The 50,853-nt window shown below is 32.4% G+C and overlaps 2 protein-coding genes, 1 long non-coding RNA gene and 1 pseudogene across 3 annotated transcripts; 2 read left to right on the top strand and 2 right to left on the bottom strand.

Moving 5' to 3' along the window:
- Positions 1 to 12,838: 12,838 nt before the first annotated feature.
- Positions 12,839 to 13,588, bottom strand: LOC118031921 (uncharacterized). Its single transcript, XR_004684588.1, has 2 exons — positions 13,326 to 13,588; positions 12,839 to 13,200 (listed from the first exon to the last, which is right to left on the bottom strand). It is a non-coding gene; the product is annotated as an uncharacterized lncRNA (long non-coding RNA).
- Positions 13,589 to 23,535: 9,947 nt separating this feature from the next.
- Positions 23,536 to 24,000, bottom strand: LOC118031897 (uncharacterized). The gene has a single exon (XM_035036414.1). It carries the CDS (start codon positions 23,998 to 24,000, stop codon positions 23,536 to 23,538), a length of 465 nt encoding a protein of 154 aa, XP_034892305.1.
- A 6,322-nt stretch (positions 24,001 to 30,322) lies between these two features.
- On the top strand, positions 30,323 to 30,990 carry LOC118031898 (cysteine-rich receptor-like protein kinase 26). The gene is made up of 2 exons (XM_035036415.1): positions 30,323 to 30,466; positions 30,601 to 30,990. Exons 1-2 carry the CDS (start codon positions 30,323 to 30,325, stop codon positions 30,988 to 30,990), a joined length of 534 nt encoding a protein of 177 aa, XP_034892306.1.
- A 12,038-nt stretch (positions 30,991 to 43,028) lies between these two features.
- On the top strand, positions 43,029 to 47,966 carry LOC118031919 (cysteine-rich receptor-like protein kinase 29; annotated as a pseudogene).
- Positions 47,967 to 50,853: the final 2,887 nt, after the last annotated feature.

Below are 50,853 nucleotides of genomic sequence, written 5' to 3'. Positions count from 1 at the left end.
CTAGCAAACGGAGGTAAAGCTTCTTTTTTTTACTGTCACCGTCGCTTCTTACCACTTAATCACAAGTACAGAAAGAATAGAAAAGATCTCTTTGGTGGCAGAGTTGAAAAAGATGTTGCATCACCGTGTCTTTCTGGTGAAGAATTACATAATGTTGTATCATAGTATGTGACATTGTGTTTGGCCTTCAATCAGGTAAGCAAAAGTTTCCTAGTTTTGGTTTGACCCATAATTAGGTAAAGCGAAGTATCTTTTGGGAGTTTCCTTATTGGAAGACCAATCTGCTCCACTATAACCTTGACGTCATGCACATTGAAATTAACGTGTTTAAGAACATTTTCAACATCGTCATGGATGTGAAGGAGAAGACAAAGGACTACATCAAGGCTAGATTGGATATAACTTTATATTGTAACCGTAAAAATATAGAGTTGGTTTATGATGAGTCACAAGTTATAAAACCAAGGGCAAGCTTCGTGTTAGAGAAAAACGCACAACTGCTAGTCTACAAATGACTTAAGAGTCTGTGTTTTCCGGATGGACATGCATCGAACATATCAAGGGTGGTTAATATAGAGGACTGCAGATTGTATAGAATGAAGAGTCATGACTGCCACGTGTTTATGCAAGCACTCATCCCATTAGGTTTTCGTGATTTGTTGTCAAAGGGAATATGGGATGCCCTCACGAAGATCATTCATTTTTTCAGAGATATATATGCTCCAGCAAGTTGAATATTGAGCACATTGAGAGGCTTCAAACAAATATCATCGAGACACTATGCAAACTTGAGATGATATTCCCTCCATCATTTTTTGACTCAATGGAGCATCTCCCTATACAGTTGGAGGACTGGAGGACTGGTCCAGTATAGATAGATGTTTCGAACGGTTAGATATTACAGTTGCAATGTAATTCATATATAAAAGTATTTTCTATGTTTTTCTTAATTGAAAATACTTGATTAATTCAATACAGGTACTTGTTTAATCTCAAGAAAAAGGTTAAGAACAATGCACATGTTAAGGCTTCGATATGTGAGGCCTATATTGTTGAAGAGATCTCAACATTTATCTTGCACTATTTCAAACCTCATTTGAGAACGAGAATCAATCGCGTTCCACGGCATGTTGATGGCGGTGAAGTGCCTTCCAGTGAGAACTTGTCAATATTCTCTAATACTAGACGACCTGCACCTAAAAATGTCGTAAGAGGAAGATATTTGTTGGAAATAGAGTTCAAACAATCACACAACTATGTTCTATTTAACTGTGATGAGCTGAGACCTTTTATTCAGTAAGTTTATATATGTGTAATACTAATTAAACTTTTTTAGTAATATATTGTTATCTATATATTGTAATATCATACACTCATTATAACTTACAGTTAACATCGATAATATTTTCTCTTGAATAACTCAAAGCTAACCAAATCCCAGATCTTTCAATTACAAGATGAGCAATTTCCAACGTGGTTCAGAACACATGTAAGCACTATCACAAACTCATTCTAACTTGCAAAATTACTATACATATGCATGTTATTACGAGATTCTCGTTCATTTACTGTTTATTGATGTACATTACATACAAGGTTTATCAAATGGGAAGGAGTGTGCCTAAGTCATTGTCTTCACTAAGCCTGGGGCCTGAAAAAAAAGTTAAGTGCTACAACAAGTATTTTGTCAATGGATATGTTTTCCATACTGAAGAATACGGGCAAGGAAGAAAAACATACAACAACGGTGTTTGTGTCAAAGGATCCACTAGTAGTGAGTTAGAAGTTGACTATTGTGGTAGATTAGAAGAGTTTGTCGAACTGCAATATCATAACAAGCAGAATAAAGTGTTTTTATTCAAATGCTATTGGTATGACATGACTGACAGAGAAATCAGAGTTGATCCGCACTATGGTCTGATCAATATCAACTCAGAAGCTAGACTCCGCAACATAAACGATGTCTTTGTTTTCGCAAAGCAATGTCAACAATTTTATTACACATACACCCCTTCATTTAGAAAGGATCGGTCAAGAGTGGATTGGTTGTCCGTTTTAAAAACAAAACCCTGGGGTCGTGTCGAGGTTGCTCAGGATGAGAACGAAGACACAAGTGTGCGAGATGAAGTCTTTCAAGTTAGTGAGTTGGTTGAACCATATCGAGTTGCTCCTTCGATTGAATTGGAAGAAAATTCAATTTTTTATGTTTTCGATGATAGTTTTATTGATGTTGACACAGAGGAGTTGAATGTTTATTTTGAGCTCTAGCGGACAAGAAAATGTCGATGAAGAAGATGATATCCATATTGAAGATTGTGATAAAGGTGATGACTATTCAATTGATGACGAAGAAGAAGAAAATTCTGATTAACTATCAAAATGAAGCCATGTGTAAAACCCTTTTTTTCATGTAATTTAGATTATAGATGATATATTTTGTAACACAAAATATTTATTGATTAAGCACTGTTGTTATTGTTTTATGCGATGAACAATTTATCATTTAAGTTTTTGCAGAAAGGTAAATAGGCAATACAAATATAACCTTTCTTGTACAGTGCAACAATCACTGATGTTAATATCGATGGATTCTAGTCCGTCGGCATTTCACAGAGAGTTTGGAAATAATTACTTGAAATGCCACAATCATCGACGCCCATACCGACGGATTCTAGTCCGTCGGCATTTCACAGAGAGTTCGAAAATAATTACTTGAAATGCCACAATCACCAACGTCCATACCGACGGATTCATGTCCATCGACATTTCACAGAGTTTGAAAAAATTACTTGAAATGCCACAATCATTGAAGTCTATACTGACGGATTCAGCCCGCCGGTGTTTCACAGAGAGTTCAAAAATAATTACTTGAAATGCCACAATCACCGGTGTTTTTACCGATGGATTCACGTCCATCGGTAAGTTGTCGGCAGACCAATATTACCGACAAATTCACCGACGGACAGTGCGAATTCTAAAGGGCGGTGCATTAAATGCATCTCTGACCTTGTCAGTTTGCCAACGGAATTACCGACGGACCGAGAAAAATATGGAGGGTAATTAAAAATTTTGGTGCGAAATTCAAAAATTACCGATGGATTTTTGAAGCTTCACCGATGGAATAAATTAAAAGTAATAATTATTTTTTATTCTGTCGGTGAATTCGTCGGTAAAATTGCACAATAAATCCCAGCAACCTTCAGTTCATTTTTTTCCTCTCCTCTCGGTTCTTAATTTTTCCTTCCCTCTCTTCGATTTTTTTCCTATCATTTCCTTAATATATCTGGCAAAGGTTACAAGTTTTTTTTTTAATTTTCATCAATCTAAAAGGTATGTGTTTCCTCTATTTCATTTTACTTTAAGGATTTTTTTTTAATTTTAGCTATTTTATTGTTGTTATGCCTTTTGTTTTGGTGTATTTTTGTAATGTAGATAAAATCTTGAAATAAACATATTATTAAGGTAAGCATATTTCATTCCTAAAGTGTATAGTTTTTTTTTTTTTGAATTTATTGAATATATTTTATTATTGCATTAGCATAATATTTTATTATTGAATAATTTGTTGAATTGTGATTGATAATTTGAATTTACCTTTGTATTAGTAATTGAATATGTTGGAATAATTAGTAATTTTACTCTATTAGTAGCATGATTTGTGTTTAATTTTTTCTATTTATTTTAATTGTTCTAGAGTTTCTTTTTAATTTATTGAATATATTTTATTGTTGTATTAGCATAATTATTGAATAATTTGTTGAATTGTAATTTTAATGTTGACTTTACCTTAGAATTAGTAATTGAATATGTTGGAATAATTAGTATAGATCGGTCAATTGGTTGATTGGGACAATTAGTTGTGGCTATTGTTAATATTTACAGGTTTGTGGATTTGGGTAGTATCTAGTATAGGGGAGGTGCTGTCGAATTTTTTAAAAAACATTTGAATTTAATTATATAATTATTTGAATAAAATTAGGTAGATGCGTAAAATAAAAATCAGAGCTGGTCGTTCATGTACGGTCTCAGCTAGTTCATCTAGCAGCGAGGATGATATTTCCTTAGGTGCCTCTTCTACACCACTTGCGTCGTCAACCAATGTTGCCTCTTCCAGCACTAGTTCATAGCGCAGAGGCGGCGTGCCTTCACAGCGGAATCAATTTACTTGCAAGTACGAGGCACAGTGGAAGGACGACCTTTCAATGTAAGTTTGTTAAGGTTTTAGTTTTTTAAAAAAAAAAAACAAAATTATAACATAATTTATTAAAGTAATCACTATTTCCATTAATTTCATTTATTTTCAGGTTCACAAACATTGAGGCCGCTTAAGTAATATCATCAGTGTTTAAATCATCGACGGAGATTCCATTTTTCAATGGAGTCAGATATCTAGGCATTCTGAATGGATGCCTCAAATCAATGCATGGTTTGACAAATTTGAGGTTGGTGTTACTTTATAATTTTCAGCTTATTTCTAATAAATTATTATTTTTATTTAAAATTAATTATTTATACACAGAACAAATTTTGTTGGGATAGTGACCATAACACTGTTGTGAGGAGGGTGTGGGAAAATCACGCGGCAACTAGGTAACATCGAAAACAATACAAGATGTTTTTTAGATAAAAATTTATGTTTCGAAATGTAATTTTTGGTTGTGTGAAGTAGGTTGTGTGATTTTTGGTATGAAGCACAAAAAAGGGAAAAAAAAACCAGAGAGAGATAAGGGTTTCCAAGGCTGGAACGATATCGCGGTTTGGAGGGATTTCAAACCGATATACATCCTAAAAGATATATGGATGTACTATTTTGAGCACGTGACATCTGAGCGGTTCACACGACGCTCACAGTCCGATGCTGATAACTGGAATCAGCCAATTCATGGCTCAGTGACAACGCACATCAGCGGCTCCGTTCTGTTTGCTGCACATGCAAAACGGATGGTAAGATTAATTTAAATGAGATATATCGTTCAATTAATTTGTTGTTAATATATTTTTTTATTATAGGCTACATCTCTTGGACGTGAGCCGAGCCCGATGGAGCTATTTGTGGAGACACATGTAACAGTCCGACTGTACGACTCGATCAATGTAAAAAATTCCAATATATCCTCTTTATTTGAGGGAATTTTTTTTTTAATTCGGCAGAGTTTCGTTTGCATTTAGGACATCCCAAGTTATTGACTACCACCATCACAAGGTCCCATAATTCTGGACCTTATATCAAACCTCATAATTCCACACAATATATATATCTTATGAGTAAGATCAATATGAACATAGTCCAAACATCATATCATAAAATTTAAAAGAAAAGGAATACTAACATGCAAAGAAAGTATTTACAACTTAATAAGCATCCTTAAATGTTTCAAAATGGTTAATTACAAGATAACTAAAATACTAAATGTTAAGCTGAACTTTTATAAATACATCAAGGTTTACACAAAAGTATACTACATAACACGTTAATTCCCTTTTGTTTAAGTTAAATATTTACATAAGCTCCATAAAGTAGAGTCCTCAACTAATGATCTTCCTGGATGTTTGATGGACCTGTTACATAAATAAACATATCATTATGTTGATAAAGAATATATGTATGCTCATGTAATGAATACGAATGAAGTATTAACTTTATATCGAATCCATGAGAATTCTAACAAGGAACTTATATTTTGCTTGTAAATCTTTTAAACCCAATTAACACTCATTTGTATATTCTTAGTTGAATAATCTTATTTACTTGCATACATTGGGTGACCTTGCAAAATCTAATCTTGTAATTCATTTCCCGACAATCCTATCATAGATGCCATTAGCCGAAGCTAATCTTGTAATTCACCTCCCGGCAATCCTATCACGGATGCCATTAGCCAAAGCCAATATTGTAATTCACATCCCGGCAATCCTATCACGGATGCCATTAGCCGAAGCTAATCTTCTAATTCACATCCCGACAATCCTATCACGGATGCCATTAGCCAAAGCTAATCTTGTAAATCATCTCCCAGCAATCCTATCACAAATGCCATTAGCCGAAGCTAATATTATAATTCACATCCCGACAATCCTATCACGAATGCCATTAGCCGAAGCTAATCTTGTATTTACGCTAGATTTTATTTACATTGAACACGACATTTACTGTAATTGCATACACTAGACAAATTTTAAATTATATAAGTGCAAATAGGAGGAAAATCACGCACCTGCTTCGCATGTCTCGCGACCTCCCCTAACAGAAGATCCAATCCTGGTTGCTCCTCCTGAATCACAAGGAATTTTTTTTTTTTTTGTTATGATTCCATCAAGCCGATATTATAGAGAATTCATATTCATCCATTACTCATATGTTACTTTCTATGCATGTTCATTTCCTCATAATAACATACATACATATCTCATATATATTTTCAGAGTTAGTATCTCAATGTGTAAGCATTCGTATGACTCAATTCTTTTATATTCTTATTTACAATATTCACGTGAAAGTCTATTGTTATTGTCCAATTTCCAACTATTACTGTCTAATTTTGAACTATTGTTGTCCAATTTCCAACTGTTACTGTCTGACTTTGAACCGTTACTGTTTGACTTTGAACTGTCACTGTCCAATTTCCAAGTGTCACTGTCGGACTTTGAACCGTTACTGTCTGACTTTGAACTGTCACTGTCCAATTTCCAAGTGTCACTGTCGGACTTTGAACTGTTATTGTCTGACTTTGAACTGTCACTGTCCAATTTCCAACTGTCATTGTCCGACTTTGAATTGTCACTGTCCAATTTCCAACTGTCACTGTCTGACTTTGAACTGTTACTGTCCGAACACTCATCAGGTTTTTAACTATATCTAAGGTTCTAAAACTACATTTTAAGTGAGATTTATCTCGTTAGAAAGCTAAGACACGAGGCTACCAATTCTCTGAGGAAAGAGAACCCAGTTCTGCCTCTTAGATATTCAAAATTGCTCATCAACTAATTAGTCCTGTTGCCCTACATAATCAGTCACGACTCAGTTTCAGTTGGTAACCCATAACTGGAGTTCTACATCTCCAAATTGAGCAAGACTAGTTTCCTTGGTTAGCTAACATTGAAATCTACAATTTCTATGAGGAATCCAATCCTAATTCTCTCATCCTCCTATTCAAAATCTCACCGAAAGTCAGGAGACAAGTCTGTCTAGATTTGTCTCCCCCTCCCCTTCATACAATACTTTCATAAACTACATACCGCACACATAAATTAACTTAATCTCAACAATAAGTACTTTTTCCCCAATTTATGTCTAAGAACCCTAACCTATGATTCAATATCAAGACATCAATTCTTTATGAAATTAAAAATGATATATATATATATATATATATATATATATATTTAAATCATATTTAGAATACCTTACCCGGTACAATTAAGATCTTGATCTTCAACCAGTTGAAGATTTTCAACTCCTTTCTTTCTTTTCTTCTGGTTCAATTTCTTGGTAATCCTTTGCTCTTAAGTGTTTATCCTATCTATAAGCTCTAAATCTTGGATGGGTTCTTGAAATGTTAGTGTTTCTCTCTTGATTTCTCAAGAATGGGTATAAAACTCCTTATCCTCTCTCCTTATGGTTCCTACTGATTTTGTTTTGGTGAAGAGAGAGTGTTTATACTCTATATTTTAAATGGAGTGAAAATACCTTCTGTGTTTTCTTGCGGAATGTGAGCAGAGTTTGCAAGGAAGCCCACAAACTTACCAAGGAGTGCTATAGAATCAGAGGCAGATGTTGTCATGGCAGAGTCACCTTTTTCCTTAAGATAGGTAGTGAAGTCATTGAGAAGAGCAGATGGGTTGGTTGAAAAATTTTCAACATTACTGGAAGTATTGCTGAAGTGAGCAGCGGCAGCAACATGACCCTTATGCTCATAGTCCCTTTGAGATCTCTTCTCTTTTTCAAAGTTTGGCTTCAATTCTGGATGAAGAATCCAACACCTCCTAATAGAATGAACAATATTATGGCAATGGTGACATTTCAAATCTGGTTGTTTGCCCTTGTAAGGTCTGTTGTTGTTTATTGATCTGTTGACAGCATACACACGAGATTCTGATAAAGAGAGTTTAGAGTCAGAATTCATAACCTTTCTACGCACTTCTTCTCTTTGAATGGTAGCACAAACAGTAGTGAGAGATGGAAGATCAGGATTCATAAGGATCCTGCTGCGAAGATCTTCATAGTCTGGACCAAGACTAGCTAAAAATTAGAAGATCTTGTCCTCCTCTTCATGTTTTCATAATTCTGCTACATCAACTGTGTAGGGACGATAAAGAGCAAGTTCACTCCACATACCTTTCAAGGTTCCAAGCAATTAAACATAGATTTTGCCGTCTTGTTGCAGATTAGCAAGATTCCTATTAATTTGGAAAATACGAGCTGCATTGTTTTGATTTCCATACATCTCTTTCACTGCTTCCCATAGTGCCAAAGAGGATTCTGAGTAGCTAAATATTTCAGCAATCTGATTTTCCATAGAATTGAGTAACCAGGACAACACAAGTTGATCTTTGCATTGCCAAGCTTCAAACGCCTGTGAAGAAGAATCAGGAGGTGTAATATGGCCATTGATATAGCCAAGTTTGGATCTTCCACCAAGAGCAATTGTCACAGCTCTTGACCAAGGAAGATAATTAAATTCGTTTAACAAGATATTTTGCTCACATTCCGCAAGAAAACACAGAAGTTTATACAACTTGCGGCCGGCCGGTAGTGTTTCAACCGTTTGGAGCTCCTAATCAATATCGAGCTCCCAATCTAAGGACTTTGTGGCCTTGCAACAACATATAGCTCAACTCACTGAAAAATACAACCACCTATCAAAGGCGTACACGCAACTCAAAGCGTCTCAAGCACAACAAAGAGCGGAGTCTGAACAACAAAAAGCGGCTTATGAACAGCTTCGCGAAATGGTCATGAACATGTGCGCCTAATCCTTTTTGGCCGTATAACCATCAGCCTCCTCCTCCTCCTCCTCTAGCTCCACCTTTATATTAATTTGTAATAAACATTATTTACCTTTAAATTTCATTTAATAATTTTTTTGAAACACATTCAGTTTGTAATGAATATTATTTAACTTTGATTTTTTTTATGTTTAATATAAATTTTATTTTGCATAATTGGTTTTTATTACCATTAATTTATATAATTTTATATTATGTATTCTAAATAATTTTAAAAAAAAATTTAAAAAAAAAACTATTACAAAGGGTTTTACCAATGAAATGAATTCGTCAGCATTTGACAGTAACAATCACCGACAAATTTACAGATGGATACATTCGGTCGATATTTCATAAAGTCACCGACAGAGTTACCGAAAGAATTAATCTGTTGGCATTTGACAGTAGCTGCCACAATTACCGATGAATTTACAGACAGATATATTCGGTCGGTATTTCAAACACTAACCAACAAATTTACCGACGGTATGTGACCGTCGGTAAATCACGATATCACCAACGGAATAAAATCTGTTGGTATATTTCAAGCGGGAAATTTTTTTTTAACGCACAAATTTCATCTGTAAAACCATCGGCAAATGGTTTTTTTGTGTTTCTGACCGATATAGCTATGGAATGTGGAATCACCAACGAAAGGAAAGCCAACAGACGTATTCCGTCGGTAAATAATTTACTGACGAACTCCTAATCACACACCGACGAAATATTTTCATCGGTAAAACTATGAAATCTTGTAGTGTAGCGACGAAATATGGAATTAACGATGAAAGGAAAGCCAATAGACGTATTCCATTGGTGAAGACATCGGTAAATAATTTACCGACGAACTCCTAATCACACACTGACGGAATATTTTTGTTGGTAAAACTGTGAGATCTTGTAGTGTGTTCTTGGAGAAACACATAATTATTTGTCTACTTCCTCAAAAAAAAAAAAAAAAAAAAAACAAATTGGAACTACAAGATTGCAGAGTTATTGTCCTACCCTAGAGAAAAGAAAAATTGTTTTCTCACCGAAGCCGAGAAAACTTGTTTCCTTAATACACATTGCTTATAACAAAAGGACAACATACTCGCTCACACGCAACTAGTTGTTTGGTTTGAAGACTAGTCAATATGACTGTTCTTGGAGAAACACAGAATTATTTGTCTACTTCCTCAAAAAAAAAAAAAAAAAACAAATTGGAACGACAAGATTGCAGAGTTATTGTATTCTACCCTTGAGAAAAGAAAAATTGTTTTCTCACCAAATTAAGCCGAGAAAACTTGTTTCCTTAATACACATTGCCTATAACAAAAAGACAACATACTCGCTCACATGCAACTAGTTGTTTGGTTTGAAGACTAGTCAATTTGACTGTTCTTGGAGAAACACAGAATTATTTGTCTACTTCCTCAAAAAAAAAAAAAATCAAATTGGAACGACAAGATTGCAGAGTTATTGCATTCTACCCTTGAGAAAAGAAAAATTGTTTTCTCCCCAAAGCCGAGAAAACTTGTTTCCTTGATACACATTGCCTATAACAAAAAGACAACATACTCGCTCACATGCAACTAGTTGTTTTGTTTGAAGACTAGTCAATATGACTGTTCTTGGAGAAACACAGAATTATTTGTCTACTTCCTCAAAAAAAAAAAAATTAAAAACAAATTGGAACGACAAGATTGCAGAGTTATTGCATTCTACCCTTGAGAAAAGAAAATTTGTTTTCCCCAAAGCCGAGAAAACTTGTTTCCTTAATACACATTGCCTATAACAAAAAGACAACATACTCGCTCACATGCAACTAGTTGTTTTGTTTGAAGACTAGTCAATATGACTGTTCTTGGAGAAACACAGAATTATTTGTCGACTACTTCCTCAAAAAAAAAAAAAAAAAAAAACAAATTGGAACGACAAGATTGCAGAGTTATTGCATTCTACCCTTGAGAAAAGAAAAATTGTTTTCTCACCAAAGCCGAGAAAACTTGTTTCCTTAATACACATTGCCTATAACAAAAAGACAACATACTCGCTCACATGCAACTAGTTGTTTTGTTTGAAGACTAGTCAATATGACTGTTCTTGGAGAAACACAGAATTATTTGTCTACTTCCTTAAAAAAAAAACAAATTGGAACGACAAGATTGCAGAGTTATTGTATTCCACCCTTGAGAAAAGAAAAATTGTTTTCTCACCAAAGCTGAGAAAACTTGTTTCCTTAATACACATTGCCTTTCACAATAAAGACTATAGACTCGTTCACATGGAACTTGTTTGGTTTGAAGACTTTGTCAATATGAATATTTTTGGAGAAACACAGAATTGTTGGTCCACTTCCTCAAAAAAAAAAAAAAAAAAATTGGAACGACTAGATTGCAGTGTTGGAAATTCAAAACCAAAATTATTTTATAGTCAAATAAAAACTTTGAAATTTCGATATAATAATCGTTAAAAATAGAGGTCATTTTCTTCTTCTCATTTTTGTCTACCCACACAATCTTTAATAATCAAATAAATTAAATGATATAATCGTTGACCACTCTCGTATATCCTCGATCCAGCCGCATTGAATATTAATAACCATATCTCCTTAATTAGACCATCCTATGCCTTCAAGGCTTCACTCATTTCTTGTCTTTTGTCTATACATATATAGGTCAGTAAGTGTCTAGAACCAAAGCTAACATTAAGAGACGTATGTTGATTTACCTTGTAGTTTTTGAAAGGTAATATCTATTTGTTATTTTAAATCTCATGAATTTCTACTCAATAATTCACTCCAACTTTTTTATTAAAGAGATGTTTGAGATTATAGTAATAATTATTTTTTTAAAATATATTTTATTTAAAAATATATTAAAATAATTTTTTTAAAAAAAATATTAATACTAACATATCAAAACGATCTAAAATTATTAAAAAACATTAAAACAAAAACAATTTAAATTTTAGCCAACGGCTAAGCAAACTCTATGCAAACGTTTTAAGTTATGTGCAGGGATTTCTATAAAATTGAATTAATCATTCTAAATTAAATACAAGGATCTCTATAAATATCGTTTTAAATAACAGATTGACCATTGCAAAGAGATCATCAGAAGGAATGGCAGAGATTTTATTTTCTAATAAATCTGCATATGAGTTTCCGCTTTTCCTAACATGAACAAAAAGCATTTCCTGGAGCTTCACTGGTTTGTTCTGACCAGCACATTTCTTTCTCATGATGTTGAAAGACAGACCGGTTCAGGAGCTGAAAACAGCCCTAGACTAAGGTTAAGGTTAAGATTTTGGAAGTGTGGTGCTTTTGTTTTTTAAAATATATTTTATTTAGAAATGTATTAAAAATATATTTTTTTTATTTTTTAAAAATTTATTTTTAATATTAATACATCAAAATAATTTGAAAATATTAAAAAAATATTAATTTAAAACAAAAATAATATTTTAAAATTTTTTTAAAAACAATTTTTTATTATCAACTCAACTCATATTATATCCTTTCAGGATTTTTTTTATTTGAATAAACCATGGTCATTTTAGTATAAAAAATAAAAACAAACCCTACCAAGTCAAATTTCAAGTCAGCAAGTCACCGAATCAATTCAATTGAGTAAGAATTTGGATTGGCCCCACAGGGTTAGCTGGAGTTTGAAAACTAAAAGAAAGAACTTTTTTAAGAAACTTGAGCTAAAAGCCCAACAACCATATAGATAATATATCACTAGAGCTTCCCAGTTCCCTCAAGCCTCATAATTAATGCAAATGCAATCCCCTTGGAGTTATTTTGTGATCATACAATTCTTCCCATCACAAGAGGTATAATTTCATAAAGGAAATAAACAAGAGATCCTTGATTCAAACACAATTTAATAACTCAGAAATGCTACAATACAATGCTTACAACAATCATCCTCATCAAAATAAAACTACCAGAAGTGAAAACAACGATTCTCATAGAGAAACTTCAAAATAAATAAAAACTGATCGTCCAATCAACGATAAGTTTATATTTATCGTGTCCATAATAAATACAGACAACAACTATATTTATTGTTTAAATCCGAGGAAGAAAGGGCTGCAAAATAAGAAAGTGAACATGATGTAGATGACTTGCTATCTGTCAAGCGGCTCATACATGCTGCAAGGACCATACAAGTAGCAATATTGGCAAAACGTTGGCAATGGTAGTTTGAACTATGGCCGATGTTTTAGCTGCAAAAAGATCAGAAAATTGCATGTGATTAGAGCATTTTATCATAAATGAATTAAATTTGGAAGCAGTTAAAATTTTACCATATTTGTTAACAGAACATATTCTGTAATGATTACTGCAGTACCTATTTTGGCCGCTGTACTGGCTCTTGGTGGTACTGCATCTACTGTTGCTTGTGGTGGCGGTGGAAGGACTGAAAGTGGCGCTGGAGATGCTTGTGGTGGCGGTGGAAGGACTGAAAGTGGCGCTGGAGATGGTGGCGGTACTGTCGTGGCTACAAGTTCATAGAAAGGGTCCTTTTCGTATCGAAAGTGACAGCTAGGTGAAACCACCCTCCCTCCTTGCCTCTTAAAACAGCATGTTGGAATCAATTTGATAGCTTGATTCAGGCAAAGGAATCCTATATATATCGAGCTAGCGTGACCGAGTCCTATAAGAATCCTATCGAGCTAGCGTGACAAGGATTATATATATATATATATATATATATATATATATATATATATAATGGACTTTAAATTTTTATATTTATATTTTTTAATATATTTTTTTGGTTGATAATAAAAAAAGACAAGTGGAAAAGAACATATATGGAATGATGTGTTTTCGATGTAGCATCAAAGTGCTAAGTAGCTTGACACCTTCATAAATAACAAGTTTTAAAAAGTTGTTATAAGTACTTTTTTTATGTAATTTAATTATTATTTAATATTAAAATGAATTTATTATTACATTGAATTTTCTTATAGGAAAGTTATATAAAGAAGATGATTTCAAGATATAAAACTAATGGAGAAAATCATCCTTCATTACAATCCTACACGATGGAGTCAACACCTCGTATTTCATTAATTCAGACATTGAAAAAGCAAATAAAAGAAAGAGATGACCATATTTTATCACTACAAGAGAAGATGACTTCTGTCAAAAAATTTCTTAGTAACATGGGATACCAAGCTTGGACATCAATTATGGACCAAGGTATGTTGGCACCTATGGCTTCATCTATGCTGTCACATAATCATGGTAATTTTTTTTTATATTTATTTATGTAATCATACTCCTTTATTTATAAGTAATTCTATTGAAAATTTGACAAAGTTTCCTTTATAAGTGGACTTATTAAGTTATCGGCTGTCTCATCCATTTCACAATCATTATCACGACATAATTTATTTTTCTTACACTTTATTCCATATCATTTAAACCATAAATCAATCCCAAACTTATGTATACATATTTCAATTTTCAATAATTTCATCATGTCCATTTAACAAGAACTTAAATATAAATAGATGTTAAGAAAGAAAATATATTCAATCTCATATACCTATTAACTTGAATTACATAGAAAGAGAATGAAAAATATAAACACATATCTTAAGCTCATTTTTTTTGTTTTATCATGCACATGCTATGTTACCTTACTAAGTCTGTAATTAAATTCTTTTACTACCTATATATGCATTTTATTTTATTTGAATTGAAATTGATATCTAGTATAAAACATGATTATTTGATTTATACACACCATGAGAATTTATGCGAATATATATATATATATATATATATATATATCAACTTGCATAATAATATTTTACTTAAGAATTTCATTATATAAATCCAAATATAAATAGAACAATATCATTAAGAAAGAAGAGATAATAAAAAGAGCTTTTAGTTTAGTTTACAAAATTAATTACATGTACAACAAAAGTTTTGAATTCTGAAGTTTGCCTACAACCTAACTTCTTGGCCCGCCGATACACAAAGATCCTGCAACAAAGATTTATTAAGCATAAGTTTTCAAACACAATTTTTTTTCCAAGTATGTACGACAATAAGGGTACTCATCCTTCTTATCCAATCATTTAGAAGATTTCACTTACAATAATTACACTTTTATAATAATATCACATTGAGGTATTATTATGGAAGTTTAACTATTAATACAATTGATTTATAGTTTTCATTACAAAAAAAACTCAAAAAAATCAAAAACTCATTTTATCAAATTAAAAACAATTACATAACAAATTCAAAGTTTAATTAGTTAAAGCAGGCATAAAAAAACCTACAAAACACATTCCAAAATAAAAACATGCCACATATTGTAAAGGGACATAATAAATAAATAAATAATACAGCTTTAACTCGAAATCAGCCAACTGGAAAATATTTGTTGACTTGGGCCTCGTTTGTTTGCTCGAAAGTAATTTTATTTTGGAAAATAATTTTCTTGGAAAATGAATTCCTAGAAAGTGAATTATTTTTTTATTTTTGGTAGTGTCATGGAAAATAAGTTGGAAAACACTTTCTAGTATTTGGTTATGTTATTGAAAATGAGCTGAAAAATAACTTATTAATATTTTATTTTTTTTCAAGTTTATTAGAATAATGAGTAACAAATCTTACAAATTAAAAAGTTGAATGAGAATGAAATTAAAAAAAATTTAATTTCATAAATTATCTCAAAATAAAATAAATAATAATCAAAATAGTGGAGATCAAATCTAAAAAATAAAAAATATTAAAAGATGATGAAATTAAAAATAATAATAATTATAATTTCATAAATTATTTCAAATAAAATAAGTAATAATAATAAAAAATTTCACTTAAAAAAATGATAAGAAAAAAAACAAATAAAAATCATAAAAATCAAAATCAAAATTAATATAAAAATCAAATTAAATTAAATTTTAAAAAATAAAATTAAAACAAATTCAAACAAAATACATATCAATCAATACCAATAACTGAAGTGTCAGAACAGTAAATATGGGACTCCTTTTTGGTTTGTCGTATGTCATTGACTTGGTTGTAAAGTTGACTGACTTCTTGCAAGCTTGCTTTTTTCTTTTCTTTTTTTTTTCTTTTTTTGGAATAACGGGTAAATACAAAGACCATAACTTTTATTAACGGACAGACTCTGTAAAGGATTTCATGGTTACCGAAATCTCTTTTGAATTGTGCAGCTGCTAGACTGTTCATAAGCAACTGGATTTGATTGTTGATTGGAAAGGACTAACATTAGAGTTTGGTTCCTTAGATTTATTAGATTATTAGATTTTTTTTAACCACGTCATTAAAAAAAATAAAATTGGGACATAGAACTTTATTATTTTCAGCATTTTGTGGTTAATATAGGAAGGACACGAAATTCATTCATATTATCTTATTAGAAGCTGAGAAAGTAATATAAGATTTTCTGCTAATTTATTTTACAAGCACGGTTAGAGATTGAATCTGGGCAATTTATCTACCATGTTTTTAATTAAAAGAAGAATTCATCTTTGTTTCTTGCGGGGAAAAACAATGGAGAGAAAAATTAATTCTTCTAACAGTAAATATAATTAAAAAAAGAATTTATTTTAATTACCTAACAATATTAGGTAAAATATAATCACGAATAAAATTATAATTATAATTAAATTTTATAAATGTTATGTCATCAATAAAACATAATTAAAAATAAAAAATTTAATTTTTTTTATTATGTGGGATACATTTAATTTTAAACTAGATTTGATTTACTAAAATCATCCACTACTATTCACATAAACTGGAGTAATTCCAATGTTTAGGTGTTCATCGAAGAGTGAAACTCTCCGTTGCATGTTTTCTCGTATTTGTGGAAAGTAGCGCTCAATTACTTTCCACGAACCTGTGTTTTTTAATTAAATATACATGGTCCCCTATATGCACAATAAATTATGGTTTAGAAACCAAACAAGTGCTACCTCCTAAGTCCTAACCCTAAACAAACGGAGAACCATTTACCATCCACTCTCCACGTGGCTTGTCTTGGTAACTACATGCCAGTCTGTTAGCACGTGGCTTTCTGACTTCAAGTCCCGATTCTCTCTCGGTGGTCCCTTCCTGAATAAGGTAACAATTACAATTGAATTGGTAGTTTTCTTGTAGTTTTTGCTTAAATTCATGGCTGCAAATTGCAGCGTTGAATTTATCATATTCGGTTTAATAATTAACTCGAAAAAACGTTGGAAGTTATTAGATTATTTGATCAATATATAGGTTAGAATCAATTGATAAAAAAATAAAAGAAAAATAAATAACAAATTGATTATAAATTTTGTTGACGTACAAAACACTCTCTCTTCTATTCCACATCAGTTCTAGATTGGGTGGACTTGGATTTCAACTTCCAATCAATGTTAATGTTTTCCCCGTAACTATACTAATGTTGTTTTTTGAGCTCGATAAACTCTAGGATGGTGTTATTTTCATTCCATGATCTATTTTTATTTATTTAAATAAAATAAAATAATCTCAATTTGTTTTTTATATATATATAGTTGATGATATTAAATGCTGATATTATATTTGTATCTAAAAGTGAGGAGTCTTCTTTTATATAATCAGAATATTTAAATTTGACATTTTATTTTTTATTTTTATTATGACTATATTTAATTTCTTTGAGATTCTTTTACTCGTATATAAATCATAATACTTTTTTCCTTGTTAATTATTTTTTCTTCTGTTTTAAAATATTATCCACCAGTAAAATAATTACTTTAAACAATATAATAGAATAATCAAAATCCTACAAACTTCAATTTTTATGCACTTTTTTTGTCTATTTTAATTTATCTTGAATTTTAATGAATCCAAAACAAATTTTCAATAAAACTTGCTCATGTTGAAATAAGATACCCATAATTATTTTACTATATTTGAGAAGGCATGGAAAAAAAAATATTATACATGTATTGTGGATATAAACTTATTATACTATGAACCACACTATAAACATAGAGTATTTACATTGTAGCGCCGTGAGGGATAATGTCTTTTCTGTGTTTAGTTAAAAATTTCTATTGGCTTTTGTTAAACAACCAGATCCAATGTTGCTAGGCCTGACTGGGCAACCGGACTCAAGAGCATTGGGTTTGACCAAACCCAAAAGCGTTGGGTCTGCCTGGGTAGCCAGACCCACAAAGATTGGGTCAATAAAAAATAATTAAAATCAATTAATATTTTTAATTTAATTCAAATTAATATATTCACATATTGTAACTGTAATCTTAATCATCTCAATATTAAAAAAATAAAATAAGAAAAGATAATTTTGGAGAAAATCATAAAAAACAAAACAAAAACAAAAACTATGTGAAGAAACACTATAGTAATCATAAATGTTTTAAAGAAAAAAAATTACAAAACTAAATTCTTTATCAGCTCAATATTAAAAAAAATAAAATCGACAAATATAATTTTAAAAAATCAAATAGAAAAAAACATGTGAGAAAACACTAAAGCAATCCACAGTATTTTAAAGGAAAAAAAGTTACAAAGCAAAATTTTTAATCAGCTCAATATTTAAAAAGTACAATTAACAAAGATAATTTTGGAAAAGAAAAAAAAAAGATAAGTATTGTAGAAGAAACCAAAAAGAAAAGAAAAAGGAAAGTAATACACTATGCGTGGAAAAAAAATGAAACAAAATGCAAAAAAAGAAAAGAAAAGAAAAGGTAATACACAGTGCAATGGCTGTGAATAAACAGTAATTTTCCCATATCTTTTAGCTTTTATGTATAATTCTCTTCAATTCAAAAAAATAATAAATATTCTGTTTTATTTTTATATTTTAAAAGTTTTATTAAAAAATAAATTATTTTTTATATTTTCATATTGTTTTAATATAGTGATATTAAAATTAAATTTTAAAAAGCAAAAAATATTATTTTAATATATTTCTACACAAAAAAATATTTTAAAAAATAAATCTCCAATATATAAAAAGGGAAAAAAGTGATGTTGATAGAAAGAAGTTTGGACTAATTCCTTTCCAATGTCACCGTAGATTCGAGGGAGTCATTATTATTCTTTTGTCAATACCAAAATATCAGTTCACATGTAAGGTTTTATTGTGGCAATTACTAACAACTTTTCCTTCAAGTTAGGTTAACAGACTCTTGAAAGTAACATCACGGGAAGAAAATGAATGCAATCACCATGGAAAGTTGACTTCTTCACTTGATTAATGTGATCCAATTCGGGCGTTCTGGACATGTGAAAATGGACCATCTAAACTCATTTGGATTGGCTAATTTTTAATTAAATGCTACAGGTTAATTAGTTTTGATCAAACCTTTTCCTTTTCTTAAAAATCCCGTTATTAACAAAGACCACCTTTTGTCTTCCTGGTTTGCTCGCATTGGAATATGAAACTAAAAGCAATGCTACAATTTATTTTTGTTTAGAAAAACAAAAGGCTAAAAAAAAAAAAGAAGCAAATTTGATAATGTCAAATTGGATTTTGTGAGATTTATTTAACAACGGGTTTGGTTTTATTAAAAAAAACCTAAAAATGATTAAAAAGCCTATAAAAAAACTAGATAAAAATTTGTTGAAGCCCAACTAAATATAAGCCGATTCAAAAAACCAAAAACAAGTTCATTTTATAGGTTTCTAGTTTTACTGTGTTTTAATGACAAAAAACCGATCTAGTTATATCAAACTGATTCATGGTTCAATCTAGATCATATTAATCAAGAAATATCATATCCCAGTTTGGTTGAATTTTTTGGCCCGAACTAGACTATAAACACCTCTATGATTTATAATTTAACAAAATAATAATAAAAGAAAGATGAACAAATGTGATAAAGTGGATCTGCTTGTGCAATAGAGAGGACAAGGAGGTTAATGAAAATGGGACAAAAAAAGAAAAGCAATTTTGATGCTGCCATAGCCATTGCAGAACCTCACTTTCTCTTTGTGATTTTTATTGAGTGGCAGTAGGATTCCTTATAGTTTCAAGCATGGCACAGGTACTGGGTGGGAAATCTCCGAGTGAAATGGTGACTTTTCTGTTGGTCTACTCTCTACCCGCCTAATTTCTACGAAATAAACCCCCTTTTTTTGAAAATCTTGCAAAGACTCGCGGAAGACTTGAACTCTGGCTATCACTAAAGGCAACAGACTTGAACTCTGGCTATCACTAAAGGAGTGAACAGAGCAGACACAAAACGAAAGACGAAAAAAAAAAGAGGACGAACTGAAAACAACAAAGAAGAGAGACCTTCTGGGCTTCCTTTCAGAACTTCAACAAAGAAACGTCTGTTGTCTTTTAAGCAAGAGATTGCTTGAACCAAACCAGTAACGAAGGAGAATCCCAGGAGAACAAAAACAGAGAGAAGCACAGATAAAAGAAACGCAGAGAGGACACCGAGGCACAGAACGATACAGAGAGACGAACAACACAAGAGAGGAACCCAGGAAAAATAGAAACAGAGAAAGACGAACAAGTAACAGAGAGGCAGAGAGAAGACTGAAAAAACACAGGACGGACACGAGAGGAAGATAGAACCAGAGAGAACGAGCACGAAGGAAAGAACATAAACAGACGAAAACATAGAGACCAGAACCAGCGTTACCATCGTCTTCGTCCCTTCATCTCTAGAACCAGGTACGTTCATTCTCTTCTCATACTTTACAAATGGTATTTGACACTGTTCCAAGGTTATTTTAATTACCTTCACTGTCCAGCCAGGTCGCTTTATACCAGTGACCAGGTTGGGCAGCTAAATCCAGCCCAATCCATACAAGTTGAGCTGGACCAGCAAAAAGAAAAAAAAAACTGAGGCCGGTCTAGCCTAAGGGTATTAGCAACGGCTGTTTCTCAAATTTGATTTTGGTCAGGGTATATTTAACAAAATATATCCTTATACCGATTTCCTTTATTCTATTTTCTTTTAAAAATAATTTATGATTTTCTCATGTATTTTTCTATCAATTTTTTATTAATAATAGTTTGTATTTTTATACTGTAAAAATATAAATTTGATATTAAAATACTTGGTTTTCTCTTAAATGTTGCAATATATATATATATATATATATATATATATATATATATATGTGTGTGTGTGTGTGTGTGTCTTATTTTCATGCATATGATCAAGTCTTTTAAAAATATAAAAAAAATTCATATCATATTTTCATACAACACAAAATTGAAAGAAAATATATTTAACATGCATTTTGAGTTTTAATAATCAGTTTATTAAAGTCATGAGAACTTGACGCATATTTTAAAAACATTAAAAAAATATTTTGTTTTGTTTTAGTGTATGAGATTACAAACTTATATACAAGATATATTTCCGATATTAAAAATGTAGTTCTTTTTTTTATTAACTTCGAAACAATTGGATTTTCTTTACTTGATAAGATAAGGATCTCTTTATCGAAGAGATCTTTTCTTAAACTTTAGAACACTAACAAGACAACCATCAAAACCCCTAAACCATATCAAATACCAAAGCAGTTTATCTCAGGTAAGGTGCTTTAGGGGTGCTAATATCTTTACTAGTCATAACCAGTCTCTTACCTTTGAATCTCTGATAAAGACCGGTATATCCGAGTTTCCTTGTAACCTTGAACTAAATATCAGGTGGCGACTTCCAAATCAAAATGATAACAACCTCGATGTTGCGCGGCCATGTGCGACACATATAATATTGGAATCATTTATATAAGCAAAAAAAATATTATGAAACCTTTTTATTTTTCAGGAGGTAATAGCTTGTAATATGTTCTTAGTTGAAATCGTTTTATAAATGCTCACTTGAACATTAATTTAATAGTAATTAGAAAACTATAATATAAAATAATACTTAATGGGTTAGTATTTTGAAATGTTTTCCATTTTTTAAAAATAATAAACTAGATAACTATTCTTTTTATTTTTTAAAAGATATTTACATTATTGTTTAGAAGATTATTCCAAGTTTTTTATTTATTAGAATATTATTCCATTATTTTTATCAGAAACCTTTTTATTTTTCATGAGGTAATAGCTTGTAATATGTTCTAAGTTGAAATCGTTTTATAAATGCTCACTTGAACATTAATTTAATAGTAATTAGAAAACTATAATATAAAATAATACTTAATGGGTTAGTATTTTGAAATGTTTTCCATTTTTTAAAAATAATAAACTAGATAACTATTCTTTTTATTTTTTAAAAGATATTTACATTATTGTTTAGAAGATTATTCCAAGTTTTTTATTTATAAGAATATTATTCCATTATTTTTAGCAAATACATTTAAATAAAATAATTTTTTTTGAAGAATATTCTGTTAAATAACATTTAGCTTCTGAATCTTTTTTTCAAATGACATTATGATATTTTTATGATATTAGGAATAGATATTTTTAAATAGGCTTTCATAATTTTTTTCAAAGATCCACAAAAATTAGTTTTGTTAGAGCATCTCTAACGGCGTGCCAAAATAGAAAGCTAAATATTAAAAAAAATATTATTTTAGCTCTTTTATGTTTATTTTACACACTCGAAAGGAAGAGCTAAATAAAATATTAAAATGTATTTTCTCCCTCACAAATGCTATTCTTACATATCTCTCAAAAAAACCAAAATCAACAAAGTAGGGCCACTAAAAAAAATAAATCAATTAAATGTAGCCATGTGGAAAAAAAATAATATTAAACTTATTAAGAAATAATAAAACACTAGCTTCTTCCACTCCAATATAATTGACTCTTCAAATGGTTTTTTTCCATTGGAATAGATATTGTAAAAAAAAAAAGCTATATTTATACTATTCAAAATGCTATTTTAACAATTAGCTTTTTTAAAATAGTATTTTTCATTAGAGATGCTCTTAAAAAAAAAATTGATTTTCTACAATTTCTCCTTAAATAGAGAAGTTTTAATCTGTATGTTTTCCATCCCAAATCAGGACTGCAATATCTAAATAGGAAAGAATCCAAAACAGAGAAGGAAACTAACTTTCTTTCCTCAGCAGCTAGAGGGATGGAAAAAGACCCTAAACACACAAAAAGAAAAAAAAACAAGAAGAGAGGAAATGGCATTAAGAAAGGACGAGAACAGAACAAAACAAAAAAGGAAAATTAGTAGCAAATAGAAAGACTGTTGTGTTTAATTTAGAATCTTTTATGAAACAGAGAGAAGAGGAAGACAAGGAGTAGAATAGTGGACAATATCATATCCTTTATTGAATTCAACCGGCTATTTAAATAGCCATTACAACTAATAGAAATAAAACAACCAAGGATAATTTGCTGCAAAATGAAACTGCCGCTGGAGAATAGGAACCGCCTTTCAACTGGAACAATTCCTCTGTATTATTGAATGATAGTAACTGAAATGCAATTATTATGCCCACATCTGCAAAGTAAATAACTGAATGCAATTAATCTATGCCCACGTTCCTGCCCTTGTCTGCACCCACATTTAATGCACCTCTGCCATGCATGCGTTGTATGCATTGAGTGAAGCACATAACAATCCTGCCCACTCAAATCGTCCTTGTCCTCAAGGACGAAAATGGGGGTAGGACTTAAAAAACTGCCACTCATTTTTCCAAGTGGTATCATCCTCTGATGCACCCACCCATTTCACTAATACCTCTGCCTTGGGATGATATTTCCTCTTCTGAATTTCACACCTGGCCAATATGGAAGCAGGGTGAGGAAGAATAGAAGAATCGTTTGCGAGAGGAGGAAGTTGGGATGATAATGGCGTGATTGATCCCAAATGTTTCCGTAACAAACTGACATGGAAAACATTATGAATTTGGTAGTATTTGGGGAGGTCCAGCTGGTATGCCACGAGGCTGACTTTGCTCAGTATCTGGAATGGTCCATAGAACCGAGGGGAGAGCTTTAAGGAACTTCTGAAGGCAACTCTAGTCTGACAATAAGGTTGTAACTTTAAGTATACATAATCACCGACCTCAAATGAGACCTCTTGCCTCCGCTGATTAGCATGGCTCGTCATTCGCTCTTGAGCAAGACAAAGATTTCTACGAAGATCACGTAAGAGGGAGTCTCGCTCTTAGAGATATTCCTCAACAGCTTGAACCTTGGCAGTCCCTTGAACATAGGTGAGTGGGTGTGGTGGAGGAATTCCATAGACAACCTCAAATGGAGTGATTTTGGTTGACGAATGGGTCAATGTATTGTAGCTAAACTCTTCCCAAGGTCTCCAGTCCATCCATGTCTTTGGTTGTAGGCCGACAAAGTAGCGGAGGTATTGATCCAGGATGCGATTAACGACCTCTGTCTGTCCATTGGTCTGGGGATGATAGTTGTAGCTCATACATAACTGTGTCCCTTGTAGCTGAAAGAGGGTCTGCTAGAAGGAGCTAATGAAGACCTTATCTCTGTCGCTCACAATGGAGGTGGGAATACCATGTAAATGGACCACATTGGCCACAAATGTCTTAGTAACCGAAGCAGCTGTAAAGGGATGCTTCAGGGTAATAAAGTGAGCATACTTGGAGAGACGATCTACCACTACCATAATGATAGAATGATCATTTGAAATGGGAAGGCCTTCAATGAAATCGATTGAAATATCTGTCCAGATTTGCGTGGGAATAGGTAGGGGTTGAAGCAACCTCGCAGGTTTCATGCAATCTGATTTGCTTTGTTGGCAGACTGCACACATTTGTAGGTATTCCTTCACTGTCTGTCGTAGCTTTAGCCAAAAGAAGCTGTGGTTGATCCGAGAAAGGGTCTTATGGAACCTGAAATGTCCCCCCACAGGAGATGAGTGACTGTCAGCTAGAATCAATGGAATCAAGGAGGAGGTGGGACTTAGAAAAACTCTATCATTGTGGAACCAAACCCCATCACGTAGAGTCAGTAGTTGGGAGGTATTCTTATTGGTATACGAAGCATAAAAGGGATCCTGTCTTACCTCTGTTTGTAGTTGGGGCCACCAAGCTGTGTGGTGGACTGAAATGGATAGGAAGTACACCTCTCCTATACATGACAAGGAGTTTGCAGCTTGATTCTCAAGGCCCTTCTTATACTCAATAGTGTAATCGTATCCTAGAAGCTTGGGAAGCCATCGTGTCTGGGCAGGAGTGGTAATGCGCTGCTCCAGCAAGTACTTAAGGGTTTTATGGTCTGTACGCATGATAAATGGTTTCCCGAGTAGGTGATGACGCCACTTTCGGATTGCTTTGACAATGGCTAGCATCTCATTTTCATATGTAGAAAGAGCGAGGGATGTTCCTTTGAAGGCTGCACTAAAATAAGCCATGGGGTGGCTGTTTTGAGTAAGGATAGCACCTATTCCCAACCCACTGGCATCACATTCCACTACAAAAGGCTGAGAAAAATCTGAAAGGCATAAGGTAGGTGGAGTCGTGAGGGCCTGCTTGAGTTGATTGAATGCTACCTCCATTTCGTCAGTCCAATGGAACTTTTCTTTAGTCAAGAGTTTGGTCATAAGACCTGCCATGCTGCCAAAGTGACGAATGAATTTCCTGTAATATCCGGATAAGCCTAGAAATCCTCGAACTTCCCTAGCTTTAGTGGGTGTGGGCCAAGTTACCACTGCTTGTATTTTTTCGGTGTCCACAGAGACACCATCTTCATTGATAGAATGCCCTAAATACTTAACCTATTGAACTCCAAAATGACATTTGGACTCTTTGGCAAACAACTAGTTAGCAACTAAAATCTTAAGGACAAGTTGCAAGTGAGTTAGGTGATCTTCCCATGACTTGGAATAAACTAGGATGTCATCGAAGAATACCAAAATAAATTGTCGAAGGTAGGGTCGAAAAAGGTCGTTCATGAGGCTTTGGAAAGTTGTCGGGGCATTAGTTTGCCTAAAAGGCATGACAATGAACTCATAGTGTCCCTCGTGAGGTTGAAATGCTGTCTTCGGAATATCTTCCTCCTTCACAGGAATTTGGTGATAGCTCGACCATAAATCCAATTTGAAAAAGAACTTAGCTCCATGGAGCTCGTCTAGTAACTCATCAATTATCGGTATCGGATACTTATCTTTTATGGTGATCTTGTTGAGAGCTTGTAGTCAATGTAAAATCGCCAAGTGCCTTCGGTTTTTTTCACCAACAAAACGGGTGAGGAAAAAGGGCTATTGCTTGGTCGTATGAGTCCCGATCCTAAAAGTTCCTTTACCATGCGTTCAATCTCTGTCTTCTAATAGTATGGATATCTATAAGGGTGCACGCTTACTGGACCTATGCTAGGCTGGAGTGGAATCTTATGGTCATATTGGTGTTGAGAAGGAAGACTGGGGTTAGGACTGAAAACCTCTGCAAACTCATCCAAGAGGCATTGGATTGCTGAAGGGTATGTTTTTGTTGAAAACGTGTTTTGAAGTGGTTGAATTTGAAAGAAGAATCCCACCCTCTGTAGACCTGAACACTCTTTATTGGGCAGAACCTCAATGCTAGATGCTTCAGCCTCCCGTCCAAGACCCTGCAAAATATGCCTAACTCTGCCGATTCTGAAGATCATGGTGAGTTGTTTGTAGTCTGTCTCCATTGGTCCCAGGGTCTCCAACCATTGTACCTCTAGAACTACTTGACAGGCTATGATTAATACTTAAAAGTGCATTTTTATCAAGGTTTTATATCATCATTTTACACTAGAAGTATCAATAACTCCTTAACTAAATCATGTTTTATAATAACATACCTAATAATATAAGATACCTTTAATTTATGGTAAATGTTCATCTTAAATGCAGGCCTATCACATAAATGAAATGATTGATTGATGAGTTCAAGTATTGAAATTGAAAGGACAAAGAGAGGGCCAAACTTAGAAAAGAGATGTTGGTGTAGTCCAAACTGGAATATTGTTCGGTAATTGAGTCATATCTCGAGTTCTACATGTCCAAATGATCTCAAATTTTTACATAGATTTAGTAAGATATAGGCCTACAACTTTCATGTGGAGGCTAAGATCTAAGAAGGCAGTTTTCAAGTCCAAATTATAGTAATAACGGAGAAGTCCAAATCTGTCCTGCAGCCCAGACACTGTTCAGTGTTCAGCCCATATCTCGAGTTTTAAAAGTCCAAATGACCTCAATTTTTTTTTCCTGGAAAGCTAAGACAATTTCCTATAGCTTTCATAGGTATAGGTGGATTCAGTTATGATGTTATCAATGATGTTTTATTAAGACAAGAGAAGATAAGGATTGTCACCAAGTCAAGGGTTGGCCACCCACTCATCAATTAGTCATTGAATCAATAGTTTCCAATTTTGGCCTATAAAAGGAGGCATTTGCCATGCATTTAGGCATCTTGGTTTCCAGACCAAGATCATGCTCTTGCTTTCTCTCTTTGTATTTTTGTAATGCTTATGTTTTGCTTTCATTAATATCAAGTTTATGCCTTTCATTTCCTTTTCTTTACTTAGTTAACTTGTATCTTATTTATGTTCTTATTTTGTTTATTTATGTTTCTCTTCTTCAATATATTTGGCTAAGTTTATTATGTCAAGGTGAAATGGTTACACTAATGGTGTAAGAATAAGTATAGTGTAAACTCAACATGGACCTTAATGTTTAATATTAACATGTCTTATCTTTTTATCTTACTAATTCTTAATACCTTGCTTGTTAAATGGTTAATCTAGATTTGTGTTGTATAACACTTGGTACAACAAATGCTTGGCACTCAGCCTAATCGTATGGTATTACCTACATCTGTGCTATAAAAGGAACTTGATTTGTTGTTAACATAAGTTAGCATCATTCATTCCTGATAATATTTAAAAGTTTGGTGTTACTTAAATAAGATAATTAATATGATCATGTTAATAATTTATAATGAGCTATTAATGATAAATCATCCGATTGGAACCTCATTTGTGTGTGGTTTCCAGTTGAATAATAAGAGTTTATACTATACTTGTTTGAAATACCATTAGTGGATCCTCTAACCTTGACATTTATTTTTACCATTGTTTAATCCTTACATTAATCTTCCATTTCAAAGTTCTCATCAACTTCTTCTTCTTTATTATTATTGTTGTTATTGTTGTTGTATTATTGTTGTCTATAATTTATACAATTAACATCCCTGTGGTTTGACCTTGATCTTGTCGGGTTATTTATTACTTCGACACTCCTACACTTGGGAGAAGACATCAATCTTTTGGTCGTGTCAGGCTGCCACAGGCAGAACATAATAATCAGTTGTGATGGTAATTCCTTGAATGGATAACCTGATTCCTTGGCAACGTCCTGCGCATTCTATACGTTCCCGATTAGCAACCACTATCTAAAGTTTCCTGTCTTTGACGATCGGTAGGCCAAACCGAGTTGCAATGGCTTGGTCAATGAAATTATGGGTGCTGCCCCCATCAATCAACACTATCAAGCTTTTGTTCTGTAGCTTTCCCAAAACCCAAATTGTTTGGGGATGCTCAACACCAGCAATAGCGTGGAAGGAAATCTCAGGTGTCACCTCTATAAGCTCTGTCTCCAGCTGGTCTTCCTAAGAGTTCTCATCGCAGGGAGAGTCCTCTATCATGAAAAATTATGGCCGTTCATAACAATGGCCTATAGAGTATTTCTCATCACAGTAATAGCAAAGTCCCTTCCCTCGTCGTTCCCTGGCTTCCTGATTTGTAATTCTTCAAAACAGAGTAGTTGAAGGTGAGGATCCAATATTTGCTCGTTGATTAGGGGACGAGCCTAGAATCCCAGGAGAAGGATTGAAGTGCTCTCTCTGAATTGTTGTTACTGGTAGTAAACGATTATTCGAAAAAGGCTTGCACTGTAATTGGTTGCGCTCTTCCACCAGTCATGCCACTCTAATTGTGTTTGTCAAGGTTTTGGGTTGTATAATCTTGACATCCAATCGAATTTCATCCCGTAATCCTACAATAAAACACCCGATTAAGAATGTTTCGGGGAGGCCATCCAACCTATGGGAGAGCCTTTTAAAGGCTTCCTGGTAAATAGCAATGGTTGATGTTTGTTTCAATTAGGTCAAAGCTTCAGAGGGATGTTCATATTCGGTTGGACCAAATCTTAGTGAAATGACCTTTGTAAGTTCCTCCCAAATGAGTGGCCCACGAAACTTTGTTAGCCAACAAAACCATTGTAACGCAATGCCTTCGAGGTGGAATGTAGCTAAATGTACATGTTGTGCAGCTCTAATGTTTTGAAACTCAAAAAATTGTTCAGCTCTATAAAACCAACCAATTAGGTCTTCTCCGTTGAACTATGGAAAATACAGCTTGAGTTGTGGTGGATGTGAGTGATCAAAACTAGCAACAGAAGGAGGGCCAGTTGCTCGATGGGAAGAAGATTCCTGTGCAAATGGGTTGATGTCAGGAGGAACGGCTTGCGTACGTTGGGTGGTACGAATGGCCTGTAATTCAGTGAGAATAGTTTGTAAGGCTGCATTGAGTTGATCAAAGCTGGCCTCATGCCTAACCAAAGTCTCATTGACTTCGTTGCGGAATTCAACATTAGTTTTCCCACGGGTGCCCATGGACCGAACTACTCTGATACCAAATGTTGTGTTTAATTTAGAATCTTTTGTGAAACAGAGAGAAGAGGAAGATAAGGAGTAGAATACTGGAAAGTATCATATCCTTTATTGAATTCAACCGGCTATATAAATAGCCATTACAACTAACAGAAATAAAACAACTAAGGATAATTTGCTGCATAATGAAACTACCGCTGGAGAATAGGAATCGCCTTTCAACTGAAACAATTCCTCTATATTATTGAATGAAAGTAACTGAAATGCAATTAATATGCCCACGTCTACACAATATATAACTGAATGCAATTAATATGCCCACGTCTGCAAAGTAAATAACTGAATGCAATTAATCTGTGCCCACGTTCTTGCCCCTGTCTGCACCCATGTTTAGTGCACCTCTGCCATGCATGCGTTGAATGCATTGAGTGAAGCACGTAACAAAGACATCCAGAGACTCTACTACCAATCCTCATTCTTGAGTGAATCGTATCAAATTTGTTTTTCTTTAATTTGACTGTGGAGTAAACTCTTATTTTAGAATTTTTTTATGTAACCTCATTATAAAAATGTAAACAATTTCTTTGATTGAACTAATCCACTAATTGTAACTTTAAGACTGAATTTTGGCATGGCAAAGCTATTTCAAATGGATCAAACGCAAGATGCCACAAGTAGAATTGTGGGGACCTTGTAAGTTTAAGAATCTAGCAACAGCTTATTGCTAAATTTCGTGTAACTATTTCTAAAGCAACACATGATTAAGACTTGTAATATTTCAACATTGCAACTGAAATTATTTAAATTATGGTTACCTTCAGGAGCTACATGGCTCCAGAATACGCGATGCATGGATGCTTCTCAGCGAAGTCAGATGTTTTTAGCTTCGGTGTGCTAGTTTTGGAGATTATTACCGGTCGTCAAAATGGTTCATTCAATAGCGAGGAAGAGCAAGAATACCTTCTCACCAACGTAAGTAACATCTTTATGAGTAGGTTCAGATCAATTGAATTTTTTTTTTATTGCTACTAAAAATGGTTCATTGTATTTTTCTAATCTATTACCCCAACACATAGGCACAATTGATAAAATCAAAATGTTTGCAGGCATGGGAGAGTTGGAATGAAGGAAGAACATTAAATCTGATAGATCCTATTCTCAAAAGGGTTGTTTCAAGGAGAGATGTATTGATAAGATGTTTCGACATAGGATTACTATGTGTCCAAGAAAAGGTAGCAGATAGACCAACCATGGCTTCAGTTATTCTGATTCTTAGTAGCGACTCTTTCGTTCTTCCATTACCATCAAGACCTCCATATTGTATGCACTCCGCTATGGAGGAACAAGAAACATCAAGGCCGGCACAAGATATTCCCTCCTCTAGAGAGCAACCAATATCAACATCAAGGTCATTGACTAATCATGAATCATATCCATCAGATCAATCTGGAATTGGCCATCTCGAATCCTCCATTAATGAGATTTCAAATCCTTAGTTCTCCTTACTCATCGTTTTCTGTCTTCTTCCAGCAGTCACACATAAGGTATTTTATGCAATTAATGTTGTCCAAAAACCATTGATTGAACCAGAGATTATTAATCCGTTTACCAGGGAATTGAATGATAATAAACATATTTGACTAAATAAATTGTAATCAACGTACCCTTATCCCACCATAGCTAATGGAAGGACCAGTATATCTTGGCATAATGTTCATTTTATTGGAAAAAACTTAATTTTGCTAATATCCACACCTATTTTTTTTAAGTCCAAAATTTATTTTCATTCATTTTTTATTTTTTTTCACAAATACTGAATTTATGCAAGTAATCGAATAAAAGTAATTGTTATTATTTTATGACTGGAGTATAATTAGCTATTTCTTAAATGAATGAATAAATAAAACAGATTATTTTCAAGATAAGCAAATAAAACTTTTTTATAATACTTGAGGGATATTTAATTATACTTAATTTGAGACCTTGAGTTAAAAATCTAAGTATTCATTAGTACACGATTTTCCTATGTATAGAAAACTTGTTGGGTTACATGCTCCATATGCCTGCTGTAGTGCTGTAGTGACTTCATCATTAGATACACCCAGCTAGAATCGTCTACTTGAATTTTTTAATGAATGATGCATTTGAAAATTGAACAAATTTCAGGGTATGACTCGACAAGACAATAATATATCCAAGGCGGCTTGCCTAGAATCAGTTGCATCTCAATCAATTGTTTTCTACTCATGTAATTTAATAGTACTCTCGTTAAATCAAAATTGTTTGGAACAGTAATATTATACAGACCCGTGAAGAGAAAGTGGGATAGACCTGTAGCCTAGTTTAATATTGATTTTTTTTTAATTGATCATGTTAGGTTTCTGAAACACATACATGCAGTGAAAATTATAAATATAAAAACTTTTCAGGAGTTCCAAGAATCTTATTAAATTGATTTAGAGTTGTTTTAGATTTATACGAAGATTATCTGAAAATCAAATGTTCTTTTCAGCTTTGAACACTACCAAAAAATATACGAATACAAACAAAATCACCGATGAAAATATTCCGTCGGTATTTTAGCATGGTATTTACCGATAGAATTGTTCTCATTGCCAAGTTTGTCGGTATTCACTGATGAACTAATTCTGTCGATAAATACCAAGGAAATCCCTGTCGGAATCAAAGGAATTAAAAAAAAAATAAAAAAGCACAATGATGTTTAACTTTTTGTGAACGCTTTTACCGATAGAATTATAGTTGGATTCAAACAAAGATAGTTGTACAGCGATGTGTCACTAATACCGATAGAATTGCCGATGGATCGCCAAAATTCTGGAGGGGTTTTTGAAAATTTTAGTGTGAAATGAAAATTTTAAAGTTACTTTATCGAGAAAATCATTGATGGATTAATTAAAAATAATATTATTTAATAGTCCGTTGGTAATTCCGTCGATAAAAACGCGATATAAAACCCCACGAGGTCGCTCCAAGTTCATTTTTTTCTCTCATTTTCTCTGTTCACTCTCGTTCAAATCCCTCTCACTCGAATCCTCTCTTCATAGTAGTAGAACTTAAGGTTTTTATCATCAACACGATTAAAAGGTATGTGTGGTGAATCTTTTGACTTATTTTCTTCTTGCTTTTCTCCTTTTCTTCAGTTTATTAACAATGTATTTTTGTTTTTTTTTTAATCACCAGTAGATAAACTCTAAAATTACGCATGTAATTAAGGTAAGCATTTTTCATTAACCATCTTCTATTTGTTTTTGTATTTTTTTTTATATATTTTATTGGCTACATATTGATAATGTTTTAATATGTTTGTTGAATTTTAATTGTTATTGTTAAATTTGTGGTTTAAATGTTAATTGAATTTATAGGATTAGATTTTATATATATATATTATTGTATACATATTGATAATGTTTTATTGTGTTTGTTGACTTTTAATTGTTGTTATTAAATTCAATATATAAATGTTAATTGAATAAATAGGTTTAATTTTTTTATTCTATTTTGTTGTCTACATTGCAATAATGTTTTATTGTGTTTGTTGAATTTTAATTGTTATTGTCAAATTTGTAATATAAATAGTTGAATATATAGGATTAAATTTAATTACAAAGAATTCTTGTCAATTCTTGATTAAAAACATTATCATGTTGAAAATAAGATGAAATTGAATAATCCAAAATTGTTGGTAGAAATAAATTAAGATCAACTGGTTTGTGGCATATATTTTGTATATTTGTAGGATTGAAAATTCTTGGTATTCTCCAATATAGGGGAGGTGTTGCCAAATGTTTTTTAAGAAAATCAAAATTGATTATGCTAATATTCATTAAATTTGTGTAGATGCATAGGGGAAAATTAACTTCACATTGTGAGCACATGATTGTAGCTAGTTCTTCTAGTAGCAACGATGACAATGTGTCATTAGGTGCCAAGCAAGAAGAGGCACCTACATCGACACACGACGCTGCCTCTTTTAGTGTTATTCCACAATGTAGAGGTGGTGTCCCTTCACAACGAAATCAAATCACCTAGAAGTATAAGGCGCATTGGAAGAACAACCTTTCAATGTAAGTTTGTTTTTCTTTGAGTTTGTTTGTGTTTAACAATTTATGAACAACTAATATTTCATTAATTTTATTGATTTTAAGGTTCACAAACATTGAGGCCACCCGGGTAATAACATCGGCATTTAAATTATCGATGGAGATTCTTTTGTTTCAATGGTTTCAGATTTGCAGACATCCTAATTGGAAACCTCATGTCGATGCATGGTTTTCAAGATTTCAGATTAGTGTTACCTTCAAAGTTTTACTACTTTTTGTTATGTAAATCCGTATACTTTATTTAGAATATTGATTTATTTTTCATAAATTGTTAATGCAAGGGTAAATTTGAATGGGATAGAGAAAAGAACAATGTTGCGAAGAAGGTTGGGGAGAATCATGCTGCAACTAGGTAACAACGAAAAAAAATATAATAATTATTTTTTATTTTAAATATTAAAATTGCATTTGTCATTAACTCATAGAATATTTTTGTATCATGTAGATTATGTGATTTTTGGTTTGAGGTGGTGGTTGGAGGGATTTCAGGCCGCCATACATCCTAGAGGATATATGGGCAAAATATATTTAGCACGTGATGTCCGAGCGTTTCACATGACACTTACGGTATGGTGCGGGGAACCGGAGTCAGCAGATTCACGGCTCAGTTGCCACGCACACTGGCGGCTTTGTTTATATCATTTCGCATGCGACGTAGATTGTAAGATTATTTTTAATCACACTTATCTTTAATTAATTTGTTGTTATTTATAAATATATTTAACTTGCAACATTATTTTTCTTATAGGCTACGACTCTTGGACGTGAGTCAAGCCCAATGAAACTTTTTGTGGAGGCACAGGTGCGGAGTGAAAACCATTAAAAAGGGGTATACCAATTCATCAACAACCGCGCTTAATACTTTGTGGTATGTTCGTTCAACCATTTTCTTTTGTAAGTTATTATTTTCTTGAATTGAATTTGATTATTTTAGTTTTCATTTCCAAGAAACATATAACAGTCGGTTGAGGGAGAGATATGGGGACGATCCTTCAACCCACCTGGATTTTGATCCGAATTTATAGATGGAGGTAAGATAGTCTAGTGGACACGATAGAAATCGGGTGTACGAACTCTATAACACTATGGCCGAGAACTTGGGAGCGGCCTATAATGTCTCAACTGTTGGAAGCTCCCAATCAATATCGAGCACCTAGTGTCAGGAGGTCATGGCCTTGCAACAACATACAACTCATCTCATCTCACATAAAAATATGAGCAACTCTCGGCGGATTATGAACAACTCCGCCAAATGGTCATGGACATGAGATCACAGATAGGTGGTATGTGTGTGCTTCCTATTTTTCCATATGATTCCAAAAATGGCTAGCCTCCTCCTCCTTCTCCTCCAGCGTCGCCATTGTTCTAGTTTAATTTTTATTTGAATATATAAATTTGTAATGGATATTTGGATTTTGTATTATTCAAGTTTATTTTAGTTCCAAGTATTAGTTCTAAGTATCCCTCGTACCTGATCACCTTTATGAGAACAACTTCTTCTTTTCATATAGAAAATAACAAAATATGTATCAACATCAACAACTCTAATTAATATTCAGTTTTAATTGAGCATTGATCATGAAAATTTAGGAACAATGTTTTAATGTAATAAAAATCTTTTAATTATAGTCCCAAGAATTTTATATTTACTATAAATTTATTAATCAAATATTTAATTTATTAATAAAATATATGATTAATATTAAAGATAAATATATATTTATTAATAAATTAAATATATTTACATTAACAAAATAAATACCACGTGTGTGTAATTAACCGATCACCATAAAGCATATGTAGTCTGTCTATCACACCTCATGGCTGCAATGTTGAGCAAGAAATCATGCCTTGCAGCTTGCACCATTTTAGTCAACACGACAAAAGCTGCCTAAATAAAGCATCTTTCTACCTTAAAGGGTGTAGCCAGGCCTCCATCCTCAAACATTGAAATTCAAAGCGTGTTTTTTCTTTCTTGGTTTTGAACATGAAAGATTATGGACTTCTCTTTTTCCTAAGATTAAAGAAAATAAACACCCCAAGATCAAACCCCATCATGCCTGAATTCTTCTCTTTATCCTCCACAAAGCTAGATAATTGTTAGAGGGAAGAGAACAATAGTGCTAATGGAGTCCTTGTATGGTGGCAGTAACGGGCCTAAAAAGCAGTTCACGCGTGCACTGCACAGTGTGAAGGTAATTAATTTTACCTTAGCACTGTTTTTGAACAAAACTTGGAAATGGAATTGCGGGGTAGGAGGAAGAAGGCTTACCTGGGTGAAGATAGCGACGGAGACGAAGACGAGGGTGATGATCCGAGCTCCGACCAAAGAACGTCCTACTCTTCCCTTTCCTTTTCAATCTCACTCCCCTCTCTCTCTTGTTTTTGGTTTACTTTCCCGTGTTACTTTCCTAGTTCTTCTTCCGTTCTCTCTCTCGGTCTCCTCTTCTGTTCTCTCTCAATTGCCTTACTCTGTTATTTGCTTAATTGTTTTACAATGTTTTCTCTTCAATCGTTTTGCTCCGCTCTTTCCTCCTCGTGGATTTCCCTGGTACTATTTATAGGGATCACCCTTCTCTGCCTCAGCCTACGTCTCTCCTCCTGATAAGCACGGCTTGGGGAGTCGGTTTCTGCTAGGACTCGGACGCGATATTCAATCCTTACCTCCCCTGGTTGGAATCATCATGAAGATAAGGATTGATCTTTTGTGTTTTGGTAGGACTAGGATGCTGGCATTTTATTTTCTTCCTTTCTTTGCAGGCGGATTTGCAGTGTTAGAGGAAGAAGAAGAAGAAGAACTGTGTATGCTTGAAGCGGTGTCGTTTTGGACTAGGCATGATCATTTTCAATTTAGTCCCTGAAGTTTCTAAACTTTTCATTCAAGCCCCTTATCTTTTAATTTCAAATTTAACCCCTTAAAATTAGATTAAAAAGCAAATGGGTCAAAATTTAGGTTACAACAAGCATCACCAGGATACTCTCCTCCACCACTAACAGAAGGAATGTGATGCAGGAGAAAGCTGAAGACAGTAACATAAAGAGAACACGACTTGACTTCGTAATTTTGAAGTTATTTGAGCAGAAAATAAAAATGGCCGAACTTGACTTCGTAATTTTTAATTAAATAACTAACAAATGTGCTCAATAGATGGCCATATGCTCATGTGAGGTTATTTCAAATAATGATGCAAATTATGCATTTTTCCCCTTTTTATACAAAACAATTTGGTGTTATAGTCACAATAAAATATCAAAGTTCTTTGGACAAATCTACGGCCATCGTTTCAATTGAAAATAGTAAACTGAAGGCTGTCATTTCCGTTATGGGGTGGCCATTTTAGTAGGACTTATGTGAAAACCTTTTAAGAACAAGGAGGATTTTGAATAGTTTCCAGACTTTGGTTTAGATTCGTACCACACCCAGCAATCAGAAACTTATGGGATTTCACAATTTTTTCTCATTTTGGAAGTTTGTCGGCAGCTTCAGCTAACACAAGTGTGTGGTGGGTTGGTCAATAAGTCAGAATTAGAGGGTTAGCTCAAGTTGTCTTTCTTCGATCATGGAAAAAAACAAGAAATTCCGCGTTTAGTTTCCCAAGACTGTTGGCGCTCAAGGCAACTTGTCCAAGTTGTTCCATGTTGATGTTCTTTTTTCTCGATCAATTGCATGCTACCAATTTGTACATTTTTTTAATGTTTTTCTTTTTTCATTCATGGAAAATAAATGTTGAAACTCTTATCTTCTCTCTATTCTTTGGAACAAAGATATGAGTGGCCCCAGTATCACATATTTCCATATAGTTTCTTCTCTATTTAATTTCTCCTTATTTTTTAGCACCTTTTGTGAAGAAGATGCAATCACAACCCTATCCTATAAAACATTTTTTTTCATTTTGGGTAGCTTTTCAAATTCTCTTCCCAAAACTTCTCTCGAACATCCATTTTTCCTTTCTATGCCAACATCCTAATAATATATCATTTTGGGGCCTCTTTATCATCCACAAATGTCTCCAACGAAACGTGGCCACATATTCTTCAAATTCAGAATTCCATCACTTTCTTATATATCCCATAATTCTTTAAGTAATGGATATTAACTATATATTCAATGATCCGAGTTTTTTTTTCATTTTTAACTCTTTTCTCTTTGCAATTGTATATTTTTATAGCATAGAATTGGACTTGAAATTATAGAAAAAAACCAAATTAAAAGATAAATGCTAAGAAGTAAAACGCGGAGAAAACATATCACTCACTCCAAATTCATGAAATTTTTTATTTTTTGTTCCAAAGTTTATTTTGTTTATTTTTTAGTCCTTGAGTTAAAAAGAGTTGACAATAATAGAAGGCTTAACCTATTAGTCAGCCAACATTTCCTATTTATGTGTAACGCAATATACAACACTAGTGTAGTTCCTATAATATATATATATATATATTATATATATATATATATATATAATATGTCCCCTCAAGTTGAGGGTAGAGGATCAACCCAAAGTTTGAACCTAAAAGTAGTAGGAAGTGGTGGCTTAGTGGAAACATATGCAAATTGATAATAAGAAGAGATAAAACAAATATGAATCACTTTCTTCGCAACCCTGTCTCATACAAAATAGTAATCAACCTCGACATGTTTAGTATGGGAGTGAAAGATAGGATTTACAGATAAATATATAGCACCAAAATTATCACACCAAATGATAGAAGCAGAAGCAGGAGAGATTTTCAGATCAGTCAATAAATATTAAAGCTTGATAACCTCAGTAGTGCTATTTGTTAAGGTTTTATACTCAACCTCGGTAGAGAAGCGGACAACGGTGCGTTACTTGCTTCATTTTCAAAAAAAAACTTAGAATTCAATTTAAAAATATAATGAAATTTAAAGTAATTTAATTATTATTGAATTTGGACTTTTTTAAGACCTTCATTATATTTTTTATATAATAAAAATAAATTATCAGTATAGTATTATACTATTTATAAGTAGCTTAATTAACTTATTTTATGCATTTAGGGTTGTATATGATGTATCAATATGAAAAAATGAAGTTATTTAAATATGATTGAGTTTTAAACTTTTTTATGACCTTCCTTAATTATCCTTTATGATATATTTTGAAAATTAGGATATTATGTTTTAGAAATTAACTAGTCATTGCAGTTGCACTACATTTCTAATAGGATTCATGTTAATCTTTGATGGAAGTGAAGAAAGCACTGGCATTAATGATGCATTTTTTGAAATTATAAAACTTTTTAACTAAGGACCGGAAAGGTAATGTTTGTCACACATGTGCGGCGCACGACGAGTGCATCCATTCATGGATTATCTAAGTAATTGGGAAATGAGGGAGACAAGGAATTCTTGTCTTTTGTTAGTGGAAAAAGAGAATGAGAATCACCACCTAGTATTTGGCCACTAGAAAACCTAATTGGTTTAAGAGATCGAGCATGGAGACTGATTGCATAAAGGGAAGGTATTAGCAACCCTCATTCACCTTACCTAAGGTAAGCTACATTGTTTTATTATCTGACTTAAATTAGTTGTTTGATTGTTGGCCTATCTAAGGTTGAATACAAGTCCTTCTTAATAAGGAGATTCTTATCTTCTCGAGTAAAGGACTAATCGTTTTATTGTCAATAAATAAAAAATAATTTTTATTTAATATTAGAAATATATTTTACGTATAAGTTTGTAATCCTAAATACTAAAAGAAAAAAACTAATTTTTTTAGTATTTTTGAAATGTTGGGCTAGTTCTTATGGTTTTAATAAAATGGTTATTAAAGTCCAAAAATACATGCTAATACATAAATTTTGAATATTTTGTTCTATGAAAATATGATATGAATTTTTTACATATATTTTTGAGAGATTTGACCATGTGCATGAAAACAAGACATTTTTTTTTTGTTTTTTTTTTTCTATATAAGTTTTTGCAACATTTTAGAGGAAACAGTGTATTTTAATACTGAAATATTAAGCAAACTAGAAAATTCTAAGAGAAAATCATAAATTTTTTTAAAGGAGTTGTGAAATTTTTTGTTGTTTTTTTATATAATATTATAGATATATAATAGGATGGGCTGGCCCAAATATATGGGCTAAACCCATCCTAGCTAGGCCAAAATCAACCCAAAAGAAATTGGGTCGAGATTGGCCCAAAATAATGTTGGGTCGATGTCAGCCCAGTAGATATTTTTTTATGGGATTGGGTTGGACCTGACCCAACTATTTTGGTCTGACCTGGAGAAGCTCGCTCCCCACTATTCACTTGCAAAACAGTGGAGGGCGCTCGAAGAAGAAGAAGAAGATGGAGGAGGAAAGGGGCTGACTTAGCGGTGGATATGTTGTCAATGACAGTAGATCATAGTGGTGGTGTTGTGGCTATAGGCAGTTGTTTGTGGTGGAGAGAGAGACAAAGAGAGAGAGAGGACAATGTTATTGTTCTTCTTTTCTTCTTTGTTTTTCTCATGTTCTCTTCTTTCTTTTCTCTTCGATGATCCCTTGTTTTTCTTTTTTTCCCCTCATTCTTTCCTCTCTGTTTTACTTTCTTCTTCTTCTTCTTCTTTTTCCTGATTTTCTTCATTTTTTTTCTTTGTTTTTTACCTCTAAAATATCCTTAATCTCCTCTTAGTACTCTAGTATTTATAAGAGGGAAAGGGGGAGAAAGCCACCCTACCTTGTCCAATCAGGTCGAATGGGTAGGGTGGCAAGCTGGGCACTGGGCAGCCACCACAGCGCCACTCACAGGCTTGTCCCCTTTGTTTTCTCGTGTTGGTAGCCCATAAGTATCATTTTTTTGGGTTTATAGGAGAGAGACAAAGAGAGGCGTTCCAGAGGAAAATTCTTCTTCTTCCCCTGCCTCTACACGTCCAGGGAAAGAATAAGATACATAGTGTTGTTCAAAACGACACTATTTTTTGTTTTATTTTTAATATGAACAGTGAATGAAACGATGTTGTTTTGAACAAAACGTATTATTTCATTTAAAAGAAAATGGTGCCAAAATATGTCAAATTCAATGTCAGCCCTGAAGTTGGTCGTCTTTTTTACTTTGGTCCTTGGTTCTTAATTTATGCATTTTGATCCTCAATTGATTAACAATCTTTTAATTTTTTAAATTTAACCCCTGATTTGGTCAATTACAGCCCCTATATTTATACGTTTTTTCCAGTTTGGTTCTTGGTTTTGAATTTCTCCAATCAAGTCCCTAATTGGCCATCAAACTTCAATATTTATGCAATTAAGCCCTTGATTTGACCAAATTAACACTTAAAAATTGTAAATCGATCCCAAAGCTTTAATTTCTTCTTATTAAAGCCTAAATTGACTTAAAATCAATTTTTCTTGAAATCAAACCCTCTATAAATTCAATTAAACCTTTAATAAAATTTAATTGAGTCCATAAACATTTAATTTTGGACTCTTTTTCTCAAAATGAATTTTCTTTGTCAATAAGGCCTTCATTAGTAAAAAATATACTATCAAATTTTAATCTTTATATTTTTTAACTTCCTCAACCAATTTTTGGCTATTTTCTAAGTACTCCTACATCCTCTTCTTATTGCTATAATTTTTTTTTGGCTTTTTTCTAAATATATATTTTTTAACTTTTTGTATTTTCTCTTTTTTTTTGTGGGGATCCAAAAATGAGTAACAACAATGTTTGTATTTAATAAATTTAATTAAAAACATATATTATGTGATAAATAAAAAAAGGTTTTGAGTGCTAATTAAAAAACTAAAGTAGAAAGTTCATATTCCTATCAAAAAGTAAAAGAACAAGAAAAAGAACAGGGAAAATAATTAACATCAAATGTCCTTTTTAGTTTATAAATTCTCTTGTATTTATCTTCAAGGTTTAGCCTAGTTGATAAGTATAAATGATTCTAATTTTATAAATGAATAATATAAATATAATTAATTATAAAATTTAATAGGAAAAAAATTAAAGACAAAGATAAATTATAATAATTCCTTTGAGATATTATGAAGTTATAGAAACTCTTATAAAGATTAATTACTATGTAAATAATAATTAAACTAAAAAATTTAAAATATAAGAAAATATATTAATTCAAATTAAATTAAAAAAATCAAAGTAAAAAAAATGGTCAATAGCTGCTAGGATTGGAAGGGCACTATGGTTATCTTTTCTTATTTAGGTAAAATAAAATAAAATAAAAGAGAGGACAACATGTAGTGCTCTCATTTTTAATAGATTGAATGACATGTCATCTATTTTAGATTTAAAATTTTATTTTTTAACTTTTTTTTTACTTGAAAACACCCTAAAAACATTATTGTAATGTAAATAACCACATTGTACAACTTCAAAACACTCTATAATTACTTTGGAAAAAAAATCAAACCAAATGAAAAACTTTACAAGTCCCAATTTATGTTTTCTAGCATAGTCAAAGGGTAATGGCATCTCTATTAAAGTTTTCTTGTAAAGACAGGTCCAAGATCAACTATTTTATAGTTAAAATGTGATGGGTCAAATACTTTCTCTCTTGTGTCCTTTTTTTCAATAACTTTATCTCTCCTCTCTTAACATATAAGGACTGAAATGTAGCAAAAGTGAAATTTAGGGATGAAATATACAAACTTAAAAGAATAGGGACCAAATTTACATAATTGAAAACTTGAGGGATCAAATTGAATAATTTTCATGTCATTGAGAAGTAAAAAAAACCTTTTCTTTTCGTAAGTTATTATTACTATAATTCAAATTTTTATTTCATAACAATAATATTTAATATAACTCTAGAATAACCTTTGAGACATGGCATATGTTAGAACATACAAAATGTAACAAATCCCAATATATAAAAGAATGCCAATATAATGTGTGATAATAAAATTAAAATTAAATAAAGTTTAATACCGAAAATTTTAAAAAAAAAATTGTAGAAGAAAGAGATTGGTCATAAATAATGGAATTAAAAGGCAAATGTCTCTTTTGTTTTAATAAATAGTGTTAATAATTTCTTTTTAATGATTATATTCTATTGATGTTTTTATTAATTAGTGGCAGGATTGAAATTACTATTCTATTAAGGATATAGTATTAATAAAATTAATAATAAATATATATTATTAAAAGAGCATAGGCATTGAACACGGCACCATTATCTGCAAGGAAAAGCCCAGCCCCTTCAAGAGTTCTCCGATGAGTGTAAAGGTTATCCCCATCATTTTAGTTGTCAAGAGATCTCTAGAAGTCTTTTAGTAAATGAGCCTTTTTTGCACGTTGCCAATCCTCGTCAAAGGTGCCGAGTGCCATATATTTTATGGTCAATTCAAAGTAGGTGTCCTTAATAAATAAATAAGAAAAAGTTTCATTAATAATAATAAAAAAAACAAAACCATGGGCTTATACCAACAATTAAATATCACAAGGCCATACCACTTCACCATGTACGCAAGCACGGTGCCAATGGATTCTTCAAAATTAGTGCTTCTACTTTCGTTCTTTTACATCCTTCTACACCAACCTTCCCTAACCGCTGCTCAGCCGAGGTACTTCATTTATTCTAACTGTAACTACAACGGCGTCGGCAACTACACAACTAATAGCACGTACCAAAGAAACCTCAACAGCCTTCTGTCCTCCCTAGCATCCGACACTCAAATTGACTACCACTACCAGAAAATCAATAAATACAAACGGAAATACCGAGGGAATATTTCCGTCGGTAAAATATGAACACTGTTCATCATGTCAATTACAAAGGGAATTACCGACGGAAAATTCCGTCGGTATTTTCCAGAGAGCTCCAGAACTATTCATCTTCCAATTGCACTGTTAATTGTTTTACTTTACGGACAAAATCACCGACGGATTGAAAATTCGTCGGTGTGTTTTGGCGGTTTTCTGAAAAAATTCAATTGATTTAAAATTTTCATTTAAATATTACAGACGGAATCACCGACGGATTTAAAAATCATCGGTAATTTTTGGCGGTTTCTGAAAACTTTTTACGAAATTGAAAATTTAAATTAAATATTACCGACGGAATAATTAAAAAAATATTAATATTAAATTATCCGTCGGTAAATCCGTCGGTAACGCACTCCAATAAAAAACCTGAATCCGCTTATTTCACAAGAGACAGACTCATTATTTCTTTTTCTTCTACTACTGCTTCTTCTTCTTCTTCTTCTTCACTATATGTAAAAAACATCAATATCTATTTCTTTCTCTTCTTTTCTCTCCTCATCTCCTTCTCTTTTCCTCCATGCTCGGGTATGTCTTCTTCTTCTTTCTTCTTTTATCCTCTTAGTTTTTTTTAATTAATATGCTTTACGAATTTTTTTTCCTTAGCTTCACTTGCAAGTATATTAAGGTAAGATTTTTCTTTTTTCTTATTTTTTCATGATTGTTTTCACTATATTTGTTTTTTATTTAATTTTAATTGATTTTGTTTATAATAATTGTATAAATGTTGTTGTGAGATTTTTTTTTTTCATATGAGATCAATTTTTAGTTGATTTATTTATAGGATTTTTAAATTTTTAGCAATTGCAACTTCATTTTTTTCATATCAATTTTTTTAGTTGAATTAATTTTTTTGAGTTGATTTTCTTATTCTTTTTTCCAAGCATTTTGAGTATATATTATACAATGTTGATTTATGTTAATTTAATTATTTTATAATTTTATAAAATGAATTTTTTTTAAAATGTTTTTAAATAATTACCGACGGAAATTTCCGTCGGTAAATCCGTTGGTAAATCCGTCGGTAATAAAAAAAAATTTACCGACGCGTCTGTTCCGCCAGTAAATCCGTCGGTAATATTATTACCGACGGATTTAGCGACGGATAAAAAATTACCGACAAAAGATTCACCGACGGAAAATATCCGTTGGTGATTTCGTCGGTAAATTAATTACCGATGGAGTATGTGTCTTACGCCGACGGAAAAATTCCGTCGGTAAAACTGTTAAATCTTGTAGTGTACGGATTTTACAATCTATCCGTTGGCGAATTTCCTGACCGAGTAAATGCAATTGCACTATGCAGAGGAGACGTTGCGGTTGATGTTTGTCGAAGTTGCGTTAATGACTCTACTCATAAGATCTTAGAGGTCTGTCCTAACAAGATGGGGGCATATGTAGTTTACGCATTCTGTATGATACGATACTCAAACACATCTATATTCGGTGTTGTGGATGAATCACCCTTAGTCTACCAGGGGAATCCACAGAATGTTTTGGATGTAACTCTATTTAATCAGGCACTCCAAACATTATTTCTCAGACTTAGAGACAAAGCTGCATCAGGGAACTCTTTAAAGAAGTTCGCAACTGGAAACCAAAGTGCTGGAGTTGAAACAATATATGCTATTGTTCAATGCACGCCTGACTTGTCTGAGGGGCAGTGCTCCAGTTGCCTGCTTGACCTTTTTCGGATGATTACAAACTGTTGTGGTGGGAACGTAACAGGGAAGATTGGAGCTAAACTCATAAGACCAAGCTGCAATTTGAGGTGGGAGAATGGACAGTTTTTTAATGGTACACTTGAGATATTACCATCACCTCCACCACCACAAATATCATCACCTACATCTCTTCCCGCACCAGCACAAGGTAGGCCTTGGATTGTTATTAACTCCCTCCAGCTCTTTGATTTTGATGTTTTGATTTAGTAATTTTTACAGTTTAATGATCCTTAAATCATTCAATTTTAATTAGGTATGGCAAAAAAAGAAAAAAGAAAAGTAGGAGTGCTTGTACCATGTTTAATTGATTAATATTAACAGTAGAGTAAATTACAATAACCTTCTTGAGATTTTATAAAATTATAGAGATCATCAAGAAAAAAGCCTTTTTCATATATAAAAACATATTACAGAAGCTTTATCCAAAATGCATTAGAAAAGATATTTAAATTGAAAAATTAAACAAATTAGAGAAAGAATATAAAAAATGGGACTTGGTTATTTTATTAGTACATCAGCAATATTAATTTTAGCCATTTATTATTTCTTATTTTTATATTTTTATCTACTTTTGGAATTGTTTTATTTAACTATTTTTTAAAAACAGCAATTAAAGATATTTTGGATATAGTCAAGGTGTTTTGTCAAATACTCAAAATTTTAAATGTTTTCTATAATTTATAATTTTATAATAGGATTTATTGTAATTTAATTAGCCTTAAAAATCTGTTTATTATTTTTTATGGTTTATAATATATTCTTTTAAAAGAAATAAAAATTAGCTGATTGTTAAGCTTTTACGAGTCATGGTGACAACTTTGCTTTGGGTCATAAGGCCTCAATCATTGGGACTGTCCACATTCAGAACTCACAAGTCTCGACTCAAGTTCTTAAAAATTGTAGGGCCACATTGGTTTATGCAGGAAAGAAGAGCAACACAGCTCGGATCATTGTCATTACTGTTGTCCCAGCTGTCGGTGCTGTGATACTCATCATCTGCATCTGCCTATTCATAAGAACACGAAAGCAAAGGGAAAAGGAAAGGATTGAAAGTAAGTAGTAATTTGGTTGCCTGAAGATAATATTTGGTTGTTGAATTGTATTGAAATAGACGATGAGAGGGGCTCTTATTTTTTATTTTAAAAATACATAAATTTTTTATGTGTGTGTGTATTTATATTTTATCTATACATAAGTTACACTAACGAAATACAGTTTACGTTTCTTCCTTAATTTCCAATGCTATTACGATTCCGTGCATGCTAACTTGTTCAACTTTTGAAGCTGTAGACGAAATAGAAAGTGCAGAATCATTGCAATTTGCATTCAGCACCATTCGAGATGCAACAGAGGACTTTTCGGAGAAAAATAAGCTGGGACAGGGTGGATTTGGTGCTGTTTACAAGGTAGTAAAGGATATACTGCTACTTACGTATAGTTAAATCGCAATGCTCAAGATGATACAGGTAGTAATGGATTGATATGATTTCAGGGAGCACTTCCTAGCGGACAAGAGATTGCTGTGAAAAGACTTTCTAAGGACTCTGGGCAAGGAGATTTGGAATTCAAAAATGAAGTCTTATTGGTGGCAAGACTCCAGCACCGGAATTTAGTCAGGCTTCTAGGTTTCTGCTTGCAAGGAATTGAAAGGCTTCTTATCTACGAGTTTGTGCCTAATGCGAGCCTTGATCACTTCATATTTGGTAAGGCTAGGAACCAGCTAATTTACAATTGTATTATAAGAAATTGAGTCTCCTTCTAAATAAGAAGCACAAATTAATGAATATATCTCGTACTCTTTCCCTTGAGTAACTTGAGCCATGCGATTCCTTGAAATGTAGATCCAAACAAGCGTGTGCATTTGAACTGGGAAAAACGTTACAAGATTATTGGAGGAATTGCTCGAGGGCTCCTTTACCTTCACGAGGATTCTCGACTTCGAATCATTCATCGTGACCTCAAAGCCAGCAACATTTTGTTAGATGAGGAGATGAATCCGAAAATTTCAGATTTTGGCATGGCGAGGTTGTTCGTAGTGGATCAAACTCAAGGCAATACAAGTAGAATTGTGGGAACCTAGTAGGTATCTGAACATGATGAACAGCATAATTACCATTTATTAAGCTCATCCTTTATTGCATTGTGTCAAAGAAGAAGAAATGAAAAATCCCAACAATATATAAGATGTTAAACATTGTTAACATTGTCGAATCTAATAATATTGAACTCTTCGTTGATGATAAACAGTGGCTATATGGCTCCAGAATATGCAATGCAAGGACACTTCTCGGTCAAGTCAGACGTATTTAGTTTCGGGGTGCTAGTTTTGGAGATTGTGACTGGTAAAAAAATAGTTTTCGCAATGGAAATGACATAGAGCACCTCCTGAGCCATGTAAGTATAGAACAATCCACAATTCAAACACGTTATTTAAGGCTTTATAGGGATATCTGCAAGCCCTTCAATACTGTGAATTCACTTTGGATAAATTTTGTAGGCATGGAGAAACTGGAGGGAAGGGACTGCTCAAGATATGATAGATCCCGTTTTGAGGAACGGCTCAGCCACAGAAATGATGAGATGCATCCACATTGGGTTACTCTGCGTTCAAGAAAATGTAGCTGAAAGGCCGACAATGGCTTCAGTAGTTCTCATGCTAAGCAGCTCTTCCCTAACATTGCAAATACCTTCTCAGCCTGCATTTTTTATGAACAGCAGCACATATCAATCAGATGTGTCATCCTCAATGGGGCATAATTCAAGGGTGACTGAGTCCTCGCTATCTGAATCTGAAGCTATGATCCCTTTGTCCGAAAATGAGGTTTCAATTACTGAGTTGTATCCTAGATAATGGTTTAGATGCAGAGATTTAATATAAAACCAGTTTTGTGGTTTCAGTCAATCATTCGAATGGTTGGATAGGGATAAATATTTGACATCGTATCAATGTTTTAATTACCTTAGAATATCATTTTGATGAAATACTTTTCTTTTTTAATAGTCTATATTATTGTTATAAAAAAAGATAGCATTTAATTTGTTATCAGTTTTAAATAGAAAAAATAAAGTTATTAGAGACAAAGAGCATATGTTTTCATGATTGTGCCCCTTAACAATTAAAAAACTAAGCCCCTCGCATTGTTTATCAAATCAAAGGATATGGATTTTCATATCTTCTTATTTGGAATCATTTATATAAGAGAAAAAATATAATGAAACCTTTTTATTTTTCATGAGGTAATATGTATTGAAATTGATATATATATATATATATATATATATATATATATATAATATATATATATATATATATATATATATATATATATATATATATATATATATAGATCCGGCTCTACCTAAACTTTTCTAGTTCTCCTCAACATTCCTTACTTGTTCGATTGTTGCTAAGTAGTTTTTGAATATTAAACGAACCTTCCCAGAAGGTAATTTTTAATATGGTCGATTTCCCCTCTTTTGCAATAGTAATATGCACTAAGTTGAAATCATTTTATAAATGATTTCCAAAGTGAAGATTTAGAATTAAGTTCATTGTTTATTTAAATTTTTATATCTTATATTGATATTACAATTAAATAAACTCATACCCTTTATTATATATACATATAGTATTGATATCAATTCAAGACTCACTAGGTTTAAACTATCAAATCCTCGAATTTAACTTGACTCAATCGACCGCATAGTGATATCAAGTAAACCGATTAATCGCTTGTTTATTGTCATAATTTAATTTTTTATTTTTTTATTTTTTAAAAAATAATAAAAATGATAATAAAAAAAAAAGATGATGAAAAAAAAGAAGAGAAAAGTGATGATAAAAAAAATGGAAAAAAAGAATGATGAAAAAAGAAAAAAAAATGAAATGAATGAGAATAAATTGAAATTTGAATCAAGACAATATAAATTAGAACTTTAAAGACTCAAATAACTTTTTGTTTTGATATCAATGTTTTAATTACCTTAGAATATCATTACTTTTATTTTTTCTACTTAGATTAATAAAATTAAACATAAAATTTAATTAATGACCTTTAAATGTTTTAATTGAGAATGATATTCTTTTTTGTACATTTTCCGATTCATATCATTTTTGGGCATCATTAATTTTGCTGAATGACAAGTAGATCCCAGTGGGTGAATGCATTTCGTACATCTTTTTTTTTTTACAACATTTATATTATTCATACATAACTATGTGATGAAATACTTTTCTTTTTTAATAGTCTGTATTATTTTTATAAAAAAGATAGCATTTTGTTGCTATTTCTAAATACAAAAGATAAAGTTAGTAGAGACAAAGAGAAAATGTTTTCATGATTATGCCCCTAAACAATTAAAAATTAAGGCCCCCGAATTGTTTATCAAATCAAAGATATGGATTTACCTATTTTCTTATTTTTGTGTTTTGTTGTTATTTATTTTTGGATTCCCACACAAAAAAATAATATCAAAAGTCAATATAAGGAGCTTAATTCCAAAAAATTAAAATTCAAGGACCAAAGTGAAAAGACAAGGGTACTATAAGGAGCTCAATTGATTTTTCCAGGTGTAATTTTGAAAGAATTAAAAGTTGAAGAGCCAATTAAAGGCAAAGGTACTAAAGAAACAGATTGGAAACCAAGGACGGTTATGTAAATGGTTCTAAAATACAGGGGTCCAGTTACATTTTACGCAGGGGACTTGATTACACAATCTCAGAACTTCATTCACCAAATTGAAAATGGGTATTCCCATCTTAAAACGGCGCCGTTTCAATGAACAGTGTTCATCTTTCATCAGCAGACCAAACCGAAAGAGGGAAAGCCGCCCCGCGCCCCACGATGCGTCTCCATTATCACTATAACGGTCTTGTGAGTCCGTTTCATTTGTCTTACCAACGCATGGCATTATCACTGTAACGCCCCACGATGCGAACAGTAGAGACGAGAGGAAGATAGAGACGAGCAGAAGGAAAGAACAGAAACAGACGAAAACATAGAGAACAGAACCAGCGTTGCCATCGTCTTCGTCCCTTCATCTCCAGAACCAGGTACGTTCATTCTCCTCTCATACTTTGCAAATGGTATATTACACTGTTTGAAGGTTATTTTAATTACTTTCACACTGTTTATGCACAGGTTATTCCTGCTGCCCAGATCACTGGCTTGACCAACTAGATCAAACCCAATTTGTACAAGCTGAGCTGGACCAGCTGACAAAAAAAATAAAAAGCGAAGGCTGGGCTGGGCCAAGAGTATTAGCAACTATTGTTTCCTGAATTTGATTTGGGCAAAGGTGTGTTTTACCCTGATGTCAATCTCCTTTATTTTATTATTTTTAAAAAATATTTATGGTTTTTTTGTTTTTTTATTATTTTTTTGATTAATAATGGTTTGTATTTTTATACTGTAAAAATATAAATTTAATATTAAAATACTTGATTTTTTCTAATGCTGCAAATATATATGTGTGTGTGTGTGTATGGTTTTCATGTATATAGTCAAGTCTCTAAAAAATATAAAAACAATTATATCGTATTTTCATATAAAAAAAAATTAAAAAATATATATGTATTTAACATACATTTTGAGCTTTAATAACCGGTTTATTAAAGTCATAAGAACTTTACTCATATTTCAAAAAACACTAAAAAACTATTTTGTTTTTCTTTTAGTGTATGAGATTACAAACTTATATGTAAGATGTAATTTTGATATTAAAAAAGGATCTCTTTTATTTTATTCTTTTTTTAAAAAATATTTATGGTTTTTTTGCGTATTT

This window comes from Populus alba, chromosome 11 (genome assembly GCF_005239225.2).
Source record: "Populus alba chromosome 11, ASM523922v2, whole genome shotgun sequence".
NCBI classification, from domain to species: Eukaryota; Viridiplantae; Streptophyta; class Magnoliopsida; order Malpighiales; family Salicaceae; genus Populus; species Populus alba.
The sequence above is the reverse complement of the archived record's forward strand: the minus strand, read 5'-3'. Positions and strand labels throughout refer to the sequence as shown.

Bases quoted from the DNA above. Each gene is read 5' to 3' on its own strand.
- LOC118031897 (XM_035036414.1), bottom strand. From the start codon at position 24,000: ATGACGAGCCATGCTAATCAGCGGAGGCAAGAGGTCTCATTTGAGGTC.
- LOC118031898 (XM_035036415.1), top strand. From the start codon at position 30,323: ATGGCTCCAGAATACGCGATGCATGGATGCTTCTCAGCGAAGTCAGAT. The intron at 30,467-30,600 runs GTAAGTAACATC...AAATGTTTGCAG, and splicing joins AAGAATACCTTCTCACCAAC to GCATGGGAGAGTTGGAATGA.